The sequence below is a fragment of the Dromaius novaehollandiae genome, chromosome 24, assembly GCF_036370855.1.
Source record: "Dromaius novaehollandiae isolate bDroNov1 chromosome 24, bDroNov1.hap1, whole genome shotgun sequence".
NCBI lineage: Eukaryota > Metazoa > Chordata > Aves > Casuariiformes > Dromaiidae > Dromaius > Dromaius novaehollandiae.
Genome location: NC_088121.1, coordinates 8474134 through 8543938, shown reverse-complemented (window position 1 = coordinate 8543938; position 69805 = coordinate 8474134). Strand labels below are relative to the sequence as shown.

General features: G+C 54.6%; 1 protein-coding gene across 1 annotated transcript; it reads left to right on the top strand.

The window, feature by feature from the left end:
* The first annotated feature begins 17616 nt into the window (after positions 1-17616).
* On the top strand, positions 17617-66514 carry EPHA8 (EPH receptor A8). The gene is made up of 17 exons (XM_026109050.2): positions 17617-17753; positions 31305-31369; positions 39780-40443; positions 50921-51076; positions 51951-52286; positions 54135-54259; positions 54447-54609; positions 55410-55506; positions 56119-56186; positions 56350-56475; positions 57373-57558; positions 58734-58795; positions 59207-59416; positions 61746-61895; positions 63088-63278; positions 63724-63879; positions 64960-66514. Exons 1-17 carry the CDS (start codon positions 17669-17671, stop codon positions 65072-65074), a joined length of 2955 nt encoding a protein of 984 aa, XP_025964835.2. The 5' UTR covers positions 17617-17668; the 3' UTR covers positions 65075-66514.
* Positions 66515-69805: the final 3291 nt, after the last annotated feature.

The following is a 69805-nucleotide window of genomic DNA, read 5'->3' as shown; positions in this document are numbered from 1 at the left end:
TCCTTGTCGCTGAGGCGCATTGAGGAATTATCAGCATGCAGGGCTTTTTTATTTTTCTTTGTCATTGTGTGATACTGAAAAGTCTATTTTGTGGCTAATTATACTGGCATCTGTGTGCCTCCCTCAGAGTGTATTCGAGTTTGTCCCCGCTGTGGTGGAACAGCCTGTGTGAGGAGGCATCTCTTTCCATTAGACATGGAGAGCTCAGCCCTAAAATTTGCCCTGGCCCTGTGCACAATGCTGATGTCCCCGTTCCCTGCCCATCCTTTTGTCCCTGACCCTGGGAAATTCCCGTCTCTCTCCTGAGGCCTGGGGAAGGAGCAGGTTTTCTTTCCAGACAGACTGGGGCTCGTGGGATGTGCTGGGGTTTGAGAAGGACGCTAATACGGATGTCACTGCCCTGTCACACTCACCTCGGTGACCACAGCGTGCATCTGTCCCAGGGTATGGCTCACCTTCTCCATCGTCCCTAGCCCAGGTGCGATGAGCGATGCTTGCAGGCTGAGGGACCGGGTTGCTTCCATCACGTGGAGATGTGGGGCATGTGTTAGGCCCATCTACCACTGGTAAGTGCCAAAAACGACCTCTCTGCGGGATCTGTCCCTTGGAAAGGCTCCCTGAGCCTGGCAAACGTTCCTCACCGTCTCTGGGCTCTTCTGGTGGTGCCGAGTGGGATTGAGGCAAAACACGGTCACGACCTGGAGAACAACCTCAATAATCGGGCGACCACGAGCCAGAAGACCCCAAAGACCAGCTGTAATTGCTAAAGCTTTGGTTAGTCAAAGGGGAAATGTCATGCAAAGCTTTGCACCTGCTCTGGGGGTCACGTGAAAAAGGTGACATTTCAGCCTAGAGAAAAGGCTGATTTATATTCCATGGCTGAACTACCGTCTCATGAGAGGACGATGTATCTAATCCCACTAACCTTGCCGAGACAGAGCACCTGTAACACCTACAGACCTTGCAGAGCTAAACTCAGCTCCGGATATAATTACGCGAGTTCACACCAATGTGTCTGGGGTTAAATTACTGCTTTGGAGAACTACTGGAGCAACACTGCGGATTCATGTCAGATAAGAAGTGTGACATTGTTTTGCAGAATAAAAAAGAGCCTTATCAGGAATATGCCAGTCTGAGCGTGTGTTCAGCTCTGCAAGCAGCCGAGTCTACGAGCGGTCAGGCTGGATGCAGCTGAGGAAAGCCACCCGCTGTATCACACGTGAGAAAGGTGCTGCCTTGGAGCAGAGGTGGCTGCAGACACTGCTCCACCGCGTGTGATGGAGAGGCTGTGTATCTGCTGTATCTTCCTTTTCCAGCATGGGAGGATGCAAAGACAGAAATTTAAGAGGGTGCTGCAAGGCTGAGCAGAGGATCGTCTGAGGCCAGGAACAAGACCCCTGCAATCTGTTTCCTCGGTGTTAGAGATGTCCCTGTACCGGCACAGGGCCCAGGAACCGCAGCAGAGAGCTCTTACGGGGGAATGGCATCTCCATTAAAAGGGAGGAAATGAGTTTTTCCACATGCATTAAGACAAGACACGGCAGCGTGAAGGAAGATGGGCCACGTGCCCAGGGATGCGCAGGGAAGAGCTGCGTTCTGGAGTCTCATCACAGAGGACACGAGCAAAAAGTGAAATCATGGAAATGATAATGGGTGGGGAAGGATTTCCACATGAGGAGAGAGAAGAAAGGAGTTATTTAGTCTGAGAGGGGTGAACGAGAGCGAACACAGTGCAATGGAGATAATAATGAATGAGACAGGGCAGACACATCCACCATCCACCTTTGCGAGAGCAAGAGGTGCCTGGGGAACTGAAAGGACTGTTCTTGCAAATGGATGCCAGAAAGGACTTCATAGCAGAGCGATTCAAGTGATCCATCCGTGGGACTCAAGGCTGCAGGAAGCAGAGAGGCCAAATTGCCATCTCTTTTCTGCTGGAGCAGTCTGCATCTGTCTCCGTCTTCCTCCACCTTCACTGCAGTGTTGAGCACGGCAGGATCTGATATACTCTGTTTGCTCCCCAAAATGGCAGTGAGCCCCAGCAGCTTAACTTGGTGTTTTCCTCCAACATCATGCGAAATGGGTCACGGCACATGGACGCAGTCAGGGCTGGTAGCCATGGGCATCGGCACGCTCCCACCCCAGCTTCAACAGGCTGCAAATTCCCACCCCCCAGCTTGCCCCCGAGATGCACCCGGGCAGTGAATCCAAGCTGGACTGTGTTTGGATGAGCCTCTGCAGGCCCCAGGTGAGCACTGCTAACTCGGTGCACATGTGACTGGGCAAAGCGCTCTGGAAACAGGCAAATCTTGCTCGAGAAGTTGTTGGGTGCTCTAAACCAGAAGTGAGGTATCCACCCAAAATGAATGAGGAAAAAGGAAAAGGGAAAAAAAAAAGCTATTAAGACCCTCTCTTTGCATAGCCCTGCTGTCACCTTTCCCCAGCATTAGAAAAAGATGTGGCTCCCTGGAGGCTTCAAGACACGGTCTGTCCTGCCCCGGGGGAGTGGGAAGCTGTCAGGTCTCTGTGCCTTCTCCCCGGGGGGGTGCTCTGCCAGGCATACTGGTCAGACTGGAAACGGATAGCAGGCAGCTAGAGAAACTGGTCCCCAACGTGTCCCCCCGCAGTCCCCTCCTGACTCTGCACGTTTGTGCTGATAACTCAGTGAGTAGCAGTGATTTTCGGCTGATTCGTGCCGATGCTTTCGGTGGTGTTGCGGTCTGCGAGCGATGCGCACGGCACCTGCAGAGCTTAATTAGGATTTTTTTTTTTCCCCGGGGCTGCTAGCGTGATGGTCTGAAAGGTTGTTGTGCTGCTGGGGGGGTGTTTTGCATGGTATTTCCATGACAATTCGTGTCCCCCCCGGGAGCACTGGCACCCCAGCCTCCCCATTCCCGCATTTGGACCGGACGGAGCAGGTGGGGCTGGAAAAGACCTCAGGGCTGCTCCTCCTCCCTGCATCCCCTCAGCATCCCCTAAGGTTTTCCCAGCCGTGCTCTGCTAAACGATCCCGCCCTGTTGTCGTGGCCTGGCACAAAGCATCTTCTCTGCCCCGCAGCCCTTCGCTTCCCGGCCAGGGCAGCGGCAACGGGGTCGGGCCGGCTGCCTGCCGCCGTCTCCGCACCGGCACGTTGCCCGGTCGGGCCCAGCCTGGCAACCCGCCTCCTCGGAAGAGCGATGCTCCGGGAAAGCTCGGGGCGAGTTTCGGGGAAGTGTCACCGGCTGCTGCCGTGACAGATTCAAAGACGCGTCTCCCCGGGATGAGATGGGTGAATCAGAGTTCGGCTTTTCTGCCACTTCCGAAAACGGTGCTTTTAAATGAACAGCTGAGATCAGTCCAGAATAACGGTGTCTTTTTTTACAGTCTCCCCCAATATTTCCCACAGATCAAAAAAGTCACAAAGACATGAAGTGAATGATTTGGGGGTTCTGGCATCTTTTAAAGGGGCCGGCGGCCACAGTAAGGAGGGCACAAGAGCAGCGAGCAGCGCAGGTGGGGTTGAGTTTTAGAGGCTGTGGACTCTGCAGGCGCCCTGCCACGGGGAAGGAGAGCACATATCTCCAGCAAGATTCGTGCAGCGGGCGATGCAAGGCGATGCATTTCATTAGCTAGTCAGCCACAGCCTGCTGCACATCATCTCTCCAACCAAGGAGCTCTGCACCGGCCGCCATCCTCCACGACTCCGAGTGCTATCCCAGATCCACCGCCGCGCTGGGGCTTGGCCAGGACGGAGCACGGAGGACTCTTGCTGACCGGTTGGATCCATCGAGCGGGAGGACAGGACTCAGCGGTCCGGCTCATCCCGGTGCTTTCCGGCTGGGAGTTCCTCCACCTCCCGACACCGACGGGGTAATTGCAATATTGTCAGGACATGCAGAAGATCAAAGGCTGGGTGCAGGGGTGGTGGCAGCAGTGGTAAGAGTGACATGCAGTTTGCATTTAGAAAGCACTTAAGAAGCAATTATCCAGTGCTGGGGAGCCCTGGCCAGAGAGTGTGGCTCATGTATTTTAATGCGTATTTCAAAGAGATGAAGATTGGTGCCCAGCGGGAGGCCTGGCAGGCGCCGAGCAGCTGTGTGCAGCGCGCGCGGGGCCGGGTTGTGCTGCAGCGGCCTCACGCGAAGCCGTGGGCAGGCTCACGGCAGCCCTCCGGCCCCTGCTCCGCTGCGGCATGCCTGCATCAGGTGCCAACCCCGTGCATTGCGGTCTCCTCTGTTTGCAAGCCCCAAAGCAGCTGCGGACACTTCTGCAATGAAATTTGGCCTGGGGAGGTGCCACTCTTGTGCCCCTCACACCGCACATGTGGAGACCTCGAGGATGGCTCCTTGGATGAAAGCAGACTCCTGCTCTCCCCAAACCATCAGCACCGCAATGCCAGGCTGCAGGAGAGGGCAATGGTCCTGCCGCCTCCTTTCCTGCTTAGACGGGGGCGTTGCTAATGGAAAAGCCTCTCTGGGGGAAGAGACCACCTAGGAGAGGTGGCCTGGTCCTTGTTTTCTAATTAGAGACAGGCTTAGACAGACTAAACAGGTTAAAGAAGCCCGTAATGAATAAATTATCGCTAGCAATTATCTTCTCCAATGGTGACTGGAGCAGCAAAAAACACAGGGGAGTGACAACTCCCTAACCAGAGCTAGAGACCAGTCCTCCTCAAAAGGAGCACCCCACGGAGACTTCCCGCGCGGGCTGGCGTTTGCAGGCTGCCCCTGGAGCTGGAGTGAGCAGGCAGCTGGCAACACCCCGTGCAAACCCCCCTATGGATTGATGCTGAGCCGGAGCATCGGATATCTGCACGTGAGGAGGACGGTGAGAAGGTAAGTGGGTGCTCCAGCCCTGCACCGTGGAGCAGATGGGGTTGGAAGACTCGCAGGGCAGCAGGGTTCACGGTCACATCCCAGGACCTTCGGGTGCACCCCTGTCCTGGTCGTGCTCTGCACCTTGTCTTCTCCACAGACCCAAGAGGACCTTGTCTTGCTGTCAGCACACACGTGGTCAGATGGGGCTGGCATCGCCCCAGCCCACCCTCCTGCCCCCATGCTCTGGCTTGACGAGATGCTGACAGCCCGTAGCAGACCCTCCCTGGCCTCGTGACGGGCGAGGGCAGCGCTTGCAGCCCCTGACGCAGCCCTGGTGCACGCATCAGGGGATCCGGCTGGCACGTCAGCTCCGGGGCCTGTCTGTCAGGCCATCCCGGGGGGGCTAACCACCCCCATCTGCTGCCGGAGCCCGCCGTGGCTGCCGAGCCATGACCTTTCCAACAGAGGCCTGACAGCCTGTTTCATGGGGGGTTAGGACATCCTACTCCTTGAAATGCTCGTCCACGTCTCACTTGGGCCTGGGACCTGCTGCCTTGCTGGGACCGTGTGTGCAGGGAGGTTGTAAGCTGAGCTCAGCACCCGAAGCAGGGCTTAGCTCACCATGAGCCAGCTCTCAGCAAAGCCAGCCTGTCTGATGTGCTGCTTTCTCCTCCCAACAGCAGCCTCCTGTGCTTGCCAAGGGTCCTGGTTTTCCAGAAACGCTTTGCTCTGGGCCATGCTTCCAGCATCCAGTTTTCCTGGTGATTGTAAAAGCAGGGAAGCGTCTCCAAAGGATCACAGCGGTCCCTGCTCCTCAGGGAGCCCTGTCCTTGCTCCCCTCCAGAGCAGGGGATACCTTCAGTGAAAAGGTCACCGAATTCATGTTGAAGTGAGAGATGCTGGATGAGATAATCCCAGAGCTTCAGGGATATTCATATGGTTCCCAAATTTCAGTTCTGACTTCTGTCTAAAGCTGTTTGGTTTTTTAACCATCCCCAGGCACAATAACACCCATAGCAGTGCTTTTGTGCTACCTGGGATGACAGCGGTGGGAAAATGTTGGCATCCGCTCTGCTGGAGGGAAGGAAGCTGTGATTAATGATGGATCCATCTGGCCCAGGTAGATCTTTCCTGGCCCAGTCCTTGACTTCACCCATTGACTTCTAAGCCTTTCCCTGGTGATGTACTTGCTAAATGATTTAGACAAGAGAAGTTGTAGGTTTAGGGCTTATCTCCTCAAGTGAGAGCTTGGCCATTCAGGAGATTGTCTCCTGCCTGGTATGCCCTGGTGCAATCCCCTCTTGGCCAGGTTTGAGCCCAGGTTGTAGGACATTCACCACCCCTGGAAGCGGGATGTCCTCAGTTCCTCTCCTGCTGCATGTAAAATACTTGCAAAGTCTTTGGGAGCAGATAGCATGACTATCCAACCCCACGGTCAGGTCAGGTCCCTTCCTGTTTGCTGCACTTGGTCTTTCCATCACTTTTTTAAAAAGTTCCTGGAGCAGCAGCATTTTCTGCTGGCTAGAGGAGAAAAAATAGTTTGGAAGTCCCCAGGCTGGGACATGTTATAGGGATCTCTGCTGTTAAAGACTGAGCATCCCATGTAAGCAGAGAGGTGTAACTTTTAGCTGGCTGGTTAGGGCTTGTTACACTTTGCTTTCAAGCACCTCAGCCGTGTAGGCACACATCTTCAAAGGGATTTTGTCACTGCAATACAGCTCAGTTTATGCAATCCACTTCCCTGGTCCTTGGCTCATGGTATAATGCACAGAGAGCAGCTGGAGTCTTCTGGAGCTTGGGAAAAGCTAAAGAAGCAAAAATTCCACCTCTCTAAGGTTGGAGTGTACCTCCCGGGCACAATCCCAGATCCAGGCGCTGTTCCTGAGTTTGATATCCATGCCCAACCTCTCATGGACCTCACCCGGATAAAATTTGCCTTTCTAAGCCCTGCACGTGGCTGTGCAGCTGCAAAAGGCTTTGTGTCCAGGGATCTGACCTGATCTCTCGGGCTAATGGTTAGGGCGTACGCTGGTGAGGCAAAATGCTGGGTTTTCATCCTCTCAGGCAGGGGAAGGTGCGGTGCTTGTATCCCACATGCCGGGTGAGTTTGCTAGCCACGTGCACCTCTGTGTAACAGGAGGAACTCTTCTCCTTTTGCCTTGATCCTACTGCTGATTATGAGCAGACTGGTCCATTGGAGGATGCTAAAAGCTCCTGCAGTGTTGGACTTCTCTGGCAGGGTGAAGGAAGTCCAAGCAGCTTTTCTCACCACACTGTAAGCAGTGGGTTGCAGTAAAAAGGAAGGTGTTAAGGAAGTAGCCTTATTTTTGAGACTGGCTGGTTTTGAAGCATTTGATTTGATTCCTGTAATAGCTTTCAGCTGAGTCAGGCTGAGGAAGCTAATTACAAAAGTACAGCATAGAAATCTGAGGTACACAGGATCACCATGGAAAAATGGAACATATAAAAGACATGCTTTTAATCAGAGTGTATTGAAATAAAGAGAGATTGCAGAAGAGCTTGTGACTGATCTGTGGCTGGAGAAGAGGCAACTGAGAGAGAAGGAGAGAAAGAGAGAGCGAGCTCTGGTTGCAGAGTTAGCTCTAGGCGATGCAATTAGAATTTGCCGAGCAGGAGAAGTCCCCCTATCTAAAGTGACGACTTTGAAGGGTGGGTGGTGCATCGCCTTCGTAGACACGACTGAAAACACTTGACACCACCGGAGTGACCCACGACAGAGGTGAGAGCAGATCTGAAAGCAGGAATGAAGCCAAACAGCACCTGGAAGCTGCAGGTACTGTGATAAGCAGTGAAATCAGAGCGAGCCCTGCATATTGGAGAAACGCAGGAAATGCAGGAGTTTGCAAGCACCAGCAGATGCACGGAAGGGATAAAGAAGAAGGTGACCATCCTATTAACTCAGATGAACTCCTCAAAGGAGTGAAGGACAGTGCTGCAGCAGAAGGCAAATGGTCTCTGAATCTCAAGGCCAAGGGAATATGTTTTATTTTGAGCATGTATATTTGAGAGGGAGCCGGGAAGTATATCTACAAAAGGAGCTATATCTGACAGTGTTGAACAAACTTCTCTTTGCTACATGGGGATGTGAGCTGAGTGTGCCACTGACCAGAGAAGACCCTGTTTGTACCAGCACCATCACCCAGTCAAGCGTCCCAAGGTGTGAGTGCTGTACTTGGGGGACCAAAGGAGGTGAAGACATTAGAGAATGTCCCCCTAGGTGGCCAGGTGAGATGGTCGAGGTGCATGGAGTCTGCTGCTCCACCCACGAAGGTTTCAGTGATCAGACTGGGATGAGAGACCCTCAGGGCACGGCGCAGTCAGGACAAGCAGACCTGGCAGCAGAACTTCCTTCAGAGGCAGCCCTAGTGCTCCAAACCTGTCTTGGGGCACCTTGAGACCCAGGTCACACTTCTAGAGGCCTGAACGATTAGCTTGGCTGGAAGTATTTGTGAAGATGGCTTGGAAGGGAAGATGTGATCCTAGAGGAGGTGCCTCGAAGGGCTGAGGTGCCGAAGGAGGAGAAAGCTTGCTCAGACCAAAACCTTGGCTAGTCTCTTGCCAGGACCTGGTGCCCCATCTGAACATGGAAAATAGAGCCTACACGGGGGCTGCTAGTGATGTCTGAGGAGTTTTCCTGTAATGTCTCAGGACAGGGTACTAGGGAGAAGAACAACCCATGGGGATGCCGGAGTGACTCAGCTCCCTTTGGAGCTGTTCTGATTTTGACTCACAGCCAAGAATGTTTCCAAAGACAGAAGGGAAAAAGCATCGTCAGAAACAGATATATCTGAAAATTAGAGAGAGCTTGCTGTCAGTCACAGCAAGAAGACGACCTGGCCTGCTGCCCTGCCAATTCCCAGGCCTTGTAATACCGGGACTTTGCTGAAGCTCCATTCGAAAGTCATGGGGCTTCTATTCATCCCAAAGACCCTGAACCAGAGAACAGAGAAGCGTCACCCATGTTAAGGACTCCAAAAATCTCATGATGCTTGAAAATGTGGGGTGAGGAAAAATGATGCCAGGATCAGGCAGCGTGACGTCTTGCTCCTGACCTGCCTGCTGACGAGCACTGTCTTCAAATGAGCAAGCAGCATCGGTCACACATTTTGGGAGATTCCCGCATGGAGGTCTGTGTGGGATCAAGCACTTGAAGGCTTCCCAGGAGGGAAGCCAGGGGAGAGGCTGAAAACCAACCCCTGAGCTGAGAGATGCTTGAGCAGTGCTGTGGCTGGTTTAACTAATGAGTCCATGGGTTGGCACCTGGAGCAGCCCCGTGATGATGTATGCTGGCAGTGTTGAGGTCTCTATAGGTCAGTAACGCTGTTAAACAGCTCCTTGCTCCTCTGCGCAGCTTGGGCTTGCTTGCACTGACTTTTGGGAACAGCAGAGAGCTTTGAGCTGACCCTGTGAGCTCGGTGGGCTCTGGAAGAGGGAATAGACTTCTCCACTGCCTCTGGCAACAGCAGGGTAGTGCAACCATCCTTCCCCGAGCACCACCCCAGCTCTGGGCTGAAGGCTGGAATTTGTCCATGGCTAATAATTCCCGGATCTGAGCCCTTCTTTCCATATGAGATATATAGCATGTCCTCTGTGACCCTTTGCCATTTACCCTTGAAACATACATTATATTTCTGACAATTTCCAAGCGAATCGGTTAATTAGTTCCTGGGACAGTATTAATTAAATACAAGCCCTTTACAAAATTTCAATTTGTTTGTTCATCTCCCGCTGACCTTTGAACTTGTGAAGGGCTTTTCACTGAGCCCCCACACTTCACAGGGAGTTAATCTCAGTGAAATAAGGTGGAGAAATGGATGTTTGAGGAAATTAGCCTGCAATTCTACAAGGTTACCCAAGGTAACCAAGTTATATATAACTTTGGTTTACAGCCAGAGCTGGGTCTGTGGCTCCATCTCTCCTTAAATAGTCCTGCACGTAGCATCCCACACAAGGGAATACAGCTCCCAGGCGGGATGCCGGCTCCAAGCCGCTCGCGCAGAGGCCTTTGCTGTGTGATGAATAGTTCCAGCTGGCGGCACGGTCCCTCGCATAACTGAGCTTCATGGGCAGAAGGAGCAAATATTAAAGCTAAAACTGCAGCTGGGTATCCCAGGGCATGCAAGCCAAACCGGAGAAGAAAATCTTGGCTTGGGACTGTCCTTTGCTATTGCCAGTCCCATCTTTGCATGTCAGTGGCCTGTTCCCAGATTTCCTAAGGCAACAGGAGACAGAGACACGTCCCAACCCTGTCGAAGTGTGCTCCAGACAAGCGAGATCCGGGTGCCTCTGGCAAGGAGTCTTTGCACCAGCAGCTCGTCCTCACCCAGTGCCCCTCTTCGCAGAGAGTCAACCCTGGCTGAGCTCTGAAGTGGCGGTGGGTGTTCCCATTTGTTTAGCTATTGTTCCCTGATCACTCGCCCAATTTTAAATGGAGCTTTGTTTGGTGTTTTGCAGTGTCACAATTAATTTTGGAGCGCATCTCATTGTAAGCTTTCAAAAGGATTATGCCTGCGTCTGCCCAGCTCTATAATTAAGTCTCTTTGAGATTTCCACTTTCAGCAGAAACAAAGCACTTGAAATAAAGCCGACCGTTTAGGCAGCTATCGGTTCATTTTGTCTGTAACGTGAGGGATGCCTAAGACAGGGGCTGCAGCTTTTTCCTGCCCGTCTCACAGCTGAGCCATTGGCACCAGGACTTTTGGGCCAAGAAGAGAGCTTTTGCATGGGATAACAGAGGCTGTGCATGGCTGTAAGGTGCTTCGGAGACAGGCTGGAGGTCCCTGGAGGTGGCTGGTGCAGTTTGTTCTGCTTTGCTTTCGATCTCAGCTCTGGTACCCAGACAGAGGCTTTGACTTTTGGCCTGGGAGCCCTGAGAAGAAACAGCCATGCAGGTGCCCCCCTGGTCCTATGGAGGATTTGTGCCCCATGACACAGGTCACAGGGTTTTTGGATGCCTTGGACAGCACTTGGCTGGTTGCTACCCGAGAGGAGCGATGGTGCAGGCAGGGGTAAGACGAGGCTGGTGTCACGTAATGAATTGCTGTTAGTCTCGACCCAGCGATGTCTAAGCGCTGGCTGGTTTCAGATGCAGCAGCAGGTCTTGTCCTCCTCCTGCGAGCTGAGGGGGCTGAGACAGAACAAGGCACAGCTGAAAAGGAGTCACCTCACGGCAGATACTCAAAGCCAGACTGTGTACCTAAATTAAAGTGTTGGGGGGGGAAACAGTGACCTACTGTGAAATGGCTGCAAACAGAGGAGAAGGCGACGGGTGGCAGGGGACGGGGATGGAGGTACCATCACCATCTGGCAGGAATGAAATGGCTCATCTATCCGTGTGGGGTAAAGCCCGGGAGATGGGAGAACACAAATCGTGGAGGAGAGAAAGGGAAAAACAAGGACGGAGCGGTGAGGAGGAAAGAAGCACAGGCTGAGTCTGAGAAAGGCAAGGGAAGCCTCAGAGCAGGAAGGCACCAGGGTCCCGCGAAGGGAGCGGGGGTGAATTTGGTCGTGAGCTGAGCTGTCCTGCCGGGTCCCTGTGGTTTCGGGAAGCCGACATGTTTCAAACCACCTGCTTAGCCCACAAAGCCATTCCCTCTGGCAGTATCAGCGCTGCCGTGCTCTGGAGACTGGGATTAAACACGCCGCGCTGCCTGGGCTAGTTGCAGCCCCTGCTTTATTAGCTCCAGCTAATTCTTGTTTGTTTGTGCCAGCCTTTCCCGGGAGAGCACTGGGGCTGTCCCTATGTCCCTTCCGTTGCTGAATGCGTGTGCTTCAGACAGGGAGAGGGGACCTCAGCCAGCTGGTCACGTCCACTGCTCAGTATGGCCTTCCTCCGTGGCTGCTGACTCTCACAATACCATGGGCAGCCTTGCGATATTTTTGGATGCTTTCAAGCCCCGGCTCCTGGAGGCATATGATTATAGCAGCAAAGCCCTTGGCCTCGGTAGCCCTGCAGAACAGAGCCATGTGCACACCGGGGTTAAAAAACAGAAGGCAGAGGAGACGTATTAAGAGCAGCAAGGTGTATTTGTGGCTTTCGTGTTGTTTTAGCACCTGATTCATGTGTTTTGTTTCCTGATGAGTCTTTGAAGTGCTTGGACTTGACTGTGTCGCATCTTGGCATCTTCAGCCGGTAAAGCAGCGTTGTTTGGGCTGTCTGCAAAGCAATCGGGGAGGCTGTCACAGCCTTTCTCCTGGTGTCACAGCTGGGAGCATGGGCCAGCCACTGCCACGTGTCCCTGCGTGCCCCAGCCCTGCTGTGTGCTCATGCTGCGGCGTGAGGTGCTGCAGTGATTTTTCTCCAGTGCTTCCCAGTGCTGCCCAATTTGGGAAGCTGAGGGATGATCCCTGAGATTGGCAGAGCCCTGGAGGCAGAGGGAGGCTTCAGAGAAAGGTGCAGATGCATTTTCCTCTGTACCTGGAGGTACCTGTGGCTGCTCAGGTCTTACTGCTGTGCCCATTTCAAAGGGGCAGCTCATCCCACGCTGTCCCTTGGGATGAGGGCTGTGCTAGGTGATTCCCACACTTGCAGGTGATGCTTTCAGCCTGGGCCTGCAGCGCTTTCACTGGGGCTTTGCCTCCCTTCTGGCGACATGCTGAACCTCTTCTGTCTGCCCATCCCCTCTTCTTTCCTTCTACTCTTTCCTCCTTCCTCATCTATAACCTTATGCCCATCCCTGCCTCCCTGCGCAGGGTCTCCCTTTCCCAGCGCTTGTCCGCTCCGTCTCTTTCCAGTGTTCATTCCCTGTCCCACGCAGCTCCCACGTGCTGCCTGAAGACATGCTCTCTGCTCCTCTGAGTCCTTGCAGCCTCTCCCCGCGGTGATGGTGATGCGGAGAGAGGGTTAAACGCACGTGCGTGGGGATTAGCCCTTGCCCGTCTGCTCGCTGCGATACCCAAGTAGCAGACTGCTGTTTGCTCCAACAGGGCTTCTCAGGACTGTGTCACCCCATCGAGGCATGAACATACGGGTCCTTTTGGGCAGCAGGGAGATGCTAGGGCTTGGAAGTGCCGGTACCAAAAATATTGCCTCTAGGAGGTCCTTGCTTTGCATTGCTGTAAAACCCCTGTCTCTAACAGCTTTGTAGAGGTGATGTGCCCACTTTAGGGAGCAGGAACCTAGTTCCACTTTAGCGAGACAGAAAATAGGCAAGACGACAGGCACAACCCAGGCATTCTTGGATAAAAGAACATTAATACCATTAATATCCAGCAATCAGAATTTCTTAGAGAGAGAACAGTACTGCATCCCCTTCCCTCCTGCTCATCCTCGGCTTGTTTAATGAAAATCAGAGACAGCCATTAAAGAGCTGTTTAGCATTTCAATACGTTTAATATCCTCACTGATAAGGGTACGATGGATATTACTAAAAGGCCTTTCTTAAACTCTCCCCTTCTGCAGCCAGCGCTCCTGGCTTATGTTTGTCTGAATTCCAATTCCAAACCATCTCCTTCAATGAGGCAAAATTATGATAAGATGATTTTTTTTAATATAAAGGATATTAATACACAGCATTTCTGATAATGACAAGGAAGAAGAGCTCGCTGGGCCTCCCCAGCCCTGACCTGAATTAATCGGGCGCTGATTGCTCAGCTGGCCGCGGGCCTGGAGAGAGGCCGCAGTTGTGGCTGTGATGACGGATGCCGAGGGGCTGACCCCTCTCCGGTGGCATCTGTGGAAGGAGCGGGGTACCCGCGCGGCGTAATCGAAAAGGGAGTGGTGGCTTCAGCCTCACCACGGTGAGGAGCTGGGTGAGGTTTTTCAGCCCCAGTGCGCTGTGAAATATGCTGGCTTCACCATGTGCAAGGGTGCTAAGTGTGATACATCCAGGAGGAGAAAACCACAGAGCACTTTGTAGGGAGAAGAGGCTGGTGAAGGTGCCTGAGAAGGTAGGAAGGCAGTGAGACTCCTTCCCTGTGGTGCTTGACTTCATCGCCGAGCAAGAAGAGCAAGCATTGGAGATGTGGGGGCAAAAATTTCATTTCTCCAGCTGCAAAGGAAGATGATTTTAGTCCCAAATGCTTGGACACTACAGCTCTGGCTCCTCAGGAGGGTGGGAGCACTAACATGAGGCAGTGGGATACTGAGCTACAAGGGAACAGGAGGCTCTCAGGGAGAGAGTCCCCAGGACCACGATGATGAGTATTTTGGGATACCTCCCAGCTAGCATTTATACACACATCCTGGGCTGGGGAAGTGTAGCTTCAGGTCTGTCATATGGCAGAGGGTAGCTTCAAGGTCTCCCATCCTGCAGTCTGTCCCAGGCCTGATACAACACAGGCACTTTCAGTGATTTTTGATGCCGCAGGGGTATTGCTCTAGATGAAGTGTTACGTAGATGTGGATAACTTGTCAGCGTGTCTGTGTAGTAGCTGCTGCTTTAAAGGGTTTGCCACGTGCATGGTGACTCAAGTGACATGGGGCCTGCTGAAGTTAACCAGAAATCGCCTCTAACAACTCAGGCAGAGGGACCAAATGCAAGTTTTGCTGGGGACGTGAAATGTGCCACCACATGAGGTGGCAGGGTCCAGTATCCTGCGTCCCGTCCGGTTGCAGGCTGGAGTTTTGCTGGGGAGGCCACGGCAGAAGGGTGCAGACCGGGGGCGGGGGGAGATGAAGGCAGTAGGAGCAGCAGTGTGGCACCAGCTTGTTCAGTCAACCCCAGTTTTAAAATATTCTCCAGTTTGGGAGTGTTGTCTGTGCAAGAGCTGGAGGGGACATTGCATGTGGCACAGACCTCATGTCCCCCCATCCACAAGGGACTACAGCCTGGCCGGGGAGCTCCCAGCTCTCTGTGCAGTGCTGCCCGTGCCAAGACCCCCTCAGCCCACCCTCCTCCTCCTCCTGCAGATACCCTGAGTGGGACAAGGATGTACTGAGCTTCAGGGGGCCATTTGGGCTCAGGAGAGGTGCCTGCACCCTCTCATCTCTCAGTGCTCTTCCTCCTGGGAGAGGGACATACGGCTGGGGACAGACTGGGGACAGGCACGCATCACAGGGGTCTGGAGACCTGCAGCCTGTCTCCGCTCCTGGCCCTGATCATCCCCTTTCTTGGGGGACAGGGCGGGTCCTGGCTCTGCTGGTGGCCCAGCGCTGAGGTTCTGGAGGTCCTGAGGATGTTGCTGTTCACCTAACGCCTCCGCTACCCAATTTGCCTCCACCAGCACCAGTTCTGGAGATGCCCAGCCGTGCAAATGCTACCGGAGAGCAGAAGCGTGTGGACATTGCTTTCCGGATCCCAAAGGGGCCCCAACGGAACGGGAACACAGGGAGGGAAGCAGAGCTGCTCTCCCTGCTAGACCAGGTGCCCAGAGAGGGCAGATCCACTCTCGTGGGCCCTGCTGGGGTGTGATGGGCTTGAAGCTGGGTGCAAAGGGCAATGTCCACTTGTGCCTGGGCTGGTGTCCCCTGGGGGTTAGTGACACCCATCAGGGAAGGGGACGGTATGGGGAGCACCACCAGGAGATGGTGGTCTCCCTGGTAAACGCACGGGGAGTTCAGCCTAACCTGAGTCTTGCTAAGAGGGGACGGAGCCTGGCTTGGCCCCCCCATTCTGCTGGTGCATCCCCTCCTCTCCGTTTCAGCTGCACTTTCCTCCTTCTGCAGCATCTATAAATATCCTCCCCGCCTCTGTGACAGCCAGGTGCGGGGCCATGTCTAAGGGATCTGGCAACGACGAGAGACTCGCTGAGGGCAGTGAGATGGGGGGAAGGTGCTAGCGGATGCGGGGCAGGCTCGTGGCCAGGGAAAAGTGACTAGGAGCAGGGAGGAGGGATGCAGGCGGGGAGAAGGGCCTGGGATCCTGGCATGGTGCCTTCCTGGTGTCTGGTACGTGGGCTGCGTGGCCCGTGCTCTGGCTTGGGCTTCTCAGCTCTCGCCCACGTGCATCCAGTGGGTGAGATGCCAGCCGGAGAATATGCCTTGCCCGGAGCTCAGGAAGGGATGGGGGCCAGAGCAGGCGACAAACACGTGCTTTCTACCCCGAGTCCTTGCTCAGATATTCCCCGAGGATGCCTCTGGACTGCTTCACGTAGATCTGCTGTTCTCCTGATATGGTAAGGTGCTGCATTTTCGGATAAGAGCATCAGTGGCTCCTTGCACACCCATTCACACCTTGTATCATCTTGTACACTCCCGGCGGTGCCCAGCGTTGGGGCACACCCAGAATGCAAAACCAAAGGTCTGGTGAAACCACCACCACATTCCCAAGTGCAGCCCTGCACACCTTGCCCTCTCTCCTCCCCCGGGCTGGCAGCCTGGGGGGGATTTTGAGCATAGTTCTGGGGTCACTGAGTCCTGGCTCTTGCAAAGCCCCTCTTCATTTTATGATGGGGCCCAGCCACAGCAGCTTCTTTAGGATCTCAAGGCCAAAAGCCATGTGCAGGTGCAATGAATAGTGGTCCCAGGCACCTCTGCAAGGCCAAAGCTGGCTTCTGCTTCCTGGGAAATTAATTTCCAGAGCTTGGGACTGCCCAGGCAGGCAGAGAGCAAAAAAGCTGGAGCGACCCGATATCCTGGGCCGTTCCCAGGTCCTGGTGACGAGTGCTGTGGAAATGTCCCTGCACGCACAATCCTCGGTGGCTCTGAATGGGGAATTGTTGCCACCACGAGCTGTGAGACGGGCAGGCACCTCCTTGGCAGGGAGCCCTTCTCGCTTGGGTTCATAGGAAGCCGCTGGCAGCACCGGGCTCTGCTGCCATGGGGTGTCCAGAGCGGGATGCAGCACCTCCAAGGAGCACGGCAGGATCCAGGGTGGGATGAGCCTGGCCCGGCAGGAATTACACGGGTGGATGCAGGATGCATGTCTCCCCCAAGACCCCTCCATCCCTGGAGCCAGCTCGTACAAACCTACACATATGGGGTGAGTTTTTATTCGAGGGATCGGCCAGACCTGGCCCCACACTCAGCAATGAGAGAGGTCTGTGCTGCCGTGAGCATCTTCTCTGGGATGAGTTGTGGGGGGCAGTGGATGGCTGCCGTTGCACATCCATCCTCTTATCGCGAGCGCGTTAGAGAGGGAATAAAATCAGCACAAACGGCACAGGTAGGAGCCAGCATCTGTGGCGATCGTGGGCGGGTATTAGAGATCGTTCGGCACTTGGATGGGGAAACAGCGGTGGCAGCTGCCCGGGGTCTGTTGACGTGCAAGAACACGTGCAAGGGGGTTTCCTAGCAAACCCTCCTCCGCGTGCACCGGGACGGGAGCGTTGTTGCAGGAGACCAGGGCACGCTGAAGGGCAAACCCATCTCCCCTCGCGCCTGACCCTGACCGAGCTCTGCCGGCCCGCAGAGAAACCCCACAGCTTTTCCTCCTCTCCCGCTCCTCCGTTGCCGTCCAGGAGGCCCAGGGGAGGAGGCCTGGGAGAAGAGGCTGAGGACACCTCTTCCACCTCTTCTTGCAGGCCCTGCCGGGACAGGGAGCACCACCGCAGCCCCCAGGACACGGTGCCGGAGGCTGGGGCTGGAAGTTTGGCTTTCACAGCAGCCCGACGGGAGCCTTAGCGCAAAGAGGGATCGGGAGCGAAGGAAGCTGCGGGGGCAGCACGAGAGCGGGGGGAGGCTGACGGGGGGGAGTGGGAGCCCACGGTCCGGATGCTCCGGCTGGGTCCAGCGTGCGCGTGTGGAGCGGGAAGGGGGGCTCGCTGCAGAGCCCGCCACTCCAATTGGCTTGCGAGCGGTGACGGGCAGGCGGCTCCCTCCCCGCCGTGCCGCTCGCCCGTGTGGCTGCGAGCGATGCGCGCAAAGTGCCTTTGCACGAGCCGGCGTGCGCCGTAGCTCCGGGCGCTCGCTCGCAGAGGCGCTGCGACCGCACGGGCAGCCCCGTCCCGCGCCGGGCAGCCCGGCCGGACCATGGCATGGGCACAGGGGGATCTGACGTCCTCGCTTTCCATCGTCGTCGCCTTGGCTGCCTGCATTTCCGCCACCACCAGCGAAGGTAGGAGCCCGGCTGGCCCTGGCGTGACGGGGCGATGTTGGGGGGACCGTCGGGATCGGTTTGGCTGGCTAGTTTGGATGTATCTGCATGGGCTTGCTGGCAAGCGACGATCTCTCTGCCGGGCTTGACTTCTCCCTGCTCTCAGGGGAACACGGGTCTGGGCTGCTGCCTGACCGAATTTGCTGATCCTGGAGCTCTTGCACAGCGGCTAAACTTCAGAGCCGGGCAGGAGGACTTGGTCTCCGTAACAAGACCTGCCAGCTCTGCCCGGCGTCCCCCCGCGAGGACTATGCCGCAGCACGCAGGGGACGGGCGCAGCGGGGACCGGGACGCGGGTACCAGCTCAGCCGTGGCGATCTCCACCAGAGCTGGAGGGAGCTGAGGCCAGCGCGTGCCGGCGGGGCAGCGTGGGCTGTGTCGGAGCGAGCAGACGGGCTGGGGAGGGCCGTGCAGAAGGTGCAGGGAGCAGGTCGCGGAAGGGCACTCGGGTGGGAAACTTGTCGAGAGGGAAGGGGCTGGAAACTTCTGAAGTGGGAAGCAGGGATGCAGCCAGGGACCCTCTCCCGATGGCTTGATGTCGGCATCGCCAGGCCTGCTCCGGCTGCCAGGCCGCTCCACCCCGCTCCCGGCCATGCTCAGCGCCGGCCCTTGCCGGCAGTGAAATCCTGCTCCTGCAGCTCGGGCCCCCCTCGGCTCCGGCAGCGCTGTTCCCGCTGCCTGTCACCCGTTCGCTTGTCTCTTTTCCGTGCCGGCAGTGGTGTGACTGCTTCCCGGGTCTGCTGATCTTCGTCACCCGGAGATGTGGCGTCCCTGCTCCCGAGCTTGTCCTTGGCGCCGGCAGCAGCATCCTTCCTCCCGTCTGCTATGCCTGACATCCACGGCCAGCGCCGCACAGCCCTCCCCAGCGCCCCGGTGCCCGTGTCCCTGCGCCGTCACCGCGGTGGCATCCCTCGCGCCTCCCGCCCCGCTGTCCTCCCGTCGTGCCGAGGCCCAGGGGCTGGCAGCGGGCTGCCTCCTGCCCTCCGCGGCACCCCGCAGGGCCGGGTCCCTGCTCCAGCTGCCATCTTCCAGCACGCATCCCTACCTTCCCTCCTTCCCAGCCTGTCTTCCTCATCTGCATTACTCATCTCCAGCTATTTGCCGGTCCTACGTGTGTTTTCTGCCAGCTCCTCGCTGTCCGGTTCCCTCCCGCGCCTTTCCCCACCGGCTCTCCTGCCCTTGCCGGGGCTGCACCAGCCTCTCGCTGCTGGGGATGGGGAGCGGGGGGACGGGAAGGGCCCTCGCCACCCTCCTGCCCCCGAGCGCCTGCTCGCCCTCCGCTCCGCGGGGCACCAGCTGCCCCGAGCACGGTGCCCTGAGCCCGGGGGTGGCTCGCGGAGCCCCGTTGGGCTGTTTTCTGCCTGCCCCAGGCTGCGTGGCTCAGCTCGGGCTAGCGGGCTCTGGGAGGGGGGATGGCCCTTCCCGTAATACCCGCAGTCTGGAGCTCCTGCGTGTCAGCCAAGGCCCCATGGAGATCGCTGGCTGCTGGAGAGGCTTTTGCAGCATCTGCAGGGACAGCTGGGCCCTGGGCTGCTCTCCGCGTGCCCCTGGCCGGGAGCGGTCCGGGTTTCTTGCAGGACATTTCGGACAGGAAAGCTAGTCTCGGCGACGGCTCCGCGCGGGCGCAGCGGGGACGTACGCGGCACGGAGTGGGGAAGACCTGGCAGGTTGGGTCTGGGGTGACGGGGCAGGACCATGCAGAAGGTGCTGGGTGGTGTCAGGACCACGCGTGGGGCTTTGGAGAAAGCCGACGGTGCTCTGTCCGCTGTCCCCAAGGACGCCAGAGCCTCCACAAGCACCGGGGCACTGCTCTGCTGCGGTGCAAAGGTGATGGTAGGGACGTGACTGCATACTCTGGGACGGGCTGGTGACAGTGTCCGTGCAGGAGCTGTGCTGACCGTGTCCAGGTGGCACGAGTGTCTGAAGGGCCAGTGACGCACCTGCACGACCGTCTGGGTTTGATGTTGGTCGCGGAGAGTCCTGGCACTGGGCTGGGACTGGAGAGATGGGGAGATGCTGCAAAGCACCGTGCGGAGATGGTGGTCTCCTGGACGTTGGTTATGTCGGGTTTTGCTACCCAGTTTCCACGGGGCTTAGCGTGTGCTGGCACGGTGTGAAGGTGTAGCAGAGATGTGCGATGGTGCCGCACCGCTGCTGTCACAGCCGTGGTGGGCAAGGCGTGCTTCTTGCACACGTCCGAGCAGGAACAGGGTACGAATCTTTCGTCCTCCTGGGCAGGGCCACCAACACAACTGCGCCCACAGCAGCAGGTTGCAAGGACCAACCGACCCCTCTATTGTCACCTCCGTCTGTGCCGTCCCCAACCAGGTTCCCAAATCCGGGATGCGAAGAATAAGGCCAGGTCTCCGTATGCCAAATCTTGGAGATGGGGAGGGAGGGATTCGCAGCCCCAGCCCCACGGTGACGGTCCCAGCCCCATGGAGACCTCCCCACCGCTTCAGTGTCCATACTGGCCTCATGGAGGTGGCCCAGGAGGTGTCATACAGGCAATACGGTCCAGCACACATGGCACGAGCTGCCAGTTCTGCACTTGCCAGGCATCGCCAATTTTATTTGGGGGGTTTAAGACCTGCAGGGTAGAAAATTACAGCTACAAAGTGAATTTAAGGCTGGGTTGTGCTGCACTCTGTGTGCGCGTGTTGGGTGGTAATTGGTCTGTAAAGATGAGTATTAATCCTAAGAATCTGCTTCAATCTGGTTATCTATCCGAAAAGATTTGTTCCAAGCAATTTTGAGTTTATTTTTATTTCTCTTCAGCCCACTGTGCAGTGGATGCCCTGGAAATGGGAGCTGGTAGGAAACTGGCATTGCCATTCCGTGGGAAATCCTCACATTTCGACGTGGCAGCCATTGCAAAAGGCACTGGAAGCCAAAACGGAGATGTTTCCTGCAGGGAAAAAATCTGCAGGATCTGAAATATTTTCATTTAAGGAGCACTGGAAAATTTCAGTTTGAAATTGTTAAATTGTTTTGGATAAAATAATTGGGGTAAAAACGTTCTTTTTGATAATACGAAATAGCGTGATAGAGAAAAATATAAACGCATAGGTGACTATGTTCATGTGACTATTTTATGTGATATCGTGATGGAAACTTAAATAATAAAACAGGAAATATCTTTGCTGTATTGAAATAAAATCAGAAGAGTAGGAGTTACCGGGTTTTGGGGCTGGCGGTGACAAAATTGCTTTTCCGTTCTGGAAAAACAGCATTTTAAACCCCGCCGCCGGGCTGGGGTCTGCTTCTAGGTAACGCGGCCAGCTCCGCTCCGCTCTGCATCATCCGGTCGGTGGGACACCTTCCTTCTCCTCCCAGCTGGCGTAGATGGGGACTGATCTGTCCCGGGGAGATGCTGCCGGGAAGAGGAGGAGATGGATGCGCGCCGGGCTGGCCGTAACCCGTGCGCGCTTCCCCGGGATGCCGCGTCCTGCTGCAAAGGGGGCTCCGATGCGGAGGAGGGCTGGGGGGCTCCTCGGGAAAACCCGGCTGCTTGCTTTGCTGCCGAAACGGGGGCTTAGCGTGGACCGCAGCCTAACGCGGAGAGGGTTTTGTGGCCGTCTCCCCCGCTAATCTCTCGATCGTAATCTCATTAATTGCCCCTGTGCTCAAACAGAAAAAAAAAGAGGTAAAAATTCATCCGCGTATTTCTTCGATGGTACTTTGCTAACCCGTCTCCAGCAATGCTGAAGCTGGGGCTGCGGCTAAGCAAAGCTCCGAAAGAGAGAGGAAATAGCTTTTTTTTCAGTTGTAAAAAGGATGCCAAGTTCTTTAATAAGAATAGCAAATTATGGGTTTTAGGCGAACAGACTTTTGGGGATGGGAGAATTGAGAAGCGTTAGTTTAAAATGGGCAGTTGATCTGCAGCATGTTAGCCAAAAAAAAAAAAAAAAAAAAAAAAGAAGAAACCAACAACAAAAGTCATTTTTGGGGTGTTATTTTTTGATTGCCCTCAAAATGCTGGAATACAAAGCAAATACTTGCATGGCTGTAGGCTGGTTCATGAGGGATGTGGTTCTGGTCTCACCTTCGTTTCTGTCCTTCTGGTATTAATAGCTTGTAAAACTTCTGGAAAACCCAACCAAAACGTCTGCAGGAAAATAATGCAACAGGGCTCAGCATGGACCTACTTTTTGAGCTCTTTTTCATCCTCCTCAAATTCTTGTTTCCTGAAATCCTGAAGGGTTTATTTGCAGTGGCACGGGGGGAAAAAAAGTGAGGGGTGGAAATAGGTGTGATGAATCCAGATTTAAGCGCAACTGAAAACCCAACTGACTGCTAAAGGGACGAAGGAACTCCCGATTTTTTTGATAGCTGAAAAATGATGAGAAAAAAATTGTACCTAAAGGAAAAATGAAAAAAACAAGCAAACAACAACAACAAAAATCCCCAAAGCCGGAGAGGGAGGAAGAACCGCTCTTCCCACTCGTCCTTTTGGGAGAGGCCGGTCCTGTGTCCCCGGCAGGCAGGATTCCCGCTCTCCCGCTCCGGGTTGCACAGATTTTATCAAGACGTCCTGACACCTCCATTCTTTCTTTGAGTCGGGTCCCCTGTTTCATACGTCCCTGCTTGCCTAGCTGGCAGCCTTCGGTATTCCCTTTATCTCCAGAGGCAAATCCATTCATATGATAACTCCATTCACGCACTGACAGTTTTTGATAGTTCGTTCTCCTAACCCAGGCACGTTAGCATGACCAATAGTCAAAATTATTCCCCTGTCCCAGAGAAACCATTAACCCCTTCAGCCCTCGTAGTTCGAAAGCAGGCGCATTTCCTCCAAAAAACAAGCAGAAAAAATTCCACGTACTACATATGCAGATTTACGCTACTTAAGGACAGAAATAACCACTTAAAGGACATAAGTCCTTTATGGATCAGGTCCAGTCACACCAATAAAGCCTAATTAAACGTATTTGGTCAAGGCATAGCTACCAGAAAGGTATTCAATACTTATTTGAAGACATCAGCAAAGGCAGAATCCATCACTTCTTTTAATAATTTGTTCCAATGGCTTATCAGCCAATATATGGCTCAATGTTAAAAAATTGGACCTTTTTTTGTTCCCTAATTTGAATTTGTCTGGCTTCACCTTCCAGCCATTTGTTCTTGTTATGCTTTTCTTGCCAGATTAAAGAGCCCTTCACATCCCATATTTTCTCCCCATGAAAACATGCACAGTGCAGTCAGGGTGCTTCGCACCCTTCTTTTCGATAAGCCGTGGAGATTGAGCACTGCAAATTTTTAAGGCATTTCCTCCGGCCCTGTTATCGTGGTCGTGGCTCTTTTCTGCTATAGCTCCAGTTTTTCACATGAAAAGTTCTGGCTGTCTTAAGGGTAACGCAAGTCCCATCAGTGCTGAGCACAGCTGGAGACATCAGCTCTGTCCCAGCATCAAGGGCACACACAGATCACGGGGCCTGTCCAAAACGTGGGCACTCGGGTCATGACTGCTGGTCTGTAGGCAACCACCAGTTTCTAGTCCAGCAATTAATTCACCTTTATAATCAGATTTGATATAGAGATTCTTCCTTAGATGCGCTATCCTTTGTGTTAGGAAATTCTCCTGTATAACTTTAAAGACTCCCACGATATTTCATTACCAGTGGCGTGAGGCATTCAGCACGTCGCCTCAAATGTTTTTAGTATTGGTATTTTTGTCCACGAGAAAGTTCAATTTTAAAAAGCCATTTTTAAGAGAGCAAAGTAAATTGCCATTAAAAGAAATTAACTTCCTTGAAAAATGACGCTGGGGTACAAACAGCTCAGCGTGATTTAGGGTGGCCAACTGCTGCGAGCATAAAAGATGTCCTCAGAGAAATTAGTGAAGAAGCACCTGATAGCCTACAGTACTATCCGAAGCCCCTCCATATAGCCCAGATAAGTGAGCACGTTTGCAAAAATCCACATTTTCTTAGTGGAATCCTCCAGAGAAGACAAAACTCAAATCTTTGCTCCAAACAGCTGCAGGACTGTGCAGGGCAGGAGAGCCGATACTGGGGGAATCCCAATTTTGGGTGAGGAATCAGGATGCTGCCAAACCCCAAACAGGCTGGAGATAGTGTGAGCACGTGGTGCTGTGTCCGTAGATTGGGAATGAAGGCACCGAGCTGTGCTGGGATAAGGCCCTGAACGGAGCAGGATGGGGTGGCAGCTCGGTGCAAGCCGGGACTCCACAAAACCCTGGCAGGTGCCGGCGTGCGAAATCTCAGCTGCACCCAGCACCGCCAGCGCTCAAAGCTTGTTATGTCTAAGTGAAGTGAGAAATGAGAAGGTAGATGCAAACCAATGTGATGACCAGCCCGGAGGAGCCCGAAGGAGTTACCACCACAAACCCTGCTAGAGATGGCTTAGGTTGGCCCCGGTCAGTGGGTACCGCACTGATTTTTCTTACAGCCAGTGGAAAAGGCATGGCATGGGCATTGCTGCCGGGTTAAAAATGGAAATCCTAGTCTGAGGGAAGATCGATAACTTGTTCCTCAGGTTTCTGGATTTAGGGAGGTTGGTCAGGCAAAGCTGCAAGGCGCTGCCCTTGAGGGAGCTTTGAGGGGAGGTTGCATGGGTGTATGTGCAGGATGAGGCCTCCTGCTTTGGCAGGGGATGGTGCGAATGGCAGGGTTGAACATGTTAATGTTAGGAGAGCTCCAGCGAAACAGGGTGGTTGTGCTGTGCAGGCTCCCTTCCGCGAGAGGGACCGTGTTGTCCGTAGGCTGCGGACATTGCGATGGAAATGACTCGCGAAACTGAAGCTAAATCCAAATCTTGGGACGTCGGGTTGGCAGAGTCCTGTTCCTTCAGGAGTCACAGAGCAGACCTGGAGGAACGAACCCCTTCTGCTATGGTGTGGCTCCTCAAGGGCATCTGTGCCACGTTTCTCCCCACGGGGAGCTCCTATCCTGAGGGTGCTGGATGCTCCGGGGAGGAGACGGATGCTCCCCGCTCCGTGCTAGAGGCTCCCTGCAGCCCCACGGCCTCGGGGACGTCTCTGGAGCCGCAGGGACCTTTCGGCTCCCTGCAGCGCTCCTCTCCTCGGTGCCTGCCCTCTCCCAAGCCTCGCCACGGTCCGGCTCCTTCCCCTCGCTCGCGTTCCCAGCCCTTGAATGTTTCCATGGAGTTTCTTGCCTCCCTGACCTTTCTCACCCCCCTCCCGTCCCTGGAGCCTTCCCACCTCCTCCTCTGTCTTCTGCCCTGAATTACAACAAGCCCGGCCACCCCTCCAGCCTAAAATAGCTCCTTCCCCAGCCCGGCATGACTCCACGGCACAGCCCTTGGACCGGAGAGCCGGGAAGCAAGAGGAGACGCGTCCTCACCCCTCGCCGTGGGCCTCGGCTAAGGATCGTGCCCCCGAGCATCCCACCCGCGAGCCTGGGGACACTGCGATTCTTGAGATGTTTCCAGCCAGTTATTTGTGTCCAGCTCTCTCCAGGCACCGTTCGCTCCGCTGCTGCACCAAAACCTTTATGTGCAATTAGGCGGGGGGACGTCGGGGCTGGAGCCGTGCCCAGCGGTGCGGAGACACGCACGCTTTAATTTGGATCGCCTACGCTAACGTGCCCGTCGCGCCCCGGCCATCCCGCCACGCAAAGCACATCGAGAGAGTCTCAAACCGAGCAGGAAAGCTCCGCGTTTTATGTCTGTATTTTCTCATCTGTATTTTTGACAGAGATGGCTTTTTTTGTTGTTTTGCTTTGGACGCTTTTTTTCTGGGGGGAAAAAAAATCCTGCCTTGGAATTTCAAGGTTTTTTTGCCTCAGAAATATTTTATTTGGAGTGTTTTGTTTTGTTTTGTTTTGACATTATTTCATGGCATTTCAGTCTTACCACAGGTTATGCACTTACACTCCATGTTATCTTACATGATATCATGCCGGGTCTGGAAGGATCAGGTTGATCATTTTATTTTTAAAACCTGAAGTGCGGCTTTTTGTCAGCACTGATTGAACAAACAAGCTTTCTTCCTACATCAAAGCATCTCCTGCTCCTGGTATGCTGAAAAGGGGTGACCCTCTGGGCAGTCCTTAAGGGCTTTACTGCTCCTGATGCATTACAAAACGATATAAAATTAAAGAATACAGAAAGTTCACAGGGACAATCTGGAGGTTCGGAGAAGAAAAAAACGAAATGGCAATTAGGACGCGTCCAAAGCCAGCACTGGGTTTGCACAGGAATTGTCTGAAAATGGTTCTTTAGCGTTCTTATTTTCGGCCTGATTCTGGCATTTCCCAAAACGTGGAAATCCGCCGTACCTGCTGGATTTGGTCGTGTGCTTTATATTTACTTGCAATTCTTTCCTGAATTTCTTGTCTGGGCAGTAGGTGCCAGCGGGTCCCAGCTTGAGCCTGCCGGGTCCTTGGTGCATCCAGCCCGGTGAACGAGCAGCTGCTCGGCAAAACCTCCCTGGATCCGGCCACTCCGCCGGCAGATCCCGGACGGAGCGTGTACCCCGCGGTAGCTCCCCGCTGCCTTTGGGCTGGCCAAAATCCGCGGGGCGGCCGTCCTTTGTGCACGGCACCCGCACGGGAGATTTCAAAGCGTCCTCCGAGCTCGCCGCTTTTTGCCTCGAAGCCCCAACTGTGGGGGTCATGTGCTAGAGAATAAACGTCTATTTTTTTCTTGCTTTCGAGATAAACATCCTCCCGGGGAGGAGGAGGAGGCTTAAAGCCAGGCGCCCTTCCCCCGGATGCTGGGGGGCCAGAAAAACGCAGCTTTGTCGTGCGGTTTTGCCTCCCGATTCGGAAAGGTCGCGGCTGGCTATTCAGCATGTCCGTGGATTAAATGGTGGGATGCAAATAGCCGACCCATCCCGGCCCCACCTGCCTCTTCAAAGTCCTGCCTCAGATTATGGGAAATGAATTCCCCTTGCTCTCGTTCCCCTCCTCTCAGGGAGCCTCTCCTGGCCCCTTTCTCATACCCCGATGCTTTCTTTCTGCTGCGGTTAAACCTCCGGCGTTATCCCCTGCGGATGGAGCTGGACCCCGTGCTCGGCGGCAGAGAGCACGGGGTGTCCAGCAGCACCGAGAGGCCTTTAATCACCAATGCAAAGGCGTTGTTACAGGGAGGGAGCTGTGCTGCGAGTCTTGGGAGGCCTTTGAAGTTGCGATGGGGAGGAATCGAAGCCCAGGGGAACGGGGCTGCTCCCACTGACCCTTCCTCCCCACGGGCACTCCGCAAAGCCCGATGCCTCGGGGGGAGATGCTGGAGTAATTAGAGCGAGGACCGCGGTGGGTTAACAATTAGCGAGGGAGCTCAGAGCTTTGGCCCCCGACCGCTTTTCTGGAGGCCGGGGCATCCCCTGGAGTGTCACCCCGGTCCAGGCCCACCGCCATGCCGTGCGATGCCGGCTGGCTCAGGGTTCAGAGATCCCCTCGGTTGGGTCGTGCTAGCTCCCGTAAACACATTTCCCGGGTGCCGACTGCTTGGAATTGGGACCCCCACGACGCCCCGGCCTCTATTTGCATGGATATAACAAACACGTGCAGGATCTGTGATCTCCAGCACAAGCACGCACGGATATTGGGAAGGATTTCTAAGCAATAATTCTTTATTGCTTAGAAGATATATGGACCCAGGCAAAAAATCACCTAGATACCACCGTACCTCAGCTTCCTCACCCGTCTCAAGTATTGCTTAGAGTTTGGTAGACAGACACAAATATAAATACCTTGTCGTCTTTGACTCCTGGTTGATCTGCTTGTATGAGATTGCAGCGTGCGCTGCTCACGCAACATTACACTTCATAAAGGAGCAAGTAAGTCTCCCCTGAGCGAGACTCCAGGCTCGAAAAGCTGGTTTGCACCAGGGAAGTGACCTGCTCACTGCTAGGAGCTTCCATTTGAATGGACAATCAGGCTTGACAGCTTCTCCATCAGTGCAAGAATTCCTCCTGACACCTCCTGGTGTTTTGGCTCAATACTCCGAGTCAAGGCCAAGGCACAGAATAGTGAAAATCAAAATGGTGCTCAGGAAAACAAAATGGAGCTTGTCGTTTGAGACTGATACGTGCAGACAGTCCATAACATCAAACAGAATTACCCAGCTGTAGATAGAGAGGTCTCCCAAACCATCACGTCTGCTGAGAAGCGTTTCGGCTGAAAGGGGTCCTTTGTGGGGGTCTTGTCCGCCCTCCTCCATCAAGGGCAGGCTGTTTCGGAGCGTCTGTCAGCCGGAGAGGCGATGCGGTGACGATACACCTGCAAAACGGTGGACGGGGTAGTTAGATGCAAAGCAGCGGGCTCCTTTCAGCCTGCTAGCGCTTGCATTTCAGCATCCTCGGCCAACCTATTTTCTGCGTTTGCGTGGGAAAGCAGGAATGTCACGCACGTCGTGATCTGCGGCTTGTGGCATGGAGGCGTTTCCCTCAAGCGGACGGTGGGGTTTGGGGAAGGTGGCTGCCTGGGGAGCTGCCGAGTGCTTTATTTCCCAGCGGAGAACTGTTTTGCTGCCTAAGCAGGCCGTTCCCAAGGCGCTTGGCTCATGGCTGGAGCAGGGCGCCCGGTACTGGGAGAACCAGCTGCTGTCGCAGGCCGTGGCCCAGTTCCCTGTGTCGCTTCGGGCAACTCACTTTAAGGACCATGTCTCAAGTGTCAAATGCAAAGTGTGGCATTCCTGTTGTCACGGTGGGCAAGACCATGGCATGCGGCAGCTCCCTCTCGGAGCTCGCTGGCCTGGCGCTTATTGCTCGGTATTGGCTTCCCCATATGCACCAGAACAGCTGGAAGAAGACAACTCCTTGCTCTATACGAGGTGCGGGTGACACCCGCGTCAGCTACGTGGTGGGACGGGGTGTAGCAAGCCCCACGACTGGGAGCAGGAGAGCTGGGTCTGCGTGGCTCCATCACCATACCAGATACCCCACGGCCTGTCAGCTCCCATGCAGGGCTGTGGGGAAGAGTTTGCAAAGCTTTGGGGACCAGAGCAGGGTCTTCAAGCGGGGCTGAAAGCTCTGATGTGGCATGGGGGGATCTCTGTGTTGTCCACGGTGATGCAGCCATGCTCCAACTGACCCCCGGTGTGTGCAGGCTCCTCAAACTGTCCGGAAAGCCCATTCTGCAGCGAGATGCGGCCGTGTCCACCTCTGAATGTCTCAGCGTGGGAAAGAGGGTGCAGAAACCGTGGGGAGGGGAGAAGGGGTCCGCAGGAGCAGCCCCCTCTCTGGTGCCTGCCTGCTGAGAAGGTTGCCCTGCGTGGTGGAGGGTCACCGGGACCATGCTCCCACACCATGAGCAGGGAAACTCCTGAGCCCCGGCTCCTGCTGGGTGAATTACCCAGGGAAAATAGGCAGAAAATCTTCAGATTAACAATAACAAATAAAAATGGATTTGAGATCTCCGAGGTAATTACTCCGTGCTGAGGGCAAGGGGCCTCTTTAGCAGTCGGAGAAGTGCCTTGCGGGGAGTAGAGGGGCTCAACCTGCTGTTGGGCCAATGAAGTCACACTAGAAACCCTGGAAATTCTTTCAAATTGTTCTGCTAACATTAATAAATGCCTCAAAAGCTCCTAATCTGCTCTGTCAGTAGCATGACGTCCGGGTGTTTCACAGCCAGCTCACGTCCCTGCTTCTCTGTCCCTCCCTCTCCTTCCCTGCCTGGTAATAGTAAACGAAAGTGGCACCCGTTCCTCCAGCTGCCCAGAGCCGCATGGTGCTGAGCCCCGGCCCTTGCTCTGCCTGGACCCTCCTGTCCTGACAAGCCACATCTGCCCTGCAACAAGCCACATCTGCCCTGCAACAAGCCTTGCTCTGAGGGCAAGTGTGCTTCAGGTCCCGGAGGTCCAGCCCAGGGCTGGTGCTGGGACAGATGCTGCGTAAAGATGGCCTGAGGTCCAGGTTAATGCACTGCTTGACCATCAGGAAAAGCAACCAGGAGGGACCAAGAATCCTGCATGGGTTTGGCCGTACCATGGCGAGAGGGTGGTTGCAGGACAAAGATTGCTGGGAAAAGCACTGGGAAAAGCTGGAGGCATTGCCAGGTTCTGCAGGAGCTCGGTGCTGGGCAAGGGGTGACAAGACATGGGCTCAGCATTGGACTCACTTCCAAGTGTCAATACTTCTTGCCTGCACCTGCTCACCGAGCCTCTGGATCTGGACGCTGTTGATGCAGGTGAGGGACAGCGTCCAAGCCCCAGTGCCACCGGGAAGCTGGGGCCTGCGGTGCTGAGCAAGGTGGGATGTCGTGTGAGATGTCGAGGGACTGTGAGGCTTGGTGGGACTCCTGCGTGAGACACCGTGAGCTGCTCGGGGGAGCAGGAAAGGGCCAGTTGTAGTGTGACCACATCCAGTGGGAGGAAACACAGACCGGACTTGGGTCTGGCAGAAGAGGCAGGAGCAGAAGAGCCCAGGAGCCCGTAACTGGTGAGCTCAATCCACCCAAGCATGCTCAGGGTCCGGAGCAGGCTCAGAGCATTGCAAGGCAGTGATAAAGCTCCCCCTTCCTAACACCAAGACCTGGGTGTGGGGCTAATGGGCGGCACATGAAGCGGATTATAGCTGCAGGCAGCTCACCCTGTGCGTGCGGCAATGCCGCTGCTTCCCGCCGTCCTCCCCCCGCCGACACCGCACCGGTTTCAATAGCAAGTTCCTGAGCATGTTCAAAGGCGTCCTCGTCCCCCTGCCTAAACAGCTTCCCTCTCCTCGCCTTGATTCGCCCGTGTCTCCTCGTTAAGCCGGGCCCCTGGTGGTGGCAGGGCTTTTGAAGGGGTCCCTTTGATGGGCCCCCCCGTGCAGGCTCTTCCCTGCAGCCTGGTCTCCCTGGTGTGGGGTGAGCCAGGACGCTGGGGGGTCACTTTGTGCCGGCGCCGGGTGCCGCCGTGCGCAATGACAGCAGCTTTTGCAGTGCAGGTTTCAAACCGCCACGAGTGAAATGAGCCTAAAGGGCTTGGCGGAGCCTCTGGAAGAGAATTGTCTAAATGAGGAATGTGGGTCCAGTTGTGTCGGTTCGGGCTGGGTGGGACCAGTGGAGAACCTGATCCTCAGCGCTCGTTTCTCTGGCTCCCCCCTTGCTCCGCATCCCCTCCGACCCACGGTCTGCATCCCCCTCTCCTCCGAAAGGACATAGTGCTCTCTATCCTCTCCCCACAGATCTGGGGGAGCAGCGTTTGCTGCCATCTCCTCACTTTTTGTCCACCTCGGCTGAAGGCAACAACCCTTGGCATGAATGAGACCGGGACTCGGATTTATGGGGGCTGAGTGTAACGCTGTCATCTCTTCCTTCTGCCCTACGTCCTTGCGTGCTGTGCTGGAGCAGGGCGATACCACGTGCGGGCATTCGGCCCTGTTAGCGGACACGGCACCTCTTCCCCGGACGGGCCAAGGCTTGGGGCACTTGGCAGAGGGGATGTCACAGCCTCCTGGGGTGACGGACACAAGGGACAAGCGTGCCACTGTCAGGGAGGTCACTAGCGGGTGTGCAAGGAGGGGTTGCTCGTCGTGGGTTGGCTCCTTGCTCCTCGGGGATGGGGGACAAGCTTCCTAACACAACGTTTTGCTCCTGTGTTTTCCAGTGAACTTGCTAGACACATCGACGATCCCGGGGGACTGGGGCTGGCTCACTTACCCTTCACATGGGGTAAGTATGAGGTGGCTGTCGGCACTTTGGGGCTCCAGAGGGACAGGCCACCACTGGCCCACGTGGGCAGGGTGAGTGGACATCTCAGCCCTGGGCTGGTGGCTTCGTCAGTGCTGATGGGGCAGAGAGGACCTCGTCTGCTGGGAAAATGCCGTGCCGGAAAGGCTAGCAGTGGGATGTGGCCCGTTAGAAAATGTAACTTTACACTGCTCCTAGCCCACTGGGAGGGTGGAGAGAAACAGGTTTGCTCAATCTTCACTGAGTCCTAAGCTTTGAGATAGTCACTGTCTCCAGGGAATTCAACATCTGGGTTACCCCATGGGCGCTGAGGCTGAAGAGCATCTTATTCCTCCCTTACGAGGGAGGGCAACAGAGCAGGATTAGCTCAAAATGAGTTAACCATCTGCAACCAGGGGGATATGCTACGGGAACTGGGCAAAAAATGCATGTGAGAATCCATAGCAGCAGACTTTTTGGGGTAAGGGCCCTGTGGTGTGGCCAGCAAGGACGTAGGGCTAGTGACCTGCTGACTAGGTAACGTGAGCATGTCATCTCTGCTGTTTGGGTCCTATCCGCACGGTCCCTTCACATGCATTTCCACAGCCAGGTTTTCCTGCCGCAGCAGCTTTCTGAAAATGAAAAATTGTAAATGTGAATTTTTGATGGTAACAGCAACCTGACCCTAAGAATTTTGCTCATCCATTTAGGGAACAGAAACAATCCCATAAGACACATGGGACCAAGTGCAAAGTGCGGCGTGGTTTGCTGCATACAAAAAATGTGCAAGACCGAGGTGCCTAGCTAGCTTTTGCTGTTGTGTTAAGTTTTTCATGTCCACTCTTTTTCAGCCCCCTTCTGAACTAAATGGTCCTAATCTTTTCAATTCCGTCACCTACAGAAATCTTTCCAGGCCTCTAATCGTTTTCATTGATCTGTTGCCTAAGATCTGTTGCCTGCACTGTCTATTCGAGAAGGAGTGATCAGAATTGTGAATTCATACTAATAACAATGATGAGATTTATATCAATTATTGTCATATATGTATATGTATTAAATTATTAACTTGACTCTAATTTTAGCACTTAGGTATTGCAATGATGACTGTCCTGGAAATGTTCACAGATACAAGGTCAGAGAGGACCGTGGAGCTAATGTGATGTGATCTCCTGCATAAATACAGGCCAGCAGAGCTGTCAGTTAACTTGCATTTGATAAAAGCAGAGCTTTTAGAAATAAGTTCTCGATTTCAAAATTGCTAGTGATGGTAAATCCTCTGCATCCCATACTGAGTTGTTGCAAGCTGTTAACAGATCACTGTTTAAAAAACACTGCTTATCTGCAGTGTGCATTTACCCAGCTTCGGTTTGCAGCCACTGAATCTCGTGCTGTCTTTGCCTGCCGGGTGGAAGAGCATCGGACATTTGGGTGCAAGATGCAAGACTGTCCTGCTATCAGGCACAGTACCCACTGCTGCCTTCTCTTCTTGTTCTTCTGGGGTTCTTCTGGAGCGGCCTTCAACACACTTAAATGATCAGGGACCAGGCAATATCCTCTGCTCCCTTGGCAAACAGTTCAGAGCCACAGCAGGGGATATTTCTGGGAAAGAAGGCTACTTTCTGCTTTACCCTTCACTGCATCCGAAGTGATTTCTTCTTAATCAGACCCCCCACTACTCGCAGACTGCCAGACACCTTCTCCTGGACACACGTCCATCGGCCCATCTCTCCAGACATCTCCGAGGCCACGTCCCCAGGCCCATAGCTATTTATCGGACATGCAGATGGGATTCATCACCCCAACACAGGTGATTTGAGTACAGACCTGTCCATCTGAGCTGGCTGGCCTGAGCCTCCCTACAGTCCCTAGAGGCGTGTGGGCACATCTGGGCAGGACCTTGTGCTCCTAAAACAGGCATCTCCCTTAGAAATTGAGCCTATAAGTGCCTCTTCCTCACCGCAGCAGGGACTGTCATGGTCAGATCGGGTGCAGCTGCCTGTACTGTAGATCTGTAAAGCCAGGGAGATGGATCCTGGGTCCCTCAAACCGCAGCTTTCTGACCCATTAGGACTGTCAGGTGTAAGGTATTATAAGACTATATGGTGCTGGGTCTGGCTCAGAAGAGGGGCAATGCTATGGTGCTCACATGTGTTATAGGAGATGCTGCCTTTATCACCAGCCCAGCAACTCCTGAATGCTAATACATATCTGAAGTAGCTGCCTTATTGGTGATATTTATTAAGAACAGATAATACTGAATTAAAAAAAAAGGCTGGTATAACACCTAAGTTTTTCTCCTGCAAGCTTTAAGCCTGGAACAAACAGCTTCCCACAGAGAGCTGCATTAAAAAACACCAGGCCAAAAATATCTCTTAGACATCTTGTGCTGCTGTGTCCCCCCACAAGTCCTAGGTAAGTCGAGAGGTAAAGCCAGTCTTAGCTCACCCTGTGCTTTTGCCCAACTCATGGCCTTGTTAGGAAGACAGTGACCGTGCAGTCTGGTCTATTCTGTGCTCTGGGAGAGCAACTGAGTTTGCCCAGCACTATCCCAGCTGCACTCAGGAGAGGTCGTGACTCACCTGCGGTGTCCCTCAGACCTGCTGTCCTTGGGAGCTGCTGAGTTCCCTGACAGTCGTGGCAGCTTGCTGGGTTGCAAGGGCTGGGTAGAGCCTGGTTGCTGGTGGCACGGGGAGAAGGCATGCTGTGAAGCTGGATTTTATTTGGGGCCCCTTATTTTTGCTACCATGTCCTGAATTCAGCTAATCCTGCAGGAAAAAAAGGTGGCAACGGTCCCCTATCCTGCCCTTCCTTGCTGCCTGCTGGCTGCCTTGCCTGAGCTGTGGCTGGACCGTGTCCCGGACACTCGAGGATGCATGGCTGCTCGACTTCAGGGATGTCCCTGCAGTGCCTTTGCTGAGGACTGTGGTGCTTGGGAAGGTGTCCCTGCACCAGACAGCCCTGTTTCTAATACCTGCTGGTTTTCTGTAAAAAGCTGTTTCCCACTTTCCCTTTTACTCTGAGTTTCCCCGCACCTGCAGGTCCTGTTCCCTCCATCCTGGGGCTCCTGGGGATGTCACAGGAGAAAACATAGGCTCAGAGGTTTCCTCTTATGGTCTGGAAGATCCCAGAGCCCACGTGTACAGCCAGGGCAACGGTCCGAGGGGGCTGAAAAGCATCAGCAGTGCAAAGCTGGAAGGATGCTGCAGCTAAGCCTCACCGTGACCGCTTGCAAAGCCCTGATGTTTTCATCACACCTGTGGACAGGGTGATCTTGCCTCGCAGAAAACTGTTTCCTCTCTGGATCTGCTGTGCCCAGCAAGGGCAGCGGAGAAGCAGGCTGGGAGCCGGGTCAGCAGCTCTCTGGCAGGCACCCTTTGGCCCTGGGGAGGGTCAAGGCGTCAGGGAGGCACGCGTGGCCTGTTTTGACATTTCCTCTCACTGGATAATTAACTGAGGGGTAATTGGCTGTAATAGCCGCTCCGGGGTTTAATTGCGTGCCCCTCACCTCCACCCCGCGACACGCGCAGGAAGCGGAAGGGTCACCGGGAGCATCCCCGTCCCACGGGCGCTGGCTTCTCTCAATTATAACTTCAAAGGGCTCCCAGGAGCTTTGCAGCCGGCTCCATCCCTGGAACAATTCCCTTTGCACTGATAATTAAACTCTTATCCGTGCTGCCAAAGAAGCTGCCCCTTCTCCTCGTGTGCCGCCGGCGTGCCAGCCCTCTCCGCCAAAACGCCCCCGTGCCCCAGTGCCCTTCTCTCCCCTCTCCTTGCCTGGCACACGACCTGCCGCATCAGAGGGAACCTGATCGGCCCCTCTGCAAATTGCTTTTCTACCGACTAATTAAAACCGTGATGAGATAAGTCAACATATTATTAATAATTATTGTATCGTCTACTTTGATTTACAAAGTCAAACAGGAAATGATTTTGCTCAGACGCAGGGTATCTGAGGAGCCCGAACGATGCCTTGCAACATTAATTATGACGGGAGCACCTTGAGCACCGGGCAGCGACCCTCCCACGCTCCCCGCGACCTCCCCGGCCACCTCCTGCCACCACCTCTGGGATCTGGCCCCACCTGGGCTGCGGTCAGCCTGGATTTCTGGTGGGCATCTGTCTCCCAGGCGGGTGCCCTTTTCCCTGGCACACTTGGGTTTAGCTTTGCCCTGGGATCATGGGGAAAGACCTTTGAGGTGATGCTTGCACGTCCCCTTCTCTGCTCCTCTCCTGTCCTGCCGAAAGGTGCTGTCCTGAGGTCCCCGAATGCAGTTCGCTGAGATGCTATTTCCATTCTGCAGCAACTCAGAGGGGGGGGGAAAAAAAAGCAGAAAAGCACCAGATTTGCTTAAACAACCAGCTGAGAGTACAGACGGCACATTTCTACCCATAGCATGGTCTCAGCAGCGTTTGCACATTGCGGATGGGAATTTCACGCTACTGCAAACGCCCTGGGACTGAACTGTTTGCAAAGCAAACCGTATGCAGAAGGGGACATTTTGGAAGGTAAGGCCTTGGTTTGGCTCCTAAAATATCTACGAATAGAGCCCAACTTTGGCCCTGCAGCCAACAACCAGTTCATGACTTGGAAGGACCTGGTCCGACTCACTAGCTCTCCCCTTGCCCTGAGCTCACCCTGGGAAAACCCTGGCTCCAGCCTGAGTTGTGCCGTGTGCTTGCCCTTTGGACACCCGCTTCGAGGTCCCAGCTGCCTTCTTGAAGCACCAGAAGATATCAGGGGTCTCCTGTCTGCCTGGGGCCTTGCTTTCTGTCATCCATCACTTTGATGTCCTTGGTGTCATTTCCTTGGGTTTCTCTTCAAAACAGAGCCCCTCTGCCCAGAAGAACACCGGCATGTACAGAGCAAGCTGCAGCAAAACTCATTTTCGTCAAAAAATGGATCAGTAGGAACGGAACATTGGAAAATAAAGATTTAAACTAGTAATTGGGATAAAAGCTCATCCCCTAGTGCTTGTTCAGTAAATGCTGTGTTATTGCTAATTCCCCAAACGCTGGTCACTACCAGGAATTAATCACGTGCAGTAAAGCTCAGGGTAGTTAACTGCCTAACAAATCCCTCGTTAGCCATTGCAGTGACTGATTTCATGGGGATTACCTCTATTAACCACCCCCCCATCCCATCTAATGATTTATAGCTGCAATAACGTCTTTTCTTTTTCCTCTCCCGGTGACAGTGGTGTGAGGGACTAGGCAGCTTCTGGGGAGGAACCACAGCTCAGTGCTCGCTCTCAGAAAGTGCTGGATGTCCCAGGAGTAGTAACAGCTTTGCTGTGCCAAATAGACACCGCAGCCCTCCCAGAAGCCATCCCAGGGCCGGGAAGGCCTCATCCCTCGTCTCCCTTGGCCTGGGGAGAGACACTTGTCCTGCAAAATAAAGAGGCTGGGAGCCTTCCTCGCAGGAAAGTAGTTTCTCCTTGCGTGTTCGTTCCCCTCCACTTCTCCTCCTCCTCCCCATTATGTTGCACCGCACAGGCCCTGGGAGACCTTTAAGACCTTGCTCAGCTGCCCAGATATCTGGTATTTGCATCTTTTGCCTTTCATAATCTGGCAACTTTTTTTTTATAACTCGTGTTGACTTTAATTTAAGCTATTAGACGAGCCCCTGAATACAGATGAAATCGTGTCCCCCCCCCCAGCCCCGCACATACGTGCGTGCTCACCACATTAATTATGATGTCCTCATTTCCGTCTCGCTAGGGGATCTTATCGCAATGACAGGGGCCGAGCCGAGCTTCATTTAATAAAAGCCACTTCAAACCAGCAGCCACGAGCAGGCTGATGCGAGCAGGGCCGGGTGGCCGGGTGCGTGCGCAGCGCTTGCGTTCTTGAACTGATCGTATCGCCAGCCCCGAACCGTTCAAAGTCAAAGCTGCAGATGGTCAGAGACTCCCCTCCCCGGGAAGGAGCTCGCCGTAAGAGTCTGTAATTAAGGTGAAATGGAAAAACCCTTGGAGTCATGATGGTTCCTAAAGCGGGTCCCCTGGTACGTGATGGCTCTGCCTGCCTGGCGGAGCGGGACGGTCTCCTGCACCGCTGTTTGGGGACTGGGACCCGAATGGGGGTGATGGGACCTGGGGTCCCTTGTTGCCAGGGCTTTTCACCTGGGCACACTGCCAGCCTGATCCTCCTCAGCAGAGAAAGGTGCCTGTGGCATCTGTGCCACCAGCCCATGTGGCCTCCATGCACCTCCGCCGATGGTACGGTGCTTGTCCTATAGGTTACCTATACGGGCATGGTGCGGAGGCCTGTCGCACACTGGGAGCCCAAGATGCTGCATGACCTGAAGGAAGAGCTGACGGTCCAGGTGCTCCGCACAAAAATGCAATGTTTGAAGAAGAAATGCTCCAAGCCCAAACCCTCCAAACTCGTCCCTGGGCTTAACGTTGGTCATTGGTAGTGCTTGGAGATGAGCATTTAGCCCCCCGCTCTCAGCCAGCGGTGAGGACAGTTCCAGCTGTGACAGCATCACACGGCTAAAGGAGACGCTGTGTTCACGAGCACCATTCCCTTTGCCAGATTTGGGGTAGAAATGAATGTTTCCGGGTGCAGGAGACCCAAAGCAGACCACACCAGCCAGACACCACGTTATTTCTGTCCCCACCGTAAGCTTTTTCTGGCTTGTTGGAGAGCCAGGAGCCCACAGACCCTGCAGCGGGGGCTGGCTGTGCTGCCGGGGAAGCATCCCTGCCTGCCTCTCTCTGCTCTGCCATCACAGCGCGCGTCTCTCCCAGCGCACGGTTCCGCCTCATTTCTCAGGGGATCCAGCAGGGAAAAGACAGGAAGCAGATGTTGTGTTAATTTGTGCTCAATTAATTGTGACGATGACTTCCACACCCTCCGCAGCGTCCGCCCGGGAGCTGGAGGCTGGCCGGCTCCCGCCGGCCCCAAGCACTCGTGGCACGTGCGGAGAGGAGACGAGATGCTCCGGGTGGCACCGCCGGGGTACCAAGCCCTGGGACGTCCTGCCGTGCCTCCTGTCACCGCGTGTGACACAAGGCAGCAGCGTTGCATCCTCGTCACGCTCATCGGAGTGGCAGGAGCGTACGCTGGGTGTCAAAACGCTTTCTGCCTGTGCTTTTCTCTGGGCTCTCCTCTGCACTTGGTGAACTCCGGGCACCGCTGCAGGGGCATTGCTGTTCACGGGCACAGCTCTTCCCGGAGAGCATGGATTTCCACATCTTCTGCCTGGTCGCTGGGGTCCAGAGCAGGTCTTAGGGAGCGATACACAGCGCCTGGGCCAGGCAGTGCTGGGAGAAGCCCAGGCATTTCCGGATTCCAGGAAAAATCCCCCCCTGCCAAGAATGAGAAATGATTTTTTTCTCCTGCAAGTGGCTTAGCTTTCCTGTTGCTTGCTGAATGTGCTGCCCCTGAAGACTGCACCTGGAGTTGCTGCCTTTTCCAAGCTTCCATGAGGTCTCTAAGAGCAAGAAGTAGAGGTTTCTCCTAAAGGTGAAATGCCAGGGCAGTTTTGAAGATACTCATGGCCAAAATAGCTGCTCTGATCACCCTAACATTTGGAGGAGATGTAGGAACATCTCCTCCGCAGGAGCCTGCAATTCAAGCAAGTTAAATGAGGGAGCACCTTTCTAGGTGAGAGGGAAGAAGGTAGTAGCCTGTCTTACAGGTATCACTGCTAAACCCTCCAATAACGCTTATGCTCTGGAGCTGCAATGCTCTCCCCTAGCCGTGTCCTGTCCCCGCGGTGCTCACGGTGACATAGCGAGGCTGCTAGGTGCCCGTCTGTGGCAGATCTGTGTTCCTTGCTTGCCGTCACAGATGCTGGGGTAAAGTCTTCGGGCTCGCCCTCTCCGTGCTGAGAATCAGGCCGGCTGTCTCGGGCTGCTGTTTTGCGTCTGTAATGAACCGCAGGTCACCACTGGAATGAGAAACATGGTTCATGCCAAGTCGGAACAAGCCTGGAGCTTTATTTTAATGTACTTGCGAGGCTGCTAAAAAGATTTGTTTTCCTGCTCCGTGTCCCTGATGGAGCATTTGCTGGCTGCGGTGGGGGTGGCTTGGTAGCTGGGGACACAGCACAGGCCCCCCGTGGACACCAGTTCACCCACACAACGGTCTGGTGGCATGTGCACAGACCGGAGGACACGAACGGTATGGCAGAAGTGGGGGGACGGTGCCTTCATGGTGGCAGGGGGCTGCGTGCAGGCAGGGCTGGCAGCCCGAGGAAGGTGAGCAGTACCTCCAGGCAGGGAAGGTCCCTTCAGTTAATTATTTTCCCATGGCCAATGCTAGGAGCGATCTCACGCTCAGACGCAGCTCCTGGGGCACTGGGAGTTTGTCACCGGGCGGATGACGGCACATACTCATGCATGCCCTGTGCTCACCACGGTTTTTGAGGCCACCTGGAATGACCTGTTCTCTCTCCGTTCTGCAGTGGGATTCGATCAATGAAATGGATGAATTTTTCAGCCCTATCCACACCTACCAGGTCTGCAACGTCATGACCCCCAACCAGAACAACTGGCTACGGACCAACTGGGTTCAACGGGACGGTGCCCGGCGGGTCTATGCGGAGATTAAGTTCACGCTGCGGGACTGCAATAGCATGCCGGGCGTGCTGGGCACCTGCAAGGAGACTTTCAACCTCTACTACCTGGAGTCGGACCGTGACCTGGGTACCAGCACCCGGGAGAGCCAGTTTATGAAGATCGACACCATTGCAGCTGATGAGAGCTTCACCAATGTGGACCTGGGTGTTAGGCGGCTGAAGCTGAACACAGAGGTGCGGGGTGTGGGGCCCTTGAGCAAGAGGGGTTTCTACTTGGCCTTCCAGGACATAGGTGCTTGCATCGCAATCGTTTCGGTGCGGGTGTACTACAAGAAGTGTCCCGCAATGGTGAGGAATTTGGCATCCTTCTCCGAGGCCGTGACTGGGGCTGACTCGTCCTCCTTGGTGGAAGTGCGGGGAGAGTGCGTAGGCCATTCGGAGGAGAGGGACACCCCCAAAATGTACTGCAGTGCGGAGGGGGAATGGTTGGTGCCCATTGGGAAGTGTGTGTGCAGTGCTGGCTACGAAGAGCAGCAGGATTCCTGCGTGGGTGAGTCCCCACTTCTTGCTAACGGGGTCTGCAAGGGGAGGGCTGGCGGTGGGGAGGCTCTCGGCCTTTTTTTGGGGAAGGGTGGAGGACAGAGGCCTGCTTGCAAGGGCGTGGAGAGACAGCTTTGCAGAATGAGCCGGTGGGACCGTGGCAGAGAGCAGTACCGCCTCCTTGGCCCGTTGAGGCTAAGGGCTGCCCAAGCCTTTGCTTGCTTGCTCGTATGCCTCCTGCTAGCAAAGAGGTCCCTGACAGCATTTCTAAGCTCTTTATGGACCTGACAGTGACAGTGCCTGGAGCACAGAGCATGGCTTTGGGACGGGGTCTGGCTTTGGGATGAGGGCTGCCTTGGGCGCTGGGAGACATTTGACCCTGCTGTGGTGTGCGTGGTCCCCAGATGCCAGCTGTGTCCCCCCAGCAGCTGCGTGCTCCAGAAAAACCCACTCGGGCTCTCCGACGTCCTCCATCGCTTGCTTCTCTTTCGCAGAGAGTTTGGCAGCAAGCAAAACAAAAAGAGAGAAACTGAGCTTTGTAAAACAAGGTTATCGCGTTCATCCATCACCCTCCACTTCCCCGGGGTTGCTGCAGCGCCTTCCCATCCGGAGGGGTGGAGGGCCTTCCCTGAGACCCTCCGTGCCGCAGGACAGACTCCAGGCTGCCAACTGTACAAACGGCGATAAGAAAGCGGGGTGACCAGCAGCAGCTGTGCGCCGGGCTCTGCTGCCGGCGAGGGGGTGGATGTGTACAGAGCCTGGTGCTCTGGGCTCCCTGGGAGACCCCTCCACGCACATTTGTTTGCTTTTGGTTCCTTTGTAGAAGGTGTTTAGGGGAGCGGCGTTCTGCCTCTGCAAATAAGTGTGTGGGGCCTTTGTTTGAATTTCGTAGAAACGTTAAGCGAAGCATTTGTCTTAGGGAGACTTGAGGCAAGGTTAAAACGTCCGATGTCGGGCTGGAACAGATCCAGGTGCCGCTGGGACCAGCGCCGGCCCCAGAGAGTCCTGAGCTACACAGGGCTGGAAGGACAGGCAGAATAAATGCTTCTATCTGAAATTCCTCCTGCCTGTGACGGTTGATTTTAAAGTCATCCTGGGACAGATGTGCTGATCCAGGACATTTCTTTCTCTCCCACATTAAAGGGTAGGTGTGAGGCGTGCACGGGGCCAGGCATATCCACCTAGAAAGAGGGCACTGGAGCAGGCCACCTGGGTGGTTCAGTCCCAGCCCCAGGACTGCAAGGAGATATAGGTTAGAGGTTTGGTTCAGAAGCACCAAACGAACCCTCCACACATCCCCCTGCTCCTGCATCCCTGTACAGGAGACTTGGCCCGGTGAGATCTGCACCGCAACACCCTGCGGGCTGGGAGCAGAGGGCATCCCGGGGTCTGTCTTGTGCTGGGCTCACTCTTCCCAACACAGCAACGTGTCTGCCTGTCTCCCAGAGAGCCAAGCTGTAGGAGAGCTCCTTCTTGGCACTCCTGGTGACCTTTCCAGTGGCTGCCCTGACTTTTGGGATTGCTGCGTCTCAGTGCACAGCCCCTGACCCACAGGCACAGCATGGGAGATGTGCTTCCGCCTGCCCCGAATGGGGTGGACAAGGTGGAGGCTGGTCCTGGCGCATACAAATGAACTCAGACCTGTACCGTTCAACCAGCTCTTGGGTTCAACCAGCTCTTGGGTTCAACCAACTCTTGGGTTCAACCAACTCTTGGGTTCAACCAACTCTTGGGTGAGGCTTTCCAAAGCTTTTTGAGCCAGAAACCAGGCAGAAATGTCACTGGCCTTTCTTTGACCTCAGAGGGAAAGGTTCACGGTCATCTCTTCCTCATGTCTTCCCCGTCCCATTTATCCTCAGCAGCTCCTAATGGAGGAGCACGGGGAGTTTGATAGCCGAACATCAAGCGAGCAGCGGTAGCACCTCCTGCCAGCATCTCCTTCGGCGGGTGGGTGTGGAGCTGGAGTATATATATATTTACACACAAAAGCAAACAGATACAAATCTCTGATCTAAGCTTCCTGTGCTTGATTGGGGCAGAGTTCATTTTTCACGGTGAAAAGTGCCTTTCCGGAATGATTTATAACCCTGGCGGATCTGTCGGAATTGGAAATTAGCCGTTTTAATTGTCAGGCGAACAAAAGCAGGATTCCAGTGGCTGTCGCCCCAGTAATTTTTCATTCTCCGTCACTGGGACGAGATGATATAAATCACTTCTTGTGGCCCTAATAATCTTTCTATAAATATCAGGGAAATTCATTTTTTTTCTTGGGGGAAAAAATATTAGAGAGAAGATACTTTGCCTTTATGGCTGTGTTTAAAATGTGATTCCAAATTAATTTCCTTTTGCCTTTCACAGCTGGACGCCTTATTTGTCAAAGCTAAAGATGTTTGAACAGTGGAGGTTTCTCCCCCTCCCTTTTAATGTTCATTTTTCTAAGGACCTGCCAGAGTGATGGAAGACAGCTCAGGAAACCAGATCATGGCCAAAGTTGTTCCAAACCCTCCAAAGGAGATTGAAGGCTGTGCCGTGGAGCTAGGATGGTGGGATGAGATTGGATGTGGTGGCGGACACGTGGGTAGTGGACTGCTTGGCCCCTCATCCCCTTTACTCTCGGCAGTCGCTTGGACGTCTCTTTGCTTGGGCTGGAGGGTGGTGGCTGGGATCTCTGACCCCTTGCATTTGCCCTGGAGGGATCCACATGTTTTATCTTGCTGTGATGCCCTGATGTTTGCCATAAGGGCGTGAGGAAGGCTTTCCATGGCCTTAGAGGGTGCCAGATCTCAGCCTTTCTGTCACCCAGGGCCACTAGGATCGGGACCACACTACGGATGCCAGCCACCCTGGCATCAGGTGCATCGCACCCGGCACTACACAAGCCAGCTGTGCCCTGTATCTGTGCCTTGTGCATCTCCCTGGCTGACCCCTTTTCCAGCTGCGCCTTGGGGTGTGCAGCTGCAGTGCCTTGCTGGACAGAAACCAGGTTTGAGCATGGTTTGTCACCGCTGGTGGTGGGGAAGGGGAGGTCATTCACAGCCCAGCCTTCCTCCTCCTTGAAACACATCAGTCCAGGGCAAGAAAAGAGCTTGGTAGTACGCCTTGCACACAGCAGGTAGCACCTACCCTGCCTAAATAGCCTAATAATGATAGAATAAGTAGCACCAAGTGAAAAGGATTTGACCCAATGATTTATCAGGTAAAAAGACAATCAGCATAATTCTTCTTATTTATATATAGCCACAGTACAGCCCAGATAGAGGCATATTTCAATGTGATCAGAGAAATCAGCTAAATGAAAAAGGGGAGAATTTAATCCAAAGGCAAGAAACCCACAAGCCACCTCCTAAAACGTACGTGTGGCTGAGAGCCAGGACACATGGACCACATCCTTTGGAGATGGGGATGGAGACTCAGCAGTCCCAGAGGCAGGCAAGGATGGTGACTCTTGAACTTGCTGTGGGACCCCAAGGCACGGTGGCTTTGGGGTCGCTGCCCTCACGGTGGGGTCAGCTGTTCAGTGTGGCTTTAAATTCTTCCTTTGGCTGGACCGCATCGTGTTGGTGGCTGTCTCAGACACTAGCCACTGGGGCTGTTTTCTGCTGTGTTTGTCACCTGCTATCAGCAAGCAGCACTGGACAGTTGGGTTAAAATCTGTTTCACTGATAGTGAATTATATATGTACAGATAGTCAGTTTGGGCCATCGGGAATAGTGTCACGGTTACAGATCACAAGTGTTGCTGCCTAGGAGCTGACACAAATCCATTTATCCAGACAGCAAGGAGATGTCCAGGACTGCAGAATCTCCCAGGAAGCATTTTCTTTAATGAACAAATAAAAAAGGGTAAAACAGGAATGATAGACCCCCCTTCCTCACGATCAGAGCAGGCTGATCAGCCTTTGGCAGAAACGCCATTCCCAATGAGCTTAGCATGCCTTTGCTCTACATCCATGACTTTTTGGAGCTGGACTTGCTGTTCAGACGTTTTTCTCAAAGGTTTGGGACCAGGCTCTTTAGTCCCTGGATGTCCCGGTGGCTGCTTGCCCTTGGGTCAGACCCTCGTAGGCCGGCATCTCTGCTAGTGGTTTCCCTCGTGCCTCCCGTGACACACGGCTGGTGGAAATGGCTCTGGAAAGTCTGGTTAACAATCTGGGAGCCAGTTAATTTTTTCCAGTTGGTGGCATTCATGCTGATGAACCAATCAGCAAATTTAATGTACCTTAAACCTTCCTTGTGGGCAACTTTAATCGAGCAATTAAAGCACCACAGCATTGCTAATTAAGAGGAGAAAATACCCGGCTCGGTAATTATGTGCCTGTGAATACAGTTTTGCATCCATAGACGTTTATGAAGGAAGTCAGCAGAGAGGAATCATCCCTCTGTCCGAATGGGAGGGCGGGGGGGAGCAGCGGTCGCAGCGTGAAAGGAGAGGCAGCACCGTGCGCTGCTGCGGAGGAGGCAGTGCCACGCTGCTGGGCACCGTGATGGCCCTGCCGAGACAGAATGAGCCTTAGAAACACCAGGGGACAAAGCGACACAGGTCAAGCCATCAGAGGTGGAAAGCAGTCAGAGAGACGGACTTGGGCTGTGCTGCACGGGGCAAAGACACGCTTTTGCAGCAGCAAAGTTGTGCAGCTGTGCGCACCAGGGCTGGTCCAGCTGCTGCTGCTGGAAGGGCTCTGTGCCACCTCGGGAGGACAGGGATGATCACGTCAGGGAAGGGGAAGGACGAGGGGGAGGCACCTGAGCTGTTCTTGTCAGGTTTGAGGGGACTGACTTGTCCGTGCGAGGCGCTGCGGGTGCAGATGTTGCTGTTCCCTGGACACGTACCCAAGCAGGCCCCCCCCCCCCCCCCGTGTGCTCCCTCCCTTTCTTCAGCGCAGGAGCGATGGAGAAGGGCGCAAGGAGGAGGAGAGCTCATGCGCCAGTGGATTAAGGGAGCCCATGAGAGCCATGCACCATCCCCTTCTCTCCGCAAATTCCTCCTCTCGTTTCAATTCAGAGATGCTCTGTGCTGACAGAGCCTGATGTTTCTCTCCTGCCCTAATGGTAATTTTTTCCCTACACTTGTAAGAGCATCACAACAGCAACTGTCACCTCCGTATGTTGTGTTTTCATGTGAAACAGCCTATACAGGCTGCCCTGCTGGAAACAGGACGCTGGTCTTGGTGGGCTGATTCCAAGGAAAACCCCCTTTTCCCGGCTCTGTATGAGCCACGTGTCCCCGCGTCGCTTTGAGCGGGAGTCACGCATGTCTGTCGATCGGCAGGGACCAAAGCCGGGATTTCAGGGTGCCCACCCCCAGGCTGTTTTGCACAGGGCTCCCCCTCCCCTGCGCCTCACCCAGAAGCATATGTACCGGCATACGTGCATCAAGGTACCCTGTCACTGCAAGCCCAGGCGAGCGTGCTGGAACACGTCCAGCATTTCTTTGAAAACCTGTCTGGACTGCAAGGGGCTTTTCGGCGCGGATCCCAGCACGCGCGTGCCAGCTCTGGGCTGCAGGCTGGGTGTTGCGCCTCGGCGATGCCCGCCCCAGGGAGCTGGACCGCACCAGCATCCCGGGTGCCTACCACGGAGACCTTCCGCAGCGAGGGATCCGAACCGGACCTTCCAAGGGCAGGAGCAGTGACGGCTTTGGAGACGTGCTGTGGGAATTACGCGAACGTCCTTTCCGTGACGCCAGGCAAGAAAATCAAAGAAACTTAGTGACTCGCGAGATGCTGGCTGTTGGCTTGCAGTCCAGCCAGCAGCTTTGTAAAATACAGGCAATAGCAGCTGGTAAGATTACATTGCCTTCTGTTTATCCCATGCAAAGCCCCACATCCTAAAAAAAGGAAAAAAAACAGTTTGTTTTCCAAACCGCAGAAACTAGACTGTTCAGGTAGCAGACTTAAGATGGGAACAGACTGCAAAGAGGATATGTCAGAGCCATGATTTGCTTGGGAGGCTCGGGCTGGACATCAGGAGAAAGCAGGGTGAAGGACAAGATTATCTCAGCATGCCCAGAACTTCCACTCTTACCTCTAAAACTCAAGCGAGTGGCCTATTGCATTTACAAAAACAAAAACCCCAAAGCCAACAACATAATACTATCTCTTTATTTTTCTAGTTAAGATCAAATGAAAAGGATAGAGATGATTGCAAAGCTGCCCTTTACCCCCAAATAGAACAATGTATGTTTTTGTCCCTAGCTGAATATATTTTACTGTTCGCCACTTTTCCTCTGGGTTTCCTGTGTTTAGCCACAGACACAGATGAAGGGTGAGTCTGATGCTCGGCTGGAGTTCAGCATATTGGTGGTGGTGAAACAAATTTCCTTTATGGAAAGGTCTCTGTAGTCCTCATAAAAAAATGCCAAAGAGCCATTGGACCAGTGTAGATGGATGTGGCAGCATTCAAAGACCTTCACCCGTTCTGGAATATCTGGTTTTGGTTTGAATCCTTCTTTTCTGCCAAATTTGGGCAGGTCTGCATGGAGTACCTCCCATTTGGCCCTGCTGAATGCATCCTTTTCTGGTTTTGTTCTTGATCCTTATTTCCGTCCCTGTCTCTTCCCAGCAATGCTGCAGGGAGGTCAGATGAAACCGGTGAAATCTGGGTGTAGCCCACCTGAGAGAGTAAAGCAGTTAACAAGACCCGCAGGCAAAACCCAAAAGGTGCTGCAGCCCCTTATGGCATGCTTGGGGACACTGGGGTCCCTCCGGCACCGCGGATTCACGGCCTTTCCCAGCTCCCTGGCTTTGGGGAGTTTGGGTTGGTGGCTTTGCTGAGCTCTGAGCCTGCCTGGCTCACTTCCACCTCTTCCTGACACGGCCAGGAGGAGAGGAGGGGAGCTGGCATTCGGTGCTGTTGGGGCTGTGGGAATGAGCTCAGCGCTAGATTTAGTCCCGAGTGCCGTGCTAATCCCTGGAAGACCTGCCTCCCAGGATGGCTGCCCAGCCTGGCAGCTGGTGTTGCCCTGCCTCTCCCGGGTGCCTAGAGACGGCACGTATGTGCTTTTCTGGTGATAGCTGATACGGATATCATAGCTGCCTCCTTGCAGGGCCAGAGAAGGGAGCAAGGCATCAGCTCTGGGCAGTCAGGGCTGCCCCGTGGTGGTATCACCTGCAGCTTCACAGCCGTGCCATCCCCTTTGCCTGCGTCTCCCGGGATGCAGCGGGGCTGAGGATGGAGCCTCAGGATGTGAGTGGCACTGGGGACGACGCTCTCGTTCGCGGCTCCAGTGATGCAGCCCTTGGTGCTCGCGGTGGGCCCATCCGACGAGCACCAGCCCCGCACCACGACTCGGGCTCGGCAGAGGGGCTCGTTCCTGGCTAGCACGTCCTCGACAGGTTCATCTATCATTTCCCGAGCCCTGCCAGCTTATTAGCAGATGTTGTCCTGTCCCCAGAGAACGGAGAAGGAGGGAAACAAATGGACCAAGCTACAGATGGCTGCCAGAGCCCTCCCCGCACTCGCTGTTTTTTGACAAGCCTGCTGCTCCAGGGCCTCCTGGGCAGGCGATGCCTGCGAGGACGGGGCCGGTGGGCTGTGAGAAAAAGGCAAGATGTGTTGTGCGGGAGCATCATCCAAGGAGCATCAACACCAAAAGGTGCAACAGAGCACAGTTGGAGATGTGCTGTGCCAAGCCCCAATTTAGCATTGCCCTTTGTAGGCCCCGTTTGTGACACTGGGACCGGCCGGGTCTAGGCATGGGGGCTGCAGCCATGAGCCCACAGTAAATGTGCAAATTGCTTTTTGGGGTGGGCTGCAGAGTGCAGGTCTGCTGCTCTCCTGTGCAGATGAAGCTCCAAGGAGCGGCAGCCTTGGCTGGGTGTTGCGTGCAAAATAGTCTCAACTGTTTTGTGGGAATTTCACTTAATTTAACTTGATGCCAATTAACACAAGCTTTTGACTACCGATTCAGTATTGAGAAAAAGAAGACAAGTAAACACTTCAGAAAAACATTTCTCCTCCCCTTTTCCCCGGCTTATCTTCATTCAGTCCAGACACCTCTCCCCTCTTCATAGTCTTAGCTTCCCTTTTTTTTACCGCCATTGCACTCAGTCCCTCCCGGTCCCTTGCTTGTTACTCTTTTCTTCCACTGCTCCTTGCTTCTTACTCATTTCCTCTGCTGCAGCGTGAGTCCTCCACGGACTGCAGTCCCTCAGAGGCGTCCCTCCACCAGCGTGAGCACCTCCGTCCATGAGTGTCCCTCCAGCTGTGTCCCCAGCAATGTCCCCTTCCCTGTATCTCTGTTTCTTTCCTCCAAATGCGTGTCTTCATGTTTCTCCTCACATGCTCCCTTTTGCATCTCCTGCCCCTAGCAGCTACCAACCTTTCTTAAACATGTTTGAGCAGAAGCACCACCTGCTCCTGATCAGTTGAAGTTCTGGCACGCGGTGGGCTGTTTTCATCCATTTCAGAACTGTCTGTGACCGGCACAGGACAGTGCAGGACCTCCTCCCACACAGGACACCCTTCAGCCCCCTGCTACCAAAACACTGCCGTTTATGCCCAATACACTGGGTTTTGCAAGAAGATTGGCATCGGAAAAGGAGGAGGAGGTGCGTTGTAGGACTTGTGGTTGCTGGTCATTCCTGGTCTGCATGGAGACAGGACACAACTGTTTGCCTGAGCTCCTCAGGCACAGGGCAGGGGTGTTAACTGCCTAAAATAAAAAAGAAATCCTTCTCTTCTGCACGGCTCCTGCGAGGGCATTTCTGTCAGGTGGAAGTACCTGAAGTACCAGGCACTGCCCTGGCCCCAGCCCTGCTTTGACCCAGCTATTCTCCAGGCCTCCTTGCACGCTTGTGCCGTGCTGGTGCTGGGAGACGGCTCCGAGCAGCTCTGCCCTGGTGCACAGATTCACCCGTAATTCATCATTTAGCATAATTTTCCCCTTGACTGCATCTGAAATAATTGTGAATCATTGCTACAGGTAATTAACGTTTCTTTACAACATTAAATGCTAAATGATTACAACTGCTCGGTGAAAATCTGCTGTGCTCCGTGCTCCCACCCTTCCTGCCAGCCTGTCTCTCTCAAGCAGATAAACGGGAGCCACGTCTGGCGTAGCACTGATTTCTCTGCCCTTAATTAAATACCCTTGGGGGGATCAGCTCCAGTGGCTCTTGAGCTAAAATCCCTAGTCCCTGCAGTGGCAGAGGTGATGGTGGTTTGCAGGGCCAAGGCGGTTCACACTGTGGTTTTGAGCTGAAGAAGACAAATCCTGGCTTGCGTACTGTCCAGCTTGACAGGTCGGGACTGTGAACGGCTTGAAAATCAGGACTGCAGGGCCTTTTGGAGGAGCAGAGATTTAAGAACAGGCTCCGGAGCTGCTGCCCGTTGCTTTTTCCATGCTTTTTCCATGCAGTACGTGCATCCTGCTGGAATCGGTGCCCTGCCTTTAAAGTGGTGTTCAGTGCGAAAATGCCACAGAAATTGGGGACAGAGTTGGAAGGGGGACCAGTAGGCAGGACGGCTGGAGCGCTGCCTGCAGCTGCCGTTGCGGGAAGCAGCTTGGTTATAAAGAGGCTGTTGTGCCATCATTCAGCGTGCGATACGTGAAATACTTAGGCAGCAATCAGTCTAGGGAGATCCACAGCGAGGAAGGGAGTGTTATTAATAAGAAAACAAATCAGCACCTCGAAGCAGAACAAGCGGACACCATGGAGGGACTCAGACCACCGGGGAAGCTGGATCATGGACAAAACACTGCTACATGCTTGGAAGCAAAAACTGAGGCTGTGGGCAGCGCTGGCCACTGGGGGTAAAAGCAGGAAAATGACGGTATTACTACCTCAGTAGAGAAAAAGAGAAATGAGCCAGAGCCAGGAACAGTGCTTGAAACACTGGAACTGGTCCTGGAAGTGTGATGGATACGGGGACCCAGACAGCTCCAGTTTGTTTGCTCTTACTTGCAACCAAGACCCATGAGAGAGGACAGATCCCCCCACCCCAGACAGGTACCCGCCGTGCCACATGTCATCCCTGAGCAAATCAGTTTTCCTAACGACATACCAGTTGTCTGTTTGTGTGAGAAAGAGTCTGTCCTATGAGTGAGGGTGGTTAGGAGGGGTAACAACGTGATTCCCAGGTTTGCTCTCCACCGTGCTCCCTCTCTGGGGCTGCGCAGCGGCTGCAGCAAGGAGATCCCCATGCAGGCTGCAAGACCCGGGGCAAAACGATGACCAGGCACAGGTGCAAGGAGAACACCTCAATTTTTGCAGGCAGCTGGGTACTCAGCTGGGGGAGAGAGCTATAAAAGCAGTTTTTGCAGAGCCTGGCTTCCAGCTGGAAAGGGAGGTGGGCTCACCCAGGTGTCAGGGTGAAGGTGGGATGCTGGTCAGCCTTGCTGCTCAGGATAGAGGGTTTCCAGCACACCAGCATGGGGTAAAGAGCAGAAACTGGGGTTCATCTCTGTGCTGGGGGGGTTTACTAAGCCGTGGGGTGCTCCTCTTCCAGGCGTGTGCCTCTGACCTCTGCCCATTCCCTTCTCTGCAGCCTGTGAGCTGGGATTTTACAAATCGGCCCCCGGGGATCAGCTGTGTGCGAAGTGCCCCTCGCACAGCCACTCGGAGAGCCGGGCGGCCCGCGTGTGCCGCTGCGACGGCAGCTTCTACCGGGCAGTGCAGGACCCCCCCTCGGCCGCCTGCACGCGTAAGTACCCCCGCTGCCCACCCACCCACCCACCCGCGTTGCCTCGGGGCTGGACGTGTGTGCGGTGCCTGCTCCTGAGGACACCTTGGGCCCTGTTCCCCCCTGCTCTGCTCCTTCCCCGGCAAGTGCTCCTGCATGTGGGCCAGCTGCCGTGCACGCTGCTCCTGGCTGTTTTTAAGCTGTGGGTGGAGATCAGGCCTGGGGCTTGGCACGGGGTTTCACCCCACTTGCCTGAAAGAGGCTGCTTTGAGGGGACCGATGCTGCGAAGGGGGATAAAAGCATCCCAGAAGGAGTTGTCCTCTCTGGAGCTGGTCCAGGAGGGCAGAGAGGTGCAGGGCTGCTATTTGCAGCCAGGTTGAAAGGCAGTTCAGCAACATCAGACTTGTATTTCTCTAGGGCTCCAAAATATCCACCCCAAAGTGTTTATCTCCCCAGGAAACGTTTCCCTTTCCCTTTAGATTAGTTGGTCCTGCTCTCCCTCCTCCTGCCTCTCCACACCTTGGCTGTTCCCTCCAAAGCTTCCTGCATTCCCCTTGCTTCCTGCTTCCCCCAGGACAAATATCAGCTCCTCCCTGCCTGGCGCTTGGTATCCTGATCCAACGCATCTTTCCTCCGAGTCTGGTCTGACATAGCACGTCACCCCTAGACCTCTGTGTCTCTGGGGTCCTCTGTTTGCAGCACTTCCCTCTCCGGGCAGCTTTATCTTCACCGAAGCGCTGTTTGTACGTGCAGGGCTATCGGTTGCGGACCTCCCGCAGCACGAGCTGCCCAAGATGCCCCTCCGCTGGCCCTGTTCCCCCCCGGGCCCTGCTTCGCCAGTCCCAACGCGCTGCAGCGTCTCCCGCCCTGCCTGAACCTCTGCTTCTTTTCCAGGGCCCCCCTCTGCTCCTGTGAACCTGATCTCCAGTGTGAATGGCACCTCGGTGACACTGGAGTGGGGCCCGCCCCTGGACAAGGGGGGACGCGCTGACATCCTGTACAACGTGATCTGCAGGCGCTGCACGGGGGACGCCGGCCGGTGCGAGACGTGCGGCAGCGGGATCCGCTTCGTTCCCCAGCAGATGAGCTTGGCGCAGGGAGCGCTCACGGTGACCAACCTCCTGGCCCACACCAACTACTCCTTCTGGGTGGAGGCCGTCAACGGGGTGTCCGACCTCAGCCTGGAGTCCAGAAGAGTTGCGGTTGCCAACATCACGACAAACCAGGCAGGTAGGAGGAGCAGACACCGTTCCTGAGGGTTTCCCTGGGCGGGTGGATGCTGATGTTGCTCCAGGACGAGGCTTGGCCATCCCCTAATTGGTACCTGTCAGAGCCAGGCCCTGCACTGGGAGCGGGAGTCAGCAGCAGGGCTGCCCTTGGGAGCCAAGGGATGGTTTAACGGTGACCCTGAAAGCCCCAGGAGACATAAGGAGTGACCCCTGTTCCCTCTGCTGCTGGAGATGTGTTCAGGCAGCCGGGATGGATGCCTTCAGGGCTACTGCCCAAGGCAACTGTTATTTTTCTCCGGTTCATGGTATCCTTTCTCATCTCCCTTCATTTCAGCCTGCAGCCACTGGTGGAGGCTCCTTTTCCGAAGGAGACAGGGGGCATGGAGAACACTTGTTTATTGACAGGAACACTAAGTGGAGCATGAATCTTTCGGATTGCTCCTCCAGCCTTCTCGTCCCTTCCCAAAGGGCCAAGCAGAAGTTCACGCGCCGTGTAGTGCGCTGCTCTTAGCTCACACCACTACCAACCCCTGGCAGGTGACAGTGACATTTGCTGGGGAAAGTCTCTTAAGCATGTCTCCTTTTTGCAAATCCCCTGCTGCGAAATGCGCTTTCCCCAGGAAATACTTCTGAGCAGTCTCCTAGCTCAGCCAAGCCCAGACCTTGCTCCGGGGCCACCTAGGCGTCCCCTCAGGGCAGGGTCCAGCTAAGCCTCTCTCCTGGGAGCAGGGACAGGGCATGGGGCAGGGACTGACTGTTCTTGTTCATCCTCCCAGTTGGAAATGAGCCCTCAGGAGCTTCCTGTGATGCTGAGCCCCTTCTGCTCATCATGGCAATGCCACCAGGGACCTGCCCAGGAGAAATCCAAGGAGCTTCTCCTGGTCAGCTCACAGCTGGCTGGTGAATGAGGCACTTCTGTTACTAACGCCTGCTTGTAGCACTTCCTCATCCCTCATGGAAATGCCTCGTTCCAAGCACCGATGAGCGGCATCATCCTGATGCCTTGGAGAGGGATGCTCTCGGGAGGCATTTGGTGGCTGGCTCCGGAAAGAGGTGCTGAGCATCCCCATTTCAGCTTCTCCGCTAGAAAGTGGCCATCAAGCAGGTGCAGAGAAACCAGCAGGGTTGGGAATTCAGTAGTAATTGAAGTTTAGCTGCTGTGCCTGTGCAAAGCCCCAGCTCTCGTCTCCGCAGCCGCCCGAGGCAGAGCGGGGCAGGAATGGGTGCAGGGGAGAGGCCCTGGGGCTTCCTGAGGAGAGCACGCATGCAGGATCTAGTGGATTCCCTCTGTCCTGCTCTGCATGGCAGTGATTTTGGCTCCTCAGAGAAGCCAGCCCAAGGGCAAACCAAGCTATAACCACCACCTTTTGGGCCGTCTGTGCTGCCCTATCTGAATGAGCCCCTGAGGGCTAGAGATAATCCTGGGTGTCTGGGCTGGGTGCGCGGTGCCGGTGCACTCCTCTCTGCTGCCCTATCATTAGGGTCATAAAGAGGTGTCTGACCTCTTTTCATGAACTGGACTCAAAGGCTATGCCTGGCCATCGCAGCACCCTGACCACGCTCTCTGGCCTCACAGAGGTTTTTCCAGGGAGATCTTATTTTCCCCGGTGCCAGCAGGAAAAGAGGCAGCTGGAGCAAACAAGCCCACACGCTAGTCCTTTCTCCCATCCTTCAGAGCACTCATCTCCACGTGGCTTTAACCAAAGCAGAAACATGATTTAAACTGTTTCCATGGGGCCTGCACAGGGCCCTGGTTCTACCCCTTGTTGCTGCCGTGTCCTGCTGCCCCACAGCCCAGGCAGGGCTTGCACCCAGCAGCCGCCTAACACCCTGCTGCCTTCGTTCCCAGCCCCGTCGCAGGTGGTGGCAGTTCGCCAGGAGAGCACGGGCCAGAACAGTGTCACCTTGCTGTGGCAAGAGCCAGACCAGCCCAACGGCATCATCCTGGAGTACGAGATCAAGTACTACGAGAAGGTAATGCTGAATTTGCTGCCGCAACCTGGTCCCCGCACGGTGGGTTAAGACAGGGACACGGCTTGGTTTTAAATCTTGCTGGTGCCGCTGCTGCTATCAGCCAGGCTTACACAATTTGGGGAGTATTTGTTTTTTTTCCTGGTTGCTGTGCTGCCTCAGCAAGGTTTTTGGTATTGCTTTTCCGCAGGACAAGGAAATGCAGAGTTATTCAACTCTGAAATCCAAAGGCACCACTGCCACCGTCTCCGGGCTCAAGCCCGCAACCCGCTACGTCTTCCAGGTTCGGGCCCGCACCTCTGCCGGCTGCGGGAGGTTCAGCCAGACGGTGGAGGTGGAGACAGGGAAGCCAGGTGAGTGCATGCGATTAAGAAATGTGGGAATTATGGACCAGGGGATGTGGGGGAGCTTGGGGTATGGTGACTGTTGTCCATGGCAATTGTGCCTCTGCTGTCTGGAGAGACAGGGCTGGAGGCACAGCTCCTGGTCCCTATCTGCAGGGCTTGCTTGGGGTGACGCTCATGAGATGTGCTCGTATATTTGAAAAGGACAGGAGGAAGCATTGAGGACTGCCTCTGTTCCCTTGCAGTCTGCATGTCTATGATCCTGCTTTTCCCTCGTTAGCAGGATGGATGAGCTCTCACTAGGGCAGTCTCAGGCCCCATAGCGTAGTGGGGAAGTAGCCACCTCTGAAAGCATAACTCCTAGTTATCCCATAACTCATGGGGCTGGGCTGCATATTGCTGGCCTCTGGGATAATGCTGCAGCGAACTCAGGACATCTTGCTCTCCATCACAGCTACAAAATCTGGCTCTCTCCTCCTGTTTCCTAAAGTGCTCTCCTTCCAGGCTTGGCTCTGACACCAGTATCCCTGATTTAGACCCCTGTAAATGAGTGTGGACTCCTGTGGTCATGCCCTTGCTGAGTATTTTGTGGTATAAAAGCATCTTTGTAACCTGTCAAGCAGAGGGAACAAGTATGTAAGTGGTCCCTGTATACCAGGAGAGCCCCAAAACTGGGACTGGAGGGGAGAAATGGTGCTCTTATTATTGAGGGTGGTGTCCTGCCATGGAGCAGGTGAGTTTCTGCTCTCAGCAGAGCACTCCTTGCACCCCCACTCCAGCTCACCTCCTTTTTGCTCCGTCTCTTCCAGTGTCCCTCCGGTATGACACAATGACCATAGTCTGGATCTGCCTGACCCTCATCACTGGCCTCGTCACGTTGCTGGTGGTCCTGATCTGCAAGAAGAGGTAGGTGCTTTCTAGAGGTCAGTGCAGCTCGTCCCGAGGTGGGATGAGAGGGCTCGGGCACAACCTCTATCCTGTCAGCTCAGGCCAGAGTGGTCATGTTGGAAGGCAATAAGCAACCAAGAAAGTTCATTTAGAGACACCATCTCCACTTTTCCCGAGGCACAGCCAGCCTCCAGGCTTTTCCCTCATGCTGATGGGCTGAATACCAATGGATGAGAGCTTGCTGGCTGTGCTGGGGGTAGGTCAGGAGCAGAAAGCACTCCTGTCCAACAAGAAGATCCAAGAGGGACTGTGTGCTGCCATGTCTTAGCATGGTGGAGCCAGGCACGTGAAGCAACATCCTGAGGAGAAAAAAGGGCTTCAGCAGTCTGGTCCTAGCACTGCTGAGCCTTGGAGGGCACATGCAAAGTGTCCTGCTCCAGGCCAAAGCGTCAGTCAAGCAAAAATGCAGTGATGCAGCAGACAAGACCAAGTGTAGCTTTGTCCTGTCAGTGTCCAGCTCCTCCCATGCTGCCTGCAGCCCTGGCACCCACCTTGTTCTCCTCTGCCTTTGGGCTGTTTGTGGGACCAAAGAACAGGAGCATCCCTTCTGACCTTCTGTCTCCATGGCAGGCACTGTGGGTACAGCAAGGCTTTCCAGGACTCGGATGAGGAGAAGATGCACTATCAGAATGGGCAAGGTAGGACCCTCCTTGCTCCTGCCCATGGTGGGGGAACTCCTGTGTCTCCTCAGCTTGTCACCCCAAGGAGTCCTGCCCATCCTTGCTTTTGGCTCCTGGATGCCTACGTTGTGGCAGGGCTACTTGGAAAAGCTTCTCTTCTCTCCCCTTTGAAATCTAACAGTGAAGTTCCCCGAGTCGAAGTTCTACGTCGACCCCCACACGTACGAGGACCCCTGCCAAGCCGTGCATGAGTTCACCCGCGAAATTGAGGCTTCCCGAATCAAGATCGAGAAGGTCATCGGGTCTGGTGAGTCCCTGGCCCTGGACTAGCTGTTTGCATCGCGGGTGCTTAGGGGATTCAGTGTCTGAGGCACCACCATTTCCGTGGCCTGCTGGGGCCACAGCAGGCTTCATGATGCTATTACAGTGCTCGTTCAGGGCTTCACTGGCTCCTTATTCTTCTGAGTTCAGACTCAACGGGTAGGTTTTTTAGTGCATGAAATAAGCTCCTCTGAGCCAGCCTGGTGCAAACAGGAGGTGTTCAGCCGCCGTGGCACTGACGGCTGAGGGTGACATCCGCAGATGGCTCAGCCTGTCCTGCGTGGGTGCACGAACGCAGCCGCTCCGCTTTCAAACCTCGGAGCGAGCGTCTGGGGTGACAAGATGCAAGCAAAATCACAAGCAAAATGGTAAATTTTCAGGAAAAAGGGTATTTCCCTAGGAAAAGGGGCTTGCAAGAAAGCCCAGGGCAGAGCCAGAGCTACAGCTTCACTAGCGATGTCCCATGGGCGTATTGAGGCTTGTTCCCCTGTGCCGAGGGACAGTACAGCAAGTCAAACAGAGCAGCATTAGGAAGCCCAGCTGAGACATGCCCACTGCTGTAACAGACCCCAGATTTATTCACTGAAAGAGGTAAAGCAAGTGCCAGTCCCACTGTAATCACTACTCTTGGCCCATAGCCTCGGATAAAAGGTAGAGAGGTGTTTTCTGGTATTTCTGCCCAGTTCCCAGAGGTGCCACTAAGCCAGAGATGTGCAATGCTGTCCGCACAGTGACTCAGACATTGCGCTGGAAAAAGCGGAGGAGTCCTGACAGGCTGCAGCATGCTGCAAGCATGCCAGGAGACCGGTTAATCTGGGGTGCTTGTGGGACAGTGCAGGGAGCTGAGGAGCACCCCACGCCCTCACCTTTCCTTGCTTTGCAGGAGAGTCTGGAGAGGTGTGCTACGGCCGCCTGAAACTGCCGGGGAAGAGGGAGATTCCCGTGGCCATCAAGGCTCTGAAAGCAGGCTACACGGAGAAGCAGAGGAGGGACTTCCTGAGCGAAGCTAGCATCATGGCACAGTTTGACCACCCCAATGTCATCCACCTGGAGGGGGTGGTGACCAGGAGTACGTGGCAGGCGGGGATGGGACTGCCCAGGGGGGCAGAGGTATCTCCCCGCGGGCATCCTCGGAGACCTCGCTTCGGGTGTACTTGGAGATCCAGCCCTTGGGTGCCCTGGGTGCCTCATTGCCAAAAGTGCCTTTGGCCTGGGATCCTCTGCATCTGGAGCACATTTCACTGTGTGCTGATACTGCAGGGAGGTCCAGGGCAGCAAAGGGAAGTCCTGTGCCCAGGGACTTCTGGGGGGAATGTCACCTTTTTCCCAAATAAAAAACATGACTGCAAGAGCTCCCTTTGGGGACTGAAGCCACCTCCCCATGCGGTGGTACCAGGGAGTCTGGGAGCAGTTTGGCTGTTTGCAGGGGAACGGGAGCCCTGTTTGACACCCCCCACCCCGACTGTCTCTTTGCCTGCTGATTCCCAAGGGCTGTATCTAAATGGGCAGCTTGCTTTTGGTCTGAAGCGAGGTCCCAGCTGAAAGTTTTGGGCTTGGGCACGTGTTTCTTGCTGGGCAGCTTTCTCTCCTCATTGACATCCCCCATTAACATCTTCAGAGGGAGACAGGTTGTCACCAGCAGCCCTGCTGCCTCCCTCCTTCCCCTTCGGACTCCATTAGAGAAATGAACTGCTTATTCCTGGCTGCAGCCCAAAGCCCTGGCAGCACCACGGCGGTCGGGGCTGGGGGGTTAACCCTTCCTCTGAAGGAGATGAGACAAGACTGTCCCCGTCATCTTTTGTTACAGGACAAACTTTGCATGCGGCAGTTGCCCGCGTTGCTCCGCAATGCGCCCTGCTGCCCCAGATCAGGGTTATTGGATTAGGAGAAGTCCTATCCATTAGTGTTTGTTTTAAAGGCTGCCTGTATTGAATCATAATTTGAAGTCTTCGCTCAGAAAAGGCACATTGGGATGCAAAGCATTATGCTAATGGCATGCAAATTTCAGTGGGATAACGAAGCTGACCTAGCCACATCAATAGCACCTGAAGGGAGGGGTAAGTGTCTGGGTTATTGCCACATCCGCACTGTTGTGCAGCTCCTGCACGGTGCTGGGGTGAGACTCCGTGGGGTCGCAGGGAATCCATGGGCCTGCATTTATTTTGCCCCCAGTAAAAGCCTGGCACTGGGCTTCCCAGAGGAAGGTGACTTCTCTGTTAACTTGACCTCCCTTGTCTTCTGCAGGCAAATTGGTAATGATTGTTACTGAATACATGGAGAACGGCTCGCTAGACACCTTTCTCAGGGTAAGGAGCTCTTTCCTATCTTTATTCATTGCACATTCCTCCGGGCCGAGGCACTGAAGAAGAGGCTGATTCACGCTCCTCAGCCTCATGACCACTGTGACCTCTGCGCGAGAGCTGCGGGCTCTGGGCTCTCACCTTTCCAGAAGACGTTGGCTCCCGGGAGGAGCAACGCTGCAGGAGGCAGATGCAGCTGTCAGAGCCGCATGTCAGAGGCGCTGGGAGGGTGGACGGTGCAGTTCCTCCTGCCTGGGGCTGAGGGCAAACTGCACTGAGACATACTGAAACTATGGGAGCATGGAAGGGAAGTACTAATTCAAAGATGAAAGCTTAGAGGGGGTAGTTTAATGAGGATAGCCTCAATAGGAATGCTGGAAAACACCATGAATGAACTCTGGGTTGTTTCCTCTCCAGAAACACGATGGGCAGTTCACCATCATCCAGCTGGTGGGCATGTTGCGGGGCATCGGTGCAGGCATGCGATATCTTTCCGACCTGGGCTACGTGCACCGGGACCTTGCTGCCCGCAACATCCTGGTGAACAGCAACCTGGTCTGCAAAGTGTCTGACTTCGGCCTCTCGCGTATCCTGGAGGATGATCCCGAAGCCGCGTACACCACCACGGTGCGTTCTGGGCTGGGGAGGTGCGTGGATCCCGGCGTTGCACTTTTCCTGATCTGTACAGGCGGTCCTTGCTCTGGGCTACCATCAGGGGGAAAAGTTAGATGCTCTTAAGTCAAGATAAGCAGGGTAGAAATGGAGATAGCCCCCTCAGATTTGCTTCCTGGGCCAGGGGCATGAACCCAAAGCACATCTAACCCTTAATGCATCGCATGAGAAAAGCCTCCTTCGTACAGAGCCATCCCAGGAGCGAGGTGTGCGGTGAACAGAGAGCAGGCAGCTGATCAAACCTCCCCAGCCAGCTGCTTCTATGGTGCATGCTTTAGATCCTGGTCCCTTTCCATTATCAAGGTGGAATAATAGATGTCTCTTCCTCTGTACTTAGCCCAATGCTAATTTAGCTCCTGCTGCTTGGCTGTGCAGGTCTTTGCAGTAGCACTTGCTGCCTCAACTCTGTATGCATGGCCTGCTACGCAGGGATGCTCCCATGTACCCTTCTGGGTCCTTCCTTAGACTGTATAGCTCCATCCTTTCCTTCAGTCTGTCCTAGAGTCATAGGTCAGCTGGTGTGTGTTATGGTGCAGTCTTTAGTAATATGGTCACATACTTCTTTTTCCATGTGACCCTGCCTCATTCAGGAGTGCAGAAAGGATTAGAATTAAAGATTCTGATGTTCTTTAACTCGCAAGCACTTGGCTTTGCAACCTAGATAATTTTGTTTTAACGTAGGATACTTTTGTCTGTGATTCTATTTTGAGATCCTCTGGGTAACCTGACAGCTCTGGAGCTTTATGTGCTCCTCTACCAGAGGTCATCAGAGGGGAAATAAAATACATTGAGAGAACGTGCTGTTTCTGCTTTTGTCTGTCCATGAAAGGAATTAGTGTGCCCCTGGGGCTCAGCTCTGGTTGGGCAAATGGAGGAAAAAGCTCTCTCCACTACATTTGAGCTTGATACGGACCAGCGGAGGAGCTGCAGCTCCTGAGCAGCAAACTCTGAGCAGCCCCTTTTTTGGGACAACCAGGACTGGAGAAGCAGAAAGAGCTTCAGGTTAGTTTGAGGCAGCTCAGGGCACTGCTGAGCATGACCAAAACCAGTTGTAGCTCTGAGGAGTGAGTGCACAGAGGTCCAGCCTTGAGAACGTGGCTTTCCCTTCAGGCTCCAGCTCAGTGGAGGTGTGAGCCAGGCTGTGTCCCATGAGTGTCCCTGCATTCAGCTGTCCCCCTTGGCATCTCAAGAAACAGCCTGACATTTCAGATCCTTTAATTTGTCCAAGAGAGGGACACCTAAAAGGGGTTCTCAGCCCCACCATGCCTGCCCCAGCTGCTGTAGGAAACCCACCACACATTTCATGCACCACAACTTTCCTCCTCAGATAGCTGGCAACCGCACTTCCAGCTTAAATGTATTCTTCGCCCATTTATTGATCGTTTTTATGCCAGCATGATCCTTTAATTCAACACATTCTCCTCTTCAGCACTTCCCTCCCAAGAACTAATAGACAGGGAGCACATGCCATCGCACTTTGTCAGACTAAAAATGTCAGGCTCCCTGCCTGCGCCCACTGTCAGCTCTCATGTTCTTGCGTTCTTATGCTCCTGATTGCTTTGAATTCCTCTCTGCTGAGCACTGAGGACTAGAATTGCACACAGCATTTCAAAGACCTTGAAAAATAGCACAACTCTTTCCTCGCTCCACTGGAAATACCATGATGGATGCAACCTAGAGTCAAAATCGAGTAGAGTTTTAAGGTTATCTTGTCCAAGTCTCCTCCTCAGTCCTTTTCAGGGGATGCCCTCCCAGATGGTCACCTAACGCAGCTGGCCTGGCTGCAAAATGAGGGGAAGGCCTGAACCCTGCATTTTCTGAGCCACTGCTCCCACAGCCGAGCGATGGGAGGTGCAGACAGGGCCTGGTTGCAGGCTGAACTCAGAGGACCCTGCTGACATTGCTGCAGCTAAGGGAGCTGCTCCTGTTTTCCAGCCAGAGGTGTGTCCCAGGGAAATGAAAGCCATGTGCTGGTGCCCCAGGTACCTGGGACAACCCGGCAGGTTTGAGGTGAAAAGGACTGGTGTGTGGAAGTGTAAAGGATGTGGTCAGACCTGGAGCATCATGATGTACAACCCTCTATGCATTTATGGGACTTGGGCACCAGAGCTTGGCATGTGCAGAGGACATCTGACGTGAGATATAACATCTACCCTGGGTGCCAAAGCTGCTCCCTGCTCTGAAGTAGCGAGGCCCAGCCTGGTCCCCCAGCACTGATCTGGTATACGAGTGCTCTCTTCCTTGCAAGCCTTTAGGATGATGTCCTGGGCGTTTGCTGTTTCAGGGTGGGAAGATCCCCATTCGCTGGACGGCCCCGGAAGCCATCACGTACCGCAAGTTCTCATCGGCCAGTGATGTGTGGAGCTACGGCATCGTCATGTGGGAGGTGCTGGCCTTCGGCGAGCGCCCGTACTGGAACATGACCAACCGTGATGTACGTGAACGCGGGTCAGCGTGAGAGCCAGCCTGCTTCTCCCAAGTCAGCTTAGCAGGGGTCCCTGGGGAAGAGGGACCCCCTGGGCAGCCCTTACCTCTCCTCACATCCCCCTCGGGCTGTGCATGATGTGCCTGTCTCCCTCTCCCCCCAAGAGAGGCATTACTGTAGCCTGGTTATTTCTCCTCCAAGAACCACGCAGCCTTATCTGCCTCTCCTTTTGCAGCACGGTGGCTCCTGGCTGTGTCTGTGTGCACTGGGGGACTCCCCGGTCCCTGCAAACCTTTCTGCTGGCTGGAGAGCCTCTGTGCATGGTGTCACGTCTTTCCCACTCCCCACAGGAGTGAGGGTTTCCTCAGGGTCACTGCAGCCCCATAGCATTAACCTGCCAGTTGTTCCTGCACCCAGTGCTGGGGCTCCATCGCTTCCACCACCCATACAAGCCTCCTGAGGGCCCCAGGCTTGTCCCACGTAGCAGCAGACTTTGGGCTTGTCAGAGTCATGGGGAGACGCTCTTAAATCAAGACTAGCATAAAAACAGTAGCAAAATGGAGATTACACTCCTGACTACAAACTGGGAGCAAAATTTCCAACAGGAGACAATAAAATGAAGTTTCTGACTATACAGAACCACCAGATTCTGTTTTTACCTATAGGGGCTACTAACCTATCTGCCTGCTTCCCGTTCTTTCATCCTGCGTGTCCCTTCTCTCCCTAGTGTTTTTATTATATTGGAAAATGGCTTTGGTGACAACAGAGCTTCATCCCAGGCATAGCTGCAAAGACTTGCACAACTTCCTCCCCAAGTTCCTTCACACAGGGTTTCTTCCAGCCTCGTTGAATGGTAACGAGCCGTGGTTGCAGAGCGACTGAATGTGAATGAAGCTCTCATGGCTTATCTGCTGGAGGGAAATGGCAATATTTTAAGCCTGTTGTAACGCTTAATAAATCTGCTGTCATAACAGCCATTTCCTGTGTATATGTGGTATCCAGCATGGTTTTAGCTCTATATAGGGACCACATGCAACTTGCTGCCAATAAACTTCTCATTTAGCATGAATCTTTTGTACAGCCCCCTCCTTTTCTGATGGCCTTGAGAGCTCAGGCACCAGGGATCTTTCCCGTGCCTCCTGGTCGGGGGTGGTCCCAGACTGGGAGGGCAGTTCACCTGCAACATACGGCTTTCTTTCAGGTCATTAACTCCGTGGAGGAAGGCTACCGCCTGCCTGCTCCTATGGGCTGCCCCACGGCCCTGCACCAGCTCATGCTGGACTGCTGGCAGAAGGACCGCAACGAGAGGCCTCGCTTCTCCCAGATCGTCAGCATCCTGGACAAGCTCATCCGCAACCCGGAGAACCTGAAGTGCACTGCCACTGTGAATCGGTAAGGGCCCCCGTGGCCAGCTGTGATGTACAGCTGCCAAGACACAGTCAATGCTGGGCAGAGTGTGTCAGACCCAACGTAGGTCCCATCCAAGGGTGATTCTGGCCAGCTCCACCAGGACTGGCTTCCCCTCAGCTAGAGGTGGCTTCCCTGTGACCACGAGCATGCATAGAGCCCATGAGCACAGGCTGGTTGTGGTGGGTAATAGAGTGGGAAACAGCCTGCATTTCACTGGCCTGTCCTTGCTGTGGCCTTCCCATGATACAGGCTTAAACAAGTGCGTGCAGCGCTGCCCACGTAGTGGTTGGCCTCCCTTTACCAGCCTCTTAGGCCATGCAGGGCTCTGTCCTTCCCTCATCAGGCTTTTCCAGGTGGATATCACAGCCTAGCCATGTAGGAGCATTGTCCCAGCTCCTGGGCTAACCCCCTTTCTCCATCCTCCCAGGTTCACCCAGACGCCTTTCGACAGGGGTGTCTTCGACTTCACCAGCTGTCTCACGGTGGAGGACTGGCTGGACTCCATCAGGCTGGGCCACTACCGGGACAACTTCGCCATGGCAGGGTACTCCTCCCTGGGCATGGTCATGCGAATGAACATCGAGTGAGTACCAAAGAGCAAACAGCACAGATGGGATTGCCCTGTACTCTCCCCCTAGCCCCCAAGCAATGGTCATCCTACCTTGGACAGCAAGAGCCGGTTGGCTTCTCTAGAGGGGGATGCCAGAGACACCCCTGAGGACACTGGGCCTGACCTGTCCCAGGTTCATGCCGAGACCTGAGACGATGTCTGAGGCAGCACTGACCTTTGAGAGGAGGCATGGAAGTCGCACCAGAAAGGGTGTGAGGGTACTGGGTCATCGCTGGTGCTCCGTGGTGGGTATCTGATGCAGCTCCACCACCATCATAGGGTAATTCGGGTTGTAAGGGAGCTCAGGAGGTCATCTAGTCCAACCTCCTGCTCAAAGCAGGGTCAGCTATAAGGTCACTGTCTCCCTGCATTTCCAACCTTGGCTTCTCCCCCAAAGGGCATGAACAGAGCAGCGTGTGGCTGGGTCACACTGCGCAGCTCTTCTGCTTGGAGGGTGCTGCCAAGCAATAGGAACTGTGGCTCAGGACGTGACAGTGCAAGCCTTGGTCAAGGTGGGACAGGTAGACAAGGAGCCAGTGAAAAGGAAGATGGAGAGGTGCAGGCAGAGGGCTGGCGTGTCTGTGTCGGTCTGAGGCTGCATGTGGGGGGTCTTTTGTGGGACTGAGCTGATAGTGATCCATTTCCCTGAGGTGCATCAGGGAAACTTCAGGGTGGGGGAGACTCATCCATCTGTCTGTCTGTCTGACCAGGTTATCTGAGGGCATCTTGGTAAAACTGAATCCAATTTCAGAGCATCGATCTTGTCAGCTATTGGCCTGTCAGGAGTGATTCCCCCCTCTGCTCCTGCTTCCCCCTGGCTGTCACAAGAGCCCTGTCACAGGGACACCAGAGAATGACAGCCCGTCCTTTCCTGGGAGGATGCTCATGGCTCCTCAGGTCACAGCAACCTCGTGCTGATAGGCAAGGAGAGAAGAGCCAGGCAAGGGGTCCTGGGAAGCTCCGCGGGGTGTGTGCATGAGGAGGAGCGGTGTCTGTCCAGGGCCTGACACGGGGCCAAGCCGCAGGGTTTCTGACAGAGTCCTTGTTCTCCAGGGACGTTCGGAGCCTGGGAATCACCATGATGGGTCACCAGAAGAAGATCTTGAACAGCATCCAGGTCATGCGGTCCCAGCTGCTGAACACGAACGGTCCCAGGAGGCATCTCTGATCACCAGCTCTGCAGACCCGCATGGGGCGTTCCTTAGCACTAACCCTGGCAAAGGGGCAGCAGGGTGGTGAGCAGGGAGAGGGGTGCCAGACCAAGACCTGGAGGCCCCCAGCACCTCTTCGATTTGAGCTCCAGTGGAAATGTGGCTTTCCAGATACCTCGACAATCCTACTGTCTCCTCCCCCCATGTGAAGGGGGGAGCAGCCTTCCAAGCAGGCTAGTGACAGGCCGCTCCTCTCTCCAGACTTTATCATGTCACTGTGGGAACTGGGGGTCCCCAGACAACTATGCAGGACACGTGGCAACCCCCCCTCACACAGAGGGATGCCTCCAGCTGCAGATGGAGGGGTAGCCGATGCAAAAGCAATACCAGGAGCGGTAGGACTTGGCTTGTCATGCCCCACGGCTCCTTTGGATCAGACAGCTGATCCTGCCTTGTGTTTCCGGTGAGTTTGTTGGATCTCTGAACTGAAGAGGCCCCCACAGGATGCCACGTGGCAGAGAAAACCCTGCTCCCAGTACCTTGCAATTCCAGTGTACTCCAACCTGGACCTCCAGAGCTGCTCCGACCTGCAAGTGACTTCATGGTCCACCTCCGGCAGACGATGGAGAACTGGGCAAGCCAGCAATGCTAGGAACTGCTGGCAGGACTGCAGGCTGGCTCTGCAAGCGGAGGAGGCTTCCCCAGCATGGGAGGAGAGGTGGCCAGGAGCTGCTATCAGGAGCCTCAGAAAGCCCAGGGTGCCATGGAGAGCCCCCACTTCTTGAACCCACCAGCACTGCTCCTCTATGGATCCAGCCCAGACACATTTCCTAGGGCTCCAAGCTCAGGTTTCTCCCATGGCAGAACTACTGCTCTTATCCTGTGGCCTCCTCTAGAGCTGTACCAGAGCAGAGGAGCGGGAGAATTTGCTCACCTCTCACCTGACTTGGGGTCAGAGAGATTTCTGCTGAACTCTGATTTGTTCTTTTATTGCCCTAGAGAAACCCAAGAGCTTCCTGTTACCAAGCTGCCTGCCTATGCCCAGGGCTGCCAGGTTTTCTGCACAGGAGGGATCTGGAGCGACATTTCCAGCTGTGACCACACAGCTGCCTGGCTGGGGAAAGGGGCTCTGCTCAGCTGATGCTGCGTGTCAGGCAAGGCTCGCAGGATCTTCAGCATCACCCAGCTGACGAGCCTGACGACTAAGAGGCAGTTTGGCCTTTCTGCCATGGCTCTCCTCCCCCTGGGAGCATCTCTTTCAACAGGCTTGCCTGGTGTGGAGCAGTGGAGTTGGTCTGAGGGGCTGAGTGGGCTGCAGAGATGGGGATGTGCGAGGGAGGGTGAGCAGGCCATGGGCTGCGGAGGCTTCTCTGGGGTGTAAATACTATTTTCTATGGGGTTAGGAACCGTTTTACTAATGTCTGATGTTAAGTACACAAAAATGGTCTTAAAGCACAGAAGCCTTGGTCACGAGGCTGAATTCACTGCAAAAAAAACTCTGCTGGAAGGTGGGCTGGGGAGATGCTGCTGGAGATGGTCTCTCTGCGCACTGGAAGGGAGCCACGCCGACTGTCAGAAACCAGCATAACCCCTGGGGTCCTGCCCTTAGCACTGTACAACTGGTATCACTCCGGTACTGGCAGGATCTGGCTTGAGGTCTGCTGCTCCCAGTGCTGGCGGCTGTTTGGGCACAAGGGGGGAGGGTTAAAGCCATTTTCCAGCTGCAATAATCCTGGCTAAACTGGCCTTTCTGAGGCTGGCTTAGTTTTCTATCCAGGGCACCTATGTCCTAATGGATTTTGTGACTTTGGCGGGCACTCTACTTCTTCCTATGGAAGCTCTTTGTAACGGGGGACAGATGCAATGTGTTGTTTAATTTATATTGCACCCTGCGTCCTGCACTCGGACCTGTCACGCACCTACCCTGCAGTCAGTGTCATGGTTGAGGTCAGTCCAAGCCCTGAAGCATGGGACATTGGGCACGGGTTGTGTCCTCTCTTCTCAGCACGTGGGACTCCTTGGTGGGTAAGTCCTGCCTGAACAAATTATCCCTGCACCCGTGGGAGATCTGAGGTCAGGCCAGTGCCAGACAGACCTGTGTCCTTGGGGTCGTGGAGGCTGGACACTCGCAGTCCCCAGGGCCATGGGATTTTCTGGGAAGGCAGGCTGTGGGATCTGAGCCCAGGGGCTGCCAGATGGCCCCCGTCCCTGGCAGCGTGGTTCATGGACCTGATTCTGCAGGTTGGGGTTGTTGGGCTGCACCTTGGATGAACTCTAGTCCCTGGGCCACATGGGCTCTGGCCGTGGGGACAGCTGGGCAGGGTTTGCCTTTTACATTCTGCACATCTTCCTGGACAATAAAACTCTTCCTTCCCACAGGGCATCTAATGGCCTATTATTAGCTCTGTGCCTCACACAGCTGCTTCACAGCTGGTGGAATTCATACAGCCTTTCACAGCTGCTTCGCAGGCATGGAGATGCCCACGTAGCCACCTGCATCTGCTCCAGAAAGCCTCTCCCATGTGATAGATGCTTCCCTGGGGAGCAGGAGCAGCTGTGGGATGAGCGCTTATGTCTGGACCTGTGTGCACAGCGAATGGCCAAGACACTAATCACTGGTAGACTTCCCGGGTTGGTGTTGCTGTGTTATGGGTCAGGAGAAGGCCTCCCCTCAAACACAAGGCCATTCCTACGTAGGGTTATTTAAGCATAGGGGATCACGTGTAGATGCTGCAATGACTTCTTTTTGGACTTGCTGTAAGCTGTGACCAAAGCACGCTGGAGATGAAACATGGTGAGGCCACAGGTTTTTGCAATAGCACAAACCAGTATTGCCTGGAACAGCCCCAATGACAGACATAGGAGCAGAAACCTGAGATTCTTTCTGTGCCCCCCAAGTCCAACTTTAACTATCAGCCCTCATAGATCCCTTGCAGGTTTTCCCAGATCCAGGCTTACCCTCTCCTGGAAATTCAGGAACTGTTAAACAAAAAAACCCAACCCCCCAGCCTGAGCTAAAGCAGATTGTAGGCATTTGGCTGTGGTCCCAGCTACCTTCCAGTGAAAGATTTGCCAGCATCTGAGCTGCAGGGACACAGGCATTTACAGAAAAGAAGGATATTTTTCTTGATAGAAAAAAACAAAAGGGCAGGAAGGCCTGTTTGAGGCTGGATGCACCCCAGAGCAAGGCAGAATTGGCTCCATGCATGTCACTGCTGCAACATGTGGCTCCTCTGCCCTACAGCCTTTCAGGGATGGAAGTGATTTTTCCCCAGGCAATCCAGCCCTGCTCACTGTCTGCACTGCAGGAAGAGGCCAGCCTTGCTCTCCAGTGATGCCATATATCCACACATGCCTGCTGTCCTCCTAGGAGGTCTGTCTTCACCACCACATTCATCTTTCCTATCACCCACATCACGACTGCAGGATGCCCATTGCTCTTCCTGTGCTCATGTCCCTGACCTGTCCTGTCCCCGACCCTCTGCTTTTCCCCACCACCTCCCAAACGCATCCTTAGGCATCATGTTCCAATTTTTTGGTTTCCTGGAGCCTTTGTCTGCCATAAAGTCATCGAAATGTGGTTGGAAGGGACCTCTGGAGGTCACCTCCTCCAGTCTCCCCCACAGACACGTCCTTTGCACACAGCTGCGTGGGTTCTGCTTAGACCCTCTCTCCATCGTGCAGATATGGACAGTGCAACTGGACTCCTCACTCACAGCTCACTGCTGGCACTAGGCACACAGGACAGCTGGGAAATGCTGGGAGATGTTAGTGTTCATTGAGGACCTACATTTTGTTGATTTATTACAGGTAAGAATCAAGCCAGCAAACCAAGTTTCTTAAATCCCTCAATTCCAAAGCAAACGCTTGATCCAGGGAAGGATGGCTGATACTGATGCCTCCCCAGGTAAAGTGAGGGATGGATACACTCAGCTAGGCAGATGTGCATTGCTCTGTGTGGTTAGGGACCTACACTCAGAGCTGCCGCACGGACACCATAGTATCAGCTTAAGAATGATCGTGAGGAATATGCTCAGCACATCATCCCTGGGGGAGCTGGACCACTACATCCACAACCCCTGCGGACCCAAGCAGGAAGATGAAACAAGACTGTGTCATTTTTAACGTATCTGGAAGAAATCGCCATGAGCAATGCAAGCCCAGGAAGGACCAGTCATTCGGGGCTCCTCTCCAGGACGCAGAGCTACGTTTCCAGGCTCCTGTGCACTGCTCCGTGTCCCTGTGGTCATGTCCTGCTGCAGCCAGTGACTGTCAGGTCTAGCTCAGCCAGGGACAGGGCTGGCACAGGGTTCCTGATGGCCGAGAAAGGAACCAGCTTGGGATCCCACCCCTTACGGAGGGGTCACGGGGAACATGTCCAGGGCAAGGAGCTGAGGAGAGGCTGTGGAAACTCTAGCCCATGTATGACAGCAAATAAACCCCCTCGTATATGAAAATAGCCAGCAGGACTTTCACACTTTCTTAAATGTCCCCAGGGAGACTTTTATTCCTACAGCTCGCACCACTGAGAGCTGCTCTTTCCCTGATAAAACTGCCTACCTTCTCTAGTCACATCTGACTCCCAGATACTGATAAGTCATCTCCAAAGTATTTCATTTATAGCTGTCTAAGTCAAGTTTGGCTACATCATTAATAAGTGAGGTTCTGCTGGCTTTGAGTGCCTGGAAGTAGCAGTCTGGACTTGCAGAGCACCTGCAGAGCCCCGCGTGAAGTCACTCATCTTAGAT

Coding starts and splice junctions, on each gene's coding strand:
- EPHA8 (XM_026109050.2), top strand. CDS start 17,669: ATGGCATGGGCACAGGGGGATCTGACGTCCTCGCTTTCCATCGTCGTC. Junction 54,610..55,409: donor GGTGGAGACAGGGAAGCCAG/GTGAGTGCATGC, acceptor CGTCTCTTCCAG/TGTCCCTCCGGTATGACACA. Junction 56,476..57,372: donor CGAGAAGGTCATCGGGTCTG/GTGAGTCCCTGG, acceptor CTTGCTTTGCAG/GAGAGTCTGGAGAGGTGTGC.